Genomic DNA, 70,334 nt, shown 5'->3' with positions numbered 1-70,334 from the left:
TCAAAAATGTGTTTAGCCCTTTGTCTACTAATGGCCCCTTGGGTTGTGTCTGATTGTCCCATTTCCGCTGCTGTCACCAACGCTCCCTGTGGTCGAGCTTTGTGCACTTGGAGCATTTCTCCAGGCGGAGATGTGGACTCACTGCAGTGGACAGTCTGGGCCCTTCGCTTTGCACAAGCACTGCCAGATCAAGTTCTACAACCACCACAACACACTCCATTCTCTCCAACAGCAGAAAAGGTGTTTGTGCCCTTAAACTGCTGCCAACAGTAGCTATCATGAATCTTTTTAAAATTTTACAAATCTGATGAGTGAAAAATGTTAGCTTGGTGTTATATGGCTTGCATTATTTTGCTGACTAGTGAGGCTGAGCTGTTGTCATTGTTATCAGCCATCTGCAGTTCCGAACTATTACTCGATTTTTCTTTTGAGTGGTTTATCTTTTACTTACTATTTGTAGGCATTCGTTATATATCCTGAATACTAATCCTTTCGGTTTGCATATGTTGCAGATAACTTCTTCCAGGCTGTCACTTGTCTTTTAACAGTATGTATGGTGTCTTTTTTTTCTTTCAGATTTGAACGTAATCAAATTTAGCAATCTTTTCCTTTATGGTTTCTGTGTTTTATGTCTTGCTAAAGAAAGCCTTTCCTCCCCCAAGGTTATAAACAAATTCTCCTGTATTTTCTTTTAATAGTTTCATAGCTTTGTTGTTGTTGTTTTTTTTTTTTTTTTACACTTAGCTCTCTAATCCATCTGGAATGTATTTTGTGAATGGTGTAAAGCAGGAATCTACTTTGCTTTTTCACAAGGAGAGCCAATTGTCTCTACACTATTTTTTGAAGAGTTCATCCTTTCCGTACTGTTTCTACTGAAATCCTCTTCTTCAAGAATCATCTTTAAACTCCCTGTTCTGTGACCTTGATCCATTCATTTGCCCTGTCCCGTGCCAGCACACCGCCATTTTAATTAGCACAGCTTGGTGGTGTTTTGTTATCTGATAGGCAAGTTGTCCCTCGTCATTCTTCTTCAAATATTTCTTGGCTATTCTGACATAGTTACTCTTCCAGCTTAGCTTTAGAATTGGCTTGTTAAATTTCACACACACACACACACACACATCTTGTTGTCGTTTTGATTGGCATCATGTTGAATTTATAGAATTCTTTGGGTAAAACTAACATCTTCACTGTATCAAATATTCTAACCCAAGCGGCTCTGTGTATTTACCTAGGGCTTCTCCTGTGTCTCAGGCCTGACTCTGAAGCCAACTCCACTGCTTACCAGCTCTAGGGTGATCTAGGGTGGGGCTCAGCCTCTCGGAGCCCTGGTTCTCCTGTCATTTTTGATGTAGGAATAGCATGTCCTGTCCCAGAGCTGATGGAACAAATGTGTGGAAGCCCTGGATGCTGAGCTCCTAGAGAGCAGGCCTTAGCCTCATTTAATCTGCCGACCCAGGACAGTCAGCTCTCTGGCGAAAGAGCAGAGTGCAGTGCTTTCATTTAGGAAAATTCAGGGGGTCGGCCCATCGCTGTGTTAGGTATTTTGCATGTATTATCTCATTTGCCCTCAAAACAAGCCAGTGAGGTACCTTCTATCATTTCCTTTCTATAGCTGAGAAAAATGAGACTCAGGGACCTGTCTGGACTCGGATGCAGGGCTCTAATTAGCCACAACTCACACCCTCTGTCCTGCTTAGTTTGGGAGCCAGTGTGGGCCTCTCTTGCTCATAAAGCTAAAGCTTCTAGACGATCTGCTGCTCTCCTGTCTGAGGTCTAATGAGCCTAGGCAGACCTGGCCCCAAAATATCCACTTGAGCATTCAACACTCAGCACAAGGTCTAGCACATACTAGGAGCTTGTTGAATCAGATTAGAACCAAGTCCAAACATCACACTATGAATGCCCCAGATAGTACAGAAAGTGTTAGACAAGCTCAGAGGAAGAAAGGGGCTCTGTGGACTGGGGAAATCATGGAAGGCTTCCAGGTGGTGGTGAGACATGGAGAGGATTTAGACAAGCATAACAGAGCATTCCAGAAGCACAGTTAGCAGGGCCAACCAGGTGAACTAATTGGCTGGATAAGCAGTGAGTTTGAACAGAGAAAGGCATTTCTCCACCACCAAGGGCTTGGCTGAGCTGGGCAGCATCTCCAGGCTGGAGCAAGGCTGGAAGGCTGGAAGGTCTGGTATCTTCTAGACCCTTCTATCTTAGCTCCCCACAGTGTCCTAAGGTTAAACTTTACTTTTTACGAGCAGCCTGTTGCCATGGCACCAAAACACACAGACCAGCCGTGGGAAGTTGGCTGGGAGGGGCAGGAAGGGGCTGCTTTCCTCATGCCCTCTGCCTGCCCCACACCGCATCCTGACCCTGTCTCTTCACTCTGACTTTGTCTCCGCAATCCATGCATAGCATGTAGGTGTGTGGGCACTTGGGCATGAGCTGTATGCCATTTGGTGAGTGCCTCAGCTTCTCTGAACTCAGGAGATAATAATTTCCAGGTATGCACATATTCTCCAGGGGAGTCTACCTTGCTCCCATTAGAATAGCAGCATAGCCACAGTTAAGACCTTCACACACTCTGAAAGGAAAAGAGAACAACAGTGCAGACCAGGTGTTCTGTATACAGGAAGCCAGATTGACTTTGGGGGTTTAACAAACCAAAGCACATTAGTTCAGGTCCTCTGAGAAGCCATACCCCAAATGGGATTAGATTTGCAAGAGAGTTATTTGCCGAAGCATCTGTGAGAGAAAAAGGAAGTGAACCAGAACTGTCAGACGGTGTTTTAGGTCTGAGCCCTGTGAGGGACAGAGGGAAGGATGGAGCTGGGATGGGTACAGTCTCAGACAGCAGTGTAGTTTTTTTTATTGGTAACATTATTTATTAATATTTACTTATTTATTTGGCTGTACCAGGTCTTAGTTTGGAGAAGGAATGGCAACCCACTCCAGTGTTCTTGCCTGGAGAATCCCAGGGACGGCGGAGCCTGGTAGGCTGCCGTCTATGGGGTCGCACAGAGTCGGACACGACTAAAGCGACTTAGCAGCAGCAGCAGCAGCAGGTCTTAGTTACAGGGATCTTTAGCTGTGGCAAGTGGGATCTAGTTCCCTGATCAGGGATTGAACCCAGGCCCCCTGCACTGGGAGTGTAGAGCCTTAGCCTCTAGACCATCAGGGAAGTCCCTGAAGTGTAGTTCTTAGGAGGGTTCAGCCAAGCCAATAGGAAGTTTGTGAGCTAAAGAGAACTCTCGGGAATAGGCTTGTCTTAGGAACCCTGTTGTGCTCAGTGTTGGGCAGAGGGAGCAGCCCTTGGGAAGTGAGTCCCCAGCAATAACGCACAGCAGCTGGGGCCCTGGGTCAGTCACACTCCCCGCAGTAGATCTAATCAGTGCATTTTCATGGCCACCACTCAAAGCAACATGGAACTACCACCTACTTCATAGCCCAAGAAAGTCTAGGGTTTGAGGTAAAGACAATGAGTTTGGGCAGAATTCAGTGTGAGGCTCCTTTGCTTACTATGTGATTCCAATTAGGTTTCTCACTAGCTTGATTTTCAACTTTTCCCAAAAAATAAGGTAATAACACTTTTCTTGGGTTGCTACAAAGATAATCTAGGACTCAAAACCCTCCCTCCCCAGCTCCAGTTGGGAGAAAGCTAGATGGAAATGACTGGCTGAGGGTCTTGGTCAGAAGCCCAGAGGAGAAGAAACACGGATAGAAAAGAAAGCCACCCTGAGGCCCGCTCAAGGTAGACTAGACGGGACACAGTCACTCGAGGGGAAAGTACAGACTGTTCTGCACCGTCTAGACATGAAGTGCTTCATAATCTCATAAAAAATGTATAGGTTCTACAGTTATCTCCAGAAGTTTGTGGATAAAAAGTTTATTCACAAAATTTATCAGTTAAGAATGTCTTTAGTTGCAGAAAACCCAACTAATTGTGTCTTAAGGGAATTCCCTGGCAGTCCAGTGGTTAGGACTTGGTGCTTTTACTGCTATGGCCCAGGTTCAATCCCTGGTCCAGGAACTCAGATTATCCCCAGGCCATTATTTATTTAATAATAAATGATTTTGTCTTAAGCAGTAAAGTCATTTAATTACCTCACATAATAAGAAGTCTGAAAGTAGGGGGATCTGGGGTTAGTTTAACGCCAGTTGCAGGATCCCTGTCTCTGTTGTCTTGGCCTTTGCCTTGTGGTCACGAGGCGGATGCCATATCTCCAAACATCACACCCTCATACAAAAGTGTCCCAAAGAAGAAAGAGGAATATATAAAAGTGGGTACTTACCTCTCATTTTTTTCTTTTCAGGGAAAAAAACCTTTCCCAGAAGCTCCCTGAACACTAGTCCTTTAAGTCTCATTGGCCAGAACCAGGCCACTCCTCAACCAGTCACTGCCAGAACGATCTCTGGACACATAGATACTTGAAAAAGACCAAGATCTGTTAGCAAAAAAGACTGAAGGAATGTCTCTTGAGAAGGCAACAAGAGCATCTTCCATAGGAAGAATTTCTGGGAAGAGAATGAATCTTTCCATATTTCTGAGCATAGCTAAGGAGTTACACAAGCACATAAATACATACAATGTAATGGGAACAATGATAAATAATGTACAAGACACAGGAATCAGGCTAAGAAAGACATGTATTCAATCAATGAAGGGTGGGGACTCAGGGGTGACTAGAATAGTGGACATAGTCCATTATAGTGGAGATGACAGACTCTTTGTCCTGGGGGTGGGAACAGGTCAGAGAAACCTTCACAGAATCTACGTCTGAACAGAGTGCTGCCAGGTGAGTAGGCGTTTTAGAGATGAGCAGACTCACCCACGAAGAGCTATGTTTGTGCAGGTGAACAAACGGTTCAGTATTCTGGAAGGCTAAGGTCAAAGGATGGGCAGTATTGGAGAGGAGGTCAGATCACGCAGGGGCCAGGAACTGGATAATGGGTAGCTGTTGAAAAGTGGTAAGCAGGAGACTCGATTAAATAAGTATTCACTTTTAAATGATTACAACATGGAAAGAATCTCAAAAACATGTTGCCAAGCAAAAGAGTACAGACTATACGATTTCATTGATGTGAAGTTATATGGAATAGGCAAAACTAAACCACGATGAACAGTATCAGAGCAGTTCCAGGGGCACAGGGATTGACCGAAATGAATCACAAGGAACATTAAGGGATAATGGAAAGCTTCTATCTCTTCATTGGAGTGGTGGTTATGTTTATTAAATGTAATATGTTTATTAAAATTGTAATAATTTATAAAATTTTGTCAGATTGCATACTTAAAATATGTGCTTTCACTATACGCCAACTATATCTCAAATTTTTACAAAGTATTGGTAAAAAGCATCCTGATAGGTAGACTGTGAGAGAATCTGAAGGTGGGGAACCAGTGAGAACGCTGCAGGCACAGTCTAGGAGGAGCATCCCACGGCCTGAACTGGGGCAGGTGTGGGAACAGAGGAGGGATGGGGCTGAAGAAGGAACAAGGCTGGCTTTGGGAAGGAAGGTGGAAAGAGAGGACTCAAGGGGCACTGAGACAGAAACTCTGAGAGGAGGTATGAGTCGGGAGGAAGGAGAAATAAGCTCAGGTGTGCAAACACTGAGTTTCTGATGGAGATGTTTTTGGGGCTACTGAACATGTGGATCTAGATTTCAGGAGAGGGAAAGATGGGCCGGAGAGAGCTTAGTCCTCCAAATATGGAACTAGATGGGGCATCCAAAAGGAACAAACTGAGTGAGAAGAGGTGGGCAGAGGCAGGAGGGGAGAGGGCCCTGCGGGGTATCAACAAGTAAGTGCTGGTCAGAAGAAAAGGCTCCTGCTCAGGAAACTTCCAAGGAAAGATAAGACGAGAGAAGTGCCGGGATGCAGGGCATCCTCACAGGGGAGAGAGGAAGGAAGGAGGTCAAGAAGGGGAATGAGGACTTCGCCGATGGTCCAGTGTTGGAGACTCTGTGCTTCCGCTTCAGGTGGCATGGGTTCCACCCCCGGTCAAGGAACCGAGATCCCGCGTGCCATGCAGTGTGGCCAAAAATAAATAAATTAATGAATAAACACTAACCAAGAAGAAAAAAATGAGAAAATTCTGAACAGAAAATATTAAAAAGAAGAAGGATCACGGACGTCCTAATGTTAGAGACATTAGGAAAGGGAAGGGGTGAGGCCCCAAGCCTCCTGCCAGGGGTGCAGGGACACAGAGAGGCCAGGCTGGATGGAGAAAGTCTTCACTGAGAAGGCAAGTGTAGAGATGATCACACATGACTGGGAGCTCTGGGGCCTCTTGGAGAGGTCTTGAAAGAGGCCTTGGCAGGGCTGTCTGGACATGATTCAACCAGACCAGGGGAGGGTTAGGGAGACCACAGGCCTTCATGGAATCCAGGGGTTCAGCTTGTCCCACGTAGCCCTCTCTGCCCGGAATACCCTACAACCCTCTTCCTGGCAAATACCTACCTACATTTGAACACCCTCAGATATGGTTCTCTTGGAGAAGCCTCCCCTAGCACAGAGGCAGAGCATGTCACACACACACTATTGTCTTCATGCCTTGCAACTGCCTCCTTCTATGTCATTAACCTGATTTCAGGTCTGTGTACCTTACCAACTGGTATGTTCCTTCAGGCCGTTATCAACCTGGCTGTCAGGAAGACTCACCCGCCCTGAGCCCACAGTTGGCAGGGCCCCAAACAAAAACGGAGATTCTAGAGGAAATGAAGGCGTCCAAGAACAAGCAAATGGGTCTGTGCATGAAGAGATCCCCACACAGTAACCAAACACTCCAGTGAGTACTCCCCCTCAGTCCAGTGTGGGCACCAGTGACCAGACCCGGATGCTAGTTGCCTCCCCAGGTGGCTACCCCAGTATGTGTCCTGGGGCCCAGGTGCCAACTAGGTGTAACAGTCACACAGCAAAATCCCTGGAGAAGGAAGGGGGTTTTGAGAAAGGGGACCACCACCTGAGAGAAAGGAAGAAAAGCAGGAACTTAAACAAGATTCCGAAATTGGCCTTTTCTGAAAGCTTTCTGCACCACGCTTTGGGAACCAAGATGAAAAGCACAAAAACTGAATTTAAGAATGAAAAGCACCCTCTAAGGAGAATGAGCCGTTTCCACATAAGGCAACAAAATTAGGAGAAGAGAATGAAACTCTCCTGATGCATAAAACAGCTCAAAGGGACCCAGAGATTACTCATTAGTTATGCAGAAAGCTTCTCAGAGAACTAAAATGACTATGGCCGTGCCAAAGAAAGTGGAAATCAGGCCAGGTTACAAAGGAGGGGTACATACAAAAAAATAACAAAAGGCTGTGGAGATAAAATCAGAAGAGTTGTTCAGAAAAAGAAATGAGATATAACTTGTACAAGGCAGCAAAAGAATGAGAAAAACATTTTCTAACTCTAACAGGCCAACAAAAGGGGATAAGGGGATTGCTGGCTCGTTTTGAGTTGGGGAGAAAAAGCCTATAAGCAATGACACTAAAAACGCAGAGGCTTTTAATTTTTTCTTAGCTTAAAAAGGTCAGCTGTGATCTAAAAGCTAAAAGAGGCACCGCATGGGATCATAAGAAGGCAGAAAGCCAAGGGGGAATGAAGGAAGAACTTGTATATTCACATCCACGGTCCTGATGACTTACATGCTTAGGTACTTAAAGAATTGGCCCAAGGTGGAATCAGATCACTAGCTCTCACTCTGAGGGGATTTATGGGGAACTGGTGAGGGGCCTGGAGACAAGAGGGAGACCCAGGCAGCCTGTTCCTGCCTCTCTTTAAACCTGGGGGAAAGCAGATGCCTCTGCAAGTGCTGGGCCATCAACCAAGCTGCTATAATAGAAAACTACTGGGACACGTCGTCAAAAAATCAATCTGCAAACACTAGGTCATAAGGAATTAGGTAATAACCAGCACTGCTTTCCAAAGAACACATTTTGTCAGAGTAATCCAATTTCCTTCCAGGACAGAATGATGGGCCTGGTAAATCAGGAATGGCAAGAGACACAGAATCTTCCTTCACTTAAAGAGCACGGCATTTAATTTCACCTTCCATGAGAAGTCTCAAAGGAAAAACTGGGGAGATGGGGTCTATGGTTGGCCTTTCCAAGGTTGGCCAAATGGAAAGAAGTTGAAGGGTTAACCCAAATAGCAGTTGTTTATGGTCTAAGTAGTGTGGATGGTTGAAAGTGGGCAGAGGTAGGCATGGGTGGGGTAACTGCACTGGTGGTAGCAAGTAACAGAAGAGTTAGGAGAGATGAGAGAGGTGGTGGAGAGGCGGATGGAGATGGTGCTGGTGACAAAGGCAGTGATATTAGCGGAGGTGAGTACGGCAACTGTGGAGAAACTGCCGGTGATGATGGTAGTGGAGCTAGAGGTCCTGGCTGAGATGACGATAATGTTGATAATAGTGGTGAAGGTGGAGTTGGTGGTTAGAGCGGAGACGGTACGCAGTGATGCAGATGTTGCTGAGGTGAATGTGAAGGTGCTTGTGGTTATGGGGATGAAGATGGGGGTGGTGGAGACGGAGGCGACGGTGGAGATGGAGGTAGTGGTGGAGATGGAGACCGTGGTGATGCTGGAGATGGAGGTGGTCATGGCGGTCATAGGCTAGACCTGGTAAATCTGGGTTTCACAGCTGTCCTTTGTGATGGACACCCTCACTAGCATCTTCTTTCCTCATCTTTCCTGAGAGAAGTGATCACAGACTTTGGGTCATTTGGGGCCCATCCTGATTCTGAGCACCTCAGCATTGCCCTGTTAGTCCTGGGGCTAACAAACCACTTCTCTGTCCAGATAGACTGGGTGGCAGCAGACCCCAAGAAGTCTGTGGGAGGGGAGGATTTCCTCCAACCCAAAGGGGTAGGCATGGCCTGAGAGCCCTCCCTGGCCAAGGAGAGGGAAAAGCTCCCAGGGCCAAGTGGAGAGACTGGCTGTCTGTGCTCCAGAGCCCCTGTTGACTGAAGGCTATTCCCAGCTTGGGAAGTTTTGCAAGCTGGGGTCTGGGAAGGCCTTTTGCGGGTTCTGGTTTTTACACCTATATCTAGCCTGAGTGACTGCAGCCCATGGACTAGGGTTTCGGAAGGGTGAACTAAGGACTTCCCTCCACCTTGGTTTCCACCAGGATGTGGCTGTTTTGTTGAGTAGAAATAAAATTAAAATGCCCCCCAGGTGTGTGGGCCAGTGTGTCTCGGAAGCCCTGGGGGTGGAAGAGAGGTGGGTCGTTGGAGCCTCTGGCAGGCTTCATGGGGTGCGTAGTAGACAAGGGGGCTGCCAGCATGGGCTGGACTTTACTCCCTGAAAACATTCTTGAGACTGGGATTCTTGCTCAGTTCCTTGCTGTGTGCACAGTCCAACTGGCTGTTTGATTGGGGGGAGGTTCTTGAACCAATTTGGGCCTCATGATGTTGCCTTGTGCCCTAGAGAGCTGGATGAGATGATCTCTGAGATCTTGTCCCCTAAACGTGCTTCACACCCCAGCAATGTCCACAAGCCCATTCAACCCAGCCCACTTCACCCATCCTCTCTGCCCACAGGGCCAGGGCCCTCACCCGATGTGGTCCTGACCAAAGGTCCAGCTCAAAGCCAGTTTACCTACAAAGACCACCTGAGCTGGGCAAGAAGAAGCAACTTCTTCATCTGCTAGATCCCCATGGCCTTTGTCTACCCTTTGAATTGAACTCTCACACAGGAGGGGGCCAGACTCTGCCTTCACCAGTTTGCCTGGACCTCACAAACTTGAACGTCATTCACATCCTATCCTTCTTGGCAACCAGCACATGCCTGGCAGAGAGAATGCTAGAAAAGTGGTGAAGAGTGTATGAATTTTATACCTGGAGGAACCGAGGCCCCAAGTAAAGTAATCAAGACTAGAACCCAGATCTCTGGGCTCCCAGTGCATCGGCAGAGATGGTCCAGGGCTGGAAGCCCTGTCATAACAGAGCTTCCACCTGTCTAATCCTTGCTTCTTCTTGTTGTTTAGTCACTAAGTTGTGTCTGAATCTCTGTGACCCCATGGACTGTAGCCTGCCAGGCTTCTCTGTCCATGGGATTTTCCAGGCAAGGATACTGGAGTGGGTTGCCATTTCCTCCTCCAGGATCAAACCTGTGTCTCCTGCATTGGCAGGTGGATTCTTAGTCTCCCAAATGCGTATGAACATACCTCTCAAAAGGAATTCTCATAGATCCCATCTATGAGCTCCCAGCAGTTCACAGACCCTGTTTGTGCCGTCCCAACTTAAGGAACAGAAGTCCTAGACCATGAAAATGTTTAACTGCAAAGAGTTCTATCTTTATAACTGCTAAATTATTTTCATATTTTAATGAAATTTAAATCCAAATTTAAAAAACATTCAGAGAACTTAGGGATTCTGAGAATCATTCACAGGAAGGTGTGAATGACTGACATGTCCTTTTTACTGTGTTGCTAGGTCCCAGGGTAATCTGCATTTTCAAATGTACCCTTGGAAAGGACAATGTGTAATCAGGGAGCCTTATAATGTGAAATGGCTGTCCTTGGGTCAACCAAGATGGTGAGAGGCTCTAGATAGCCTTCAAAAGAAGCTCCACCCAAGGATACCAGCTCATGCTGTGCTTAAGTTGGGGGTAGATATGTGTGTGTGTGGGTACGTGCTAAGAGGAGAATGTAGGGGAGAAGAGGTTCCAGGGAAAGGATGACTTCCCTAGATTCCTCTTCCAAACAACCACTCTGCTTCCCAGTCAGTCCCGCTGACGAGGGAGGGGTTGGCAGACAGCCCCTTTGCCCGCCCTACCCACATACACACATGCATGTAGCTTCTCCCTCCTGGCGGCACTCACATGTAGAGATGAGGCAAAAATTTCAGTCCCTCTAGAGCAGCAGGAACCCTGGAGAAGTGCCTGGTTCTGCGATTCCCTGAGTGACCTTGGACATGTAACAGCTCTGTACTGCTCTTTCTCCATCTAAATGACTTGTTGTTGTTTTTGAACCCAGGCCCCAGCATTTGAAGTGCCAAGTCCTATCCATTGGACCAACAGGGAATGCCCCCTTTCTATGTCTATAATGAAAGAGAATTTGGAGAATTTGGTTTCAGAGGCCCCTTCCAGTTCTGACCACTCTGTGTTGCGGCATTTCTCCTCTCCTTATGTCATGAAGGTCCTGTGGTAACATGGAAGAGGCTGGGGCTTCAGATTCATATAAATCTGAGTGCAAATTCTGACTCTCGTTCTTTTTTAGCTGGGTGATCTTAGCCAAGGTACTCAGCTTATCTGAACTTCACTTTTCTCAACTTTAGATTAACTTGTTGTAAGTATTAGAGACAAAAATATAGTGTTCCTGGTTTACTCTCAGTTAAGGGTAGTTATTATTATTATACTGGCTGAGGAAGGCTGTGAAAAGCCATGTGTATAATGGCTGGAAGCTTGGCCTCGGAAGCCCCATAACCTAAGTCTGAATTATAGCTTAGCCACTTTCAAGCATCACAACCTTGGGTAAGCAACTTAACTCTATGCCTCCATGTCCTCATCTCTAAATCCAATGGGGATAATAATTATACCTATCTCATAGAATTATTGCAGGACAAAGTCATTCAATAAATGGAAACACAAGTCAATGTCATATAATTAGTACTCAAAAATATCAACTATGTTATGAATACCGTAGGGATAGGTATGTACATAGGTGTATGTGTCTGGGGTGGAGGGGTGCTCCCACCATTCCCCACCTCCTCCCACCCCCACTTTGACTAAGTCAAGAATCTGAAGTGCTATTCTCTTTCCATCACTCACCTCTTCAGCCTATAGACCTCCCAGTTTCCATTGAGCACTCAGAACCTGGTGACCCTCATCTTCCCTGGCTCTTTCAGGAAGCTGAACTCATTCCTGGGCCTTCCCTGAAACCTGCCTTCCTCTGCCCGTGCAGCCTATTAGCTTGTTCCAGTAGCTTGTACCCTGGCAGCCAGCCCTCAGGCTTCCTAGGTGGCTCAGTGGTAAAGAATCTACCTGCAATGCAGGAGATGCAGGCTTGATCCCTAGGTCAGGAAGATTCCCTGGAGGAAGGAAATGGCAACCCACTCCAGTATTCTTGCCTGGGAAATTCCATGGACAGAGGAGCTTAGTGGACTACAGTGCGTGGGGTCGCAACGAGTCAACATGACTGAGTGACTAAACAACACCAAGCCAGCCCTCACTCAGTGCTCAGGAGGCATCTGACCCACCCGGAGTACAGGAACATGCTCAGAGAAAGGAGCTGAGCTGCCTCCCTTATCTAGGTCCTGACAGCATTCACTGATGTTAAGCTCTTCCTCAGCGCTGCCCTACATCTCTGCTACTCATTCTTGAGCTTGTCTTCAGGTTTTCACAAACAATGCCTTCTTCAGCTAAGGGCCTCTGACTGAGCTGCAGAGAGTCAGGGAAACAGACCTGAAAACAAAAGTGAAAGACTCTATTTTGCTCACTAGATTGGCAAATATGTATATATATTATATGATACTCAGTGGCAAGCCTGTGAAAGAATGGGGACGCTCATACTTTGATGGAGAGACTGTAAATTGATACAGCCTCTTTGGAGGGATGTTTAGTACTATTCATAAGAACTTAAAACAAGCATATCCCTGATCCATTGATGCCACTTCTAGGAATCTATCCTGTGGAAAAAACTCTTTCTGCTCAAAGATATCCTTACAAAGATGGCTGTGCACTAAAGCACTCTGATTGCAAAACTGTGGAAACAATATAAACATCCAGTGGTAAGAAAAAAGTAAATAATAAACCGAATAACCATACAAAGGAGGAGTACACAACTTTAAAACAGGTGTATATACAGAAATACTAATAAAATGGTGTTTTGCAGAAAAATATATATGGTTCAGTCTCGTGTAGGGGGGAAAAGGCCCACTCTTTCTGACCGCCCCCCCTCCCCCCCCCCCCGCATCTCAGCAGGGTGGAAGTTTCCTGCAAGCTCAGGACAGAACGCACGAGTCAAAAGCCCAGCCCTTCCTGCCAGCATGGCCACACCTGGGGAAGGAAGGACCGCTGAGGCCTCAGGGTCAGAACCCCTGCCCTGTGGAGCAAAATGGGAGCAGCCTCCGTTCTGAGGCAGAAAGACCAGGGTTCAAATCAGGCCTTCATCTCTTACCAGCTATGTAACCCTAGGCAAAGATTGTCATCACTCTCAGCCTCCATTTCCACGTCTATAAAAGGGGATTAATAAGGGGATTAATAAGGGGATTACTGCACTGTGTGGTAGGGAATTAAATGAAACAATGAATGGAAGGACATACTGCGATCTCAGTAAGTGCCAGTGCTCTCCTCTCTCCTCAAAGATTTCTTTTACTTTGCTTTCAAATCCTTGTACTCTAACCTCAGAAGCATCCTTGCTCATCAGCATTTCCATCCTGCCCACCCTACTCCCAATTCCGTCTCCAGGGTAAATTCTTCCCATGTCCACTCTTACTCCTTACTGCTGCTGCTGCTGCTGCTGCTAAGTCGCTTCAGTCGTGTCCAACTGTGTGCAACCCCAGAGACAGCAGCTCACCAGGCTCCCCTGTCCCTGGGATTCTCCAGGCAAGAACACTGGAGTGGGTTGCCATTTCCTTCTCCAATGCATGAAAGTGAAAGTGAAAGTAAAGTCGCTCAGTCGTGTCCAACTCTCAGCAACCCCATGGACTGCAGCCTACCATGCTCCTCCGTCCATGGGATTTTCCAGGCAAGAGTACTGGAGTGGGGTTGCCACTGCCTTCTCCACTAGATGACCACACTGAGGCCTCCTCCACCACTGAGCTTAGTAAGGCCAATGAACTGTGTTCCCTCCAGGTCAAACAGCCTCTCCTCCTCCCACCACCTACCACCCCAAAGTGTCTCCAGTTCCTTCCCACTTGTGGTCTAGCTCCCACCCTTCCACCTGCTCCAGGACATGACCCCATCAGTCAACTGCCCTTTCTCTCCTTGGCATCTTCAACCCATCTCTCCCCTTCACCTCAGACTTATATTTAAGCTCAAGCGGGTCCTACCACAAAACACCCACTTCTCCTCCCTGCTGCCCAGCCCCATCTCCCATCTTCTCTTACCACCGACCCTCTTCCTTCTGACCTGCTGCCATCAATCCGGGGACCCTTGTTTAGTTTCCTTCCCCCGGGCCCATCACTTTGACTTGTGGGCTAGTTTGACAAGTGGCAACAGTGGGGACAGTCAGCCACAGGCCCTTGGAAATGTGTCTCTGGTTTCTATGACTCGGGATGCTCTGCAACCCCAAGATTCTGCCCTCTGCCATATACCTCACACCTCCCGACCACGCGTCCCCTCTCCAGCCTCCACAGCAACCTGAGGGCTGGACTTCCACTTTGTTGCTGAGAATGGCCAGCCTGGGAAGAAACTTGACCCGTGTCCCTTTTTTCAGAATAGAAAACTGAAGCCCAATAGCATCTTCAAGTAACTTCCCCAAGGCCACTCAGCCGGGTTGAGTAGAGCCGTGGAGCCTTTTATCATGGAATCAAGTGCTTCCGGAACTTTGCTCTCTCCGGAACTTCTTCCCTTCTACACGACACACTTTCTCCGCCCTAGAAAAGCCTAGCCAGGTGCATATTAGCATAAAAACGTCTCTAATTAGACTCTATTTCCGCCTGAGGGGGTCAGACCCCGCAGCCTGGGTCCCAGCCTCTGGCCCGCGCACCACAACTCCATCCTCCCCGGGGCCCGGGAAGCCAGAGTACCTGCCCCGAGAAGGGGCGGGAAGCGTCCATCGGGGCCAGACCCCTGCCCCACCCTGGCCCCCCACCTCCGGCCCTTCGCCCCTCGCCGCCCGGCGCATTCAGCGCGCGCCTCCCGAGCCGGGGACGGCTTGATTGACCTTGGCAAGAGGCAGCCAGGCCCTCCAAGGCCCCAGCCCCTCGCGGCCGCCCCGGCGCCGCGGCTCCAGTTTCTTTTACCACCAGCTCTGTTTCTCGCCCAGCCGGGGCCCGGGGGAGGGGTGCTGAGAGGAGCCCCGTCCGACCCCCGGCAGCAGCGCTCCGCTGCCGGAGCCGAGATCTGATGAGAATGTCTTCCTGCAAATTAAGCCTTCTCAGGACTCTCCATCCGGTGCCGGCAGCGAGCCCGGCGCGCGGGCAGCCAGTCCAGCGTCGGCGGCCGGGGCTCAACACTCTTTCCAGAGTCTCCCCCTCCCCCCTGCACCCAGGGCCGGCGGCTGCGGGTCGGAGGGTGGAGCCCACCTACCAGTGCTTCCCAGAAAGAGTGCCAGCTGTGCCTCTCTGCCCCGCGCGGCCTGCCCAAAGTGTCCCCGCACCTTTCCCTCTTCTGCCGGTGGGGAGACCTCCTCCTGGGCTCTAGAGGATAGACCCCTGGGATCCAGTCTAGTTTCTACTCCGAGATAGCAGTGGTACTTAGAAAATTGCTTTTCCGTCTCCCCGGGTATAAAACAGGCTAATAGTACCCTTTTCGGTTGGTTCTCGTGGAGATTCATAATCCCGTACGCGAGGCACCCGGCTCTGCATCCAGGATTCTGTAAGCCGAGGGTCTTACCCAGAATCAACCCTAGGACTCCGAACTCCTCCCACTCGGGGTTTGCAAACGCTAACCACCTGAGCTCTTCCCTGAAAGGGATCTGAAGCCGTCTCTCTTATACAGAGGAGTCAGCAAGGGGTGCGAGAGTTTCAAGTGTATTTATAAAAGGAAGTAGAATTCCTGAAAAATGTTATTCTCTTGGAAAAACCATAGACTGCAAGATTTTCTCCAAGAAAATAAAAAGCAAATGTCCTAAAGAAAGAACTTCGCCTTGCACTGACTATAGGCAGTTTTCTAGACAAAGAATTTCATTATTGTTTAATAATTATTATTATCCCCATTTTACAGGTGAGGGAACTGAGGCTCAAGTGATTCGCCCAGGATTACAGAATTGTTTAAACAATGGAGTTCCGAATTGAATCTAGCCTAATTCCAAACCTTATTCTCTTCTTTGCTACCCTACTGCTGTCTCTGGGCAGGTCTCTTTTGTGCTATTTTTAGTTTCTGCACTTACACTTTTTTTCCTTAGTGCTGGTGAATTATTTTAAAAGATTCCTGCTTGTTTTAACTGTGCTGAAGGAAGACAAAGAGGAAAGTGTGTGTCTGCACTTGCATCTGAATTCAAAATACCAACTGTGTTGGGGGTGTTGGGGTTGGGTGGCAGTGAGCAAGTGGCAGGGAGGGTGAGATTCCAGAAGCTGGAGTGGCCAGACATCTTGAGAAGCCTCTAGGGATTCCCTCTGGCTCTAACCAAGAAGAGCTAGCGCCTTAGAAACGGCCCTCCCACACTCCCCACACCCGGGATCCAGGTAAGTCAGCAAGCGTCCAGCCCTAGGCCTGCGCAGCTCTGCAGTGGGAAAGATGCTTGGCCCAGAGCGGGCCCAGCAGCAGGCCCGCTCCCCTCAGGAGTGTCTGCCTGGCAGCCAGGGCAGGACGCACCTCTTGGAGGACAGAGAGGCATTCAGCGATTGAGACAGGGACAGACAAAGGTGGGGAGGAAGCAGGAGAATAAGAGGGAGACAGGAACCCAGAGGGGAACAAGGGAGCTATTCAGAGTTAGAAAGAGTGGGGAAGCCGCTGGGGAGAGAGAGAAAAGACAGAGAAAGAGGGGCGAAAAGAGAGACAACGAGGCAGGGGGGTGGCGGACACGAAAGGGGAGAGAGAGTGGAGGAGTGAGGAAATGGGCAGAAGCGGCAAAGCACAGAGATTCGAGGAGGCCGGAGGAAGAAGGCGGAGGCAGCGACCGGAGCTGCGAGCGGGGAGGGAAGAGAGCCAGCGGCGACGAGGAGGGCTGCAGGGTGGTGGGCGGGACCGTGCGCTAAGCCTTTTCTTTCTCTTTTTTTGGGGTGGGCGGCGGATCTCCGCCGAGATAACCCAGCCAAGCCCCCTGCCCCGCGTCCCAGCGAGGGGCCGCAGCTGTATAAATACCAGGGGTGGGGGAGCGGGGCTGCTGCAGAGGGGTCAGCGACACCGGAGAAGGCTTTGCTGTCATTAGCTAATTGAGCCCCAGATGTTAAGAAAAGGTTACGTCCTCCTCCGGAGAGTTTTTCTTTTTAAACACTTTACTCCGATTCCCCGGCCAAAATGGCCGGGAGGCGCCGGGCCCTTACCCACCCCGTCCCCAGCCCACTCCACTCGTCCCGCCCCCCCAAGGCCCCGGCACCCCCCTACCCCAGAGCTCCCGGAAGCCGCCCGCCGCGGCCGCTGCCCCTGTAATCCCAGTGGCCTGCCCGGAGGCGCGGCGGGCTGGAGCGGGGACCACCGGCGGCGGAGCCAGCCCCTAGCCCGGGCCGCCGACTGGGAGGTCAGCCCGGAGGGAGGGCGGCGGCGGGGAGCGGGGGACCCCGGGGAGAGGGGCTCTCAGGCTCTTAATCCCCCTGAAGGTTGCAGATCAAAGACGCTAGCACGGAGGCAGAGGCGGTACGGGTGGGGGTTAGCGGGCTGGCTCTGGCCGCAGCCTACCCCCCTGAGCTGCGGGCTGGGGCTCCCCGGCCCCGGACCCCAAGCTGCGAGCCCAGGGGGAGGGGGCTCAGCCTGCGGGGTGAGATCCGCAGGCCCACTGGAAAGTCGCCCCAGCTCCCGCATATGCCTTCAAGAAACTTCTCCCTCCCCAGGGGCTGAGGAAAGGATATGTGAGCCTTCCACACCCCGACCCCCACCCCGGAGAACAAAACCCCAGAATACCAGTCACTTGACAGTATTCTTATTTAATCTCACAGCAATCCAACGGGGTTGTAGAAATCGTTGTTATTATTGGTTCCTAAATGAGGAAACAGGCTTCTGAGAAGTTATAGCCAATTGCCCAAGGACCCACACGACTAGAAAGTGACAGCGCTGGAATGAACTCCAAAGGGTTCAAGGCCCTGCCCTAGCCCTCACTACATTCCTCCAGCCAGGTTACCCTTCCCTCTTCTCCCCCACCGTCTTCCTCTGTCCTCCTGGGCTCCTACCACCGGACAGGAATGGAGCCACCCACCTGTGGCCTTGGCAAGGGGGGCGGGGTCGGGGAACAGCCTGGTGCCAAGGGCGCGGCCAACGTGGCAACAGCTCCAGGCTAAATGTGCGGGATGGGGCTGGGCAGGCATGTGCCTGGGTTGAATCTGAGCTGAAAGAATGTTCCCATTGCCCCTGCCCCAGAGGTGGGGCTCCCTGCTCAGAATAGAACCAAGCAAGTTAGAGCTGGAAGGGGCCTTCACGATGATCTGATCCAACCCTCCTGTTTGACAGATGCAGCTGAGCCCAAGAGGTGGTGTGTCCTCCCCAAGATCACATGGCTCGTTGGTGGCAGAGCAAGAATGAGAGTCCGGGAATTGCCCTTCACAGAGTGCCTCCTTGATGTCGCACACTGGAATAACTGCACACACGATCTTCAGCAACACTAATAGTGGAGATTATCACCTCCCTCCTGGAGATGGGGAAGCTAAGGGTGCTCAAGGTCTCCCATCTAGAACTTGCCAGAGCTGGTTTTGAACCCAGATCTTCCTAAAAACTTCTATTTCCACACTCCCAGAATATTGGGGCTAAGGAGTGGGGATTGAGGGCTAGAGTTCAACAGCTCTAAGGGACACAGGGGAATGGGACACAGGCTGGGAAAAGTCCCTTCCTGTGACTCTAGTCTTGATTGGCTCTCCATACCTCCCTGAGTGGCCCCAATACTGAGGTCCTTCAAGAATTCTGTTTTGAGTGTCTGTGGAAGGCGGGGGAAACTTTGGCTGGTGACCTTTCTGGGTTCTGAGGGTCTGGAGATGTTAGAGAGGCTTGCATCCACAGATTTCTCCTGATTTCCTGCGCCGGGAGGAGTGGGGCAGGGGACACACAGTTTGAGTACAAGCAGGTGATGATGCCCTAGAGTTTAGCCAGCACATCCCAGAGCCACACTTGGCTTCTCAGGGGCCACCAACAATGCCATCCCACCCAGCTCCATAGACAGACTCCAAAGCTGCATCCTCATACCTCTCTCCCTTCCTAGCCTCCTTCACCTATTCTTAGCTTTCCACCTCCTCCAATTCACTCATTCATCCATAAATATCTTCAACACAAATTTGTCAAGTGTGGACTATGTGCCAGCATTGTGCCGGGCACTGGGGCAATGGCAGAAAGTAGACTACCCTTTGGAGCTTGCAGTCTAGCCAGAAGACAGAATTAACCAAAGAGACATGTAAATAAATTTAAAATTACAAATTGGTGTTAGGAAGGAAAGTACAAGGTGTTTTGAGAAGTTATAACAATAAGAGGTCTGTTTGTATGGGAAGATTATTAAGACAATAGAAACTCAAAATGATTATTACTAATAATTACCCAAACAGGAGGACTGAGATAGTCATGCCTCCAGAGCAGCTGCAGTCCTAGGGTGGGTCTCCAGTCCTTCCCCAGCAGTGACTACCCAGTCTGTCCCTGAGGGCCCAGCTGGTGTGGGTGGGAGTGGAATGATTACACAGTGGCCCCAATACTGAGCATCTCCTCTGCTGCCCAGCTCACATTGCCTGGAGAATCCCATGGACGGAGGAGCTTGGTGGGCTACAGTCCACTGGTCGCAAAGAGTCAGACACGACTGAGCGACTTCACTTCACTTCACTTCACTTCCAGTCCAGAGGTGAGGGGGTGAGGCAGCTGGGGGCAGGGGTGGGCTGGGTCTGGACAAGGGGACAGTGTGCCCAGCTGATGGGGGTGTAAGCTTCTGGCATCACTCTAGGGAAAAATCCCTGCACTACCTTCTAACCTGGTTCCAAATAGGAAAAGGAGTACGTCAAGGCTGTGTATTGTCACCCTGCTTATTTAACTTCTATGCAGAGTACATCATGAGAAACGCTGGGCTGGATGAAGCACAAGCTGGAATCAAGATTGCTGGGAGAAATATGAATAACCTCAGATATGCAGATGATACCACCTTTATGGCAGAAAGCGAAGAACTAAAGAGCCTCTTGATGAAAATGAAAGAGGAGAGTGAAAAAGTTGGCTTAAAGCTCAACATTCAGAAAACTAAGGTCATGGCATCTGGTGCCATAACTTCATGGCAAATAGATGGGGAAACTGGAAACAGTGGCAGACTTTATTTTGGGGGTCTCCAAAATCACTGCAGATGGTGATTGCAGCCATGAAATTAAAAGCCACTTACTCCTTGGAAGGAAAGTTATGACCAACCTAGATAGCATATTCAAAAGCAGAGACATTACTTTGCCAACAAAGATACATCTAGTCAAAGCTATGGTTTTTCCAGTAGTCAGTATGGATGTGAGAGTTGGACTATAATGAAAGCTGAGTGCCAAAGAATTGATGCTTTTGAACTGTGGTGTTGGAGAAGACTCTTGAGAGTCCCTTGGACTTCAAGGAGATCCAACCAGTCCATCCTAAAGGAGATCAGTCCTGGGTGTTCATTGGAAGGACTGATGTTGAGGCTGAAACTCCAATACTTTGGCCACCTGATGCAGAGAGCTGACTCATTTGAAAAGACCCTGATGCTGGGAAAGATTGAGGGCAGGAGGAGAAGGGGACAACAGAGGATGAGATAGTTGGATGGCATCACTGGCTCAATGTACATGAGTTTGGGTGAACTCTGGGAGTTGGTGATGGACAGGGAGGCCTGGCATGCTGTGGTCCATGGGGTTGCAAAGAGTTGGACATGACTGAGCAACTGAACTGAACTGAACTGAACCTTCTAACCAGGTCCTGCCTACACAAGTCCTGCATACACACTTAGGCTTGTGCACTCTTGTGCTCTCCCTAACACCTTAGGGACAGACTGGACCAGCCTGTGAAAAGTATGGTAGAGTGGGACGGGCCTTGCCTTCAGGTCAGACAGCTTTGGGCTCAAACCCCACTTCAGCAGGTTCCTGACCAAGTGATCCTCAGGCAAGGCTCTTGGGACCCTTGAGCCTCCTGTCCCCTCTCTGTTCCAGGAGAGAACAAGAGCCTAGACATGTATGGCCGTGCTTGAGCTCATGCATGGAGAGCACTGAATATAGTGCCTGGCCCCATGGCTCACCATTAATAAATAATGACTGTCACTCTGATTATATAACATGATGATTAATATATAATGGTAATAAAAGAAACCTCGTTCCTGTCCCCTGGGCTCCCACCTGATTCCCTGAGCCTCTTTGGGAGGTCACTCCCATGGTTGACCTCTTGTGAGAAGGAGTTTTACAGGTCTGTGAAAGTCATCTCGACAACCCCAGAACCTCTTGAAGTCAAGGCCAGACTCACCTGAGGTGCTCAGCATTGACTGGGGCAATGGAGGGGCGGCGCTGGGGGGTGCTGGGGAGAGGTGGGGAAGCAGTCTGGGAGACGCCCGTGTGTGCACCTCCTGGCTCTGAACTCTAGGCTCCTGAACACAAGGTGGGCTGTCCCACCATACGGGGTAGGCCTGACCCCACTCTACATTCTTCACAGGCTCGAGGGCCAGGTTGGAAAGGTCTGGCCCGGTTGAACCCCCAGCCAGCCGGGCAGAGTCACAGCCGCAGCCCCCGTAGCTGCTTCAGCCGCTGCAGGGCACACTGCACACCTGGAACCCATTAGGCCCGGCCAGGAGCTTGTTCCCTTTCTGCATAAATTGAGTGAAGGGTTTGTTTTGACTACTTTAAATTGTACAGATTTTAGGGCCTGAGAATTAGAAGCCCCCAGTGCTCTGATGGACAAACAGACCATGAGGCAGAGGGCTGAGGCAGTGGGAAGTGAGTCCAGTCTGGTTCTGGTTCCTTGTCACTGTCTGCGATCAGCTGGGCTTCCAGTAAGGATACAGCCACACTCCATGGATGGATGTGACGCTTGCTCAGGTGTCTTATCTCTCCAGCAACCTCCAAAGTAGCATAAGCAGCCCTGACTTGTAGACGAGGAGGGGCAGTGAATTGCCAAAGGTCACTGGGCCAGTAACTGACAGGCCTGAATTCCATACCAAGCTTCTCTGACGCCAAGACCAGTGGAGGTCTTTCCAAGGACCACCAAGATTGCAGTGGGGGTGGGGAGGAGCTCTGGGTAGGTGTCAGGAACTCCAGACCCAGAACTACAGTTGCTCAGACTCTCAGCCCAGCCAGAGGACAGGAGTCGGACCTCTGCACTGGGCTCCTTCTCCCAAGTCACCAACTCCTGACCTCAACTGCCCCAGGCAGTGGTGCCCCCCAGGTCAGGGTCAGGTTGACCTTGGCGGGAGAGAGAGTCTGTGGGCCCTGGGCTGCTGCCAAGGCCTCACAAAATGAAAGGGAACCTTGTCCAGACCCACACAAGGCCCATTCTCTGAGCATCTCGCACCAGCCCAGCCCCCATGGACCAAGACCTGATCCCTCTTCGTTAACTATTCATAGACTTGTGGAAGAGCATCCGTTGCCAGGGGCAGAGCCCTTAGAAGTCCCCAGGCCCAGCCCATAAAGTTTGCAGTTAGGGAAACTGAGGCCCCAGGAAAAGAAGGACTCCCTCATTAGTTGAGCAAAGACTCAAACCCTGTCCCCTACTTCCCTGCTGCTGCTGCTAAGTCGCTTCAGTCGTGTCCGACTCTGTGCAACCCCATAGATGGCAGCTCACCAGGCTCCGCCATCCCTGGGATTCTCCAGGCAAGAACTCTGGAGTGGGCTGCCATTTCCTTCTCCAATGCATGAAAGTGAAAAGTGAAAGTGAAGTCACTGAGTCGTGTCCAACTCTCAGCGACCCCATGGACTGCAGGCTACCATGCTCCTCCGTCCATGGGATTTTCCAGGCAAGAGTACTGGAGTGGGGTGCCATTGCCTTCTCCGCCCTTACTTCCCAGGCCTAAACATTTTCCCCAGGATCTAGGCCTCACCCTAAACAAGCAGCCTGCCTTATCTCCCTCCCTCACAGAGACATCCCAGCTGTGTTGCCCGATCCCTCTTCACTTCCACAGAGGGACCAGCCTTGAAGGCTTGTCAGACGCTCCATTTCTAACTTCTCAATCATCTCAACCACCCAACCTGGAAGGGGCTACCTTGTGAGTTGCCCAGTCCTTGGGAATGGTCAAGCACAGCCTGGTTTCCTGCTCATTATGCAGGTTGCAGAGTGGGGACCCTGCTGTCTGAGAAATGGTCTCTCAAGACATTCCTAGCTGAGCTGGCTAGACTCCTTAGAGCTCAGGGGCGACTCATGTGAAGATGACGCCTCTCAAGAGCAGCAGGCCCAGCGGGCCAAAGTGCTCCCACAGCATGCCTGTATTGACCCCTTCCTCCAGTGGAGAAGACAGATTTGTCAATGTTCTCTCTGAGAGCCTATAAACCAGCCCCTCACCTCCAGGCTTCCTTCACCATGGAGAGTCCACACCTTCAGACATCGGAGGTCTGGTCTCTACAAGAGACATTCAGTGAAGTCCAGGCCTTCTTAGGCCTCTGATTTCATCATGGTTCTCCTATCTTGGGGCGTGGACCCTTGGGGCTGAATTAGGGTATGAAATCCCAGAGGAAGGCAGGGCCTCCTGAGAAAGGGGAACCCTCTCCCCTCCCAGTTCTCCCCAAGCTGAGCCCTTGGCTTGTCCCAGTCCAGTGTGTCTGTTCAGACTCAAGAGTAGAAACCTGGAATGGCCTGGACCATTGTCTCCCCACTCCCTAACCATCCAAAAACACACTTTGTGGGTTTCCCTTGATGAAAGGGTCCTGCCACCTGGAGAAGAAGGTGAGCCTGGGAGTGAGGAGGGGAGCTAAGGGTAGAAGACAGGTTGGACAAAGTGATTTTCCTGGGGAATAATCATATAATATAGTTGCAAAGAAAATACTACTTTCTAAGATATAAACATACTGCTGTCCCTCGGCATTCTCACAGAGGCACATACTGTACGTCAAAAGTTGGCTCCTTTTGCTGGTTGCAATGTCTCCATGTACCATATCAGGGATCTAGTTGAACCGGGTAAGGCCCAGGTCCAGTTGGGACTGGAGGGCAGCCCAAAGAGATCCCCAGGGGCTCTGACAGTGACCACAGAGGGGACTTCCCTGGTGGTCCAGTGGTTCAGAAACTGCATTCCCAATGCAGGGGGCCCAGGTTCAATCCCTGGTCAGGGAACTAGATCCCACATGCCGCAACTAAGAGTTCGCATGCTGCAACTAAAGACCCAGTGCAGTCAAATAAATATTTTTAAAAAACACAGGGATCTGAATGGGGATGGAGTAAGGGCCAGAAACAGGACATTGAGAGGAGTACCTAGAGAGGAAGGACCGAGAAAATGGCATTGTTTCTTTGCAGGAATAGGCCAGTGACCAGCAGAACTAAAGCGTAGGACAGCAGCTGATGCTCAAGGGCACGTGCTTGGCTACATTGTGCTGGCAGCATCGTCCTGCCAGAGCTGAGACCTCTGGTAATGGCCCACGAGGCACAGCCCTGAGTCCCTGTGTCCTGAGTGCAGCAAGGGGTCAGGAGGGCACCAGCCATGTCAGGATGGCGTGGGGAGAACCACAGAAATCTCAGGAGTCCTTGGAAATACTGAGGGGGGCAGATTGCAAGGGTTTCTGTGTCACAGGTTTGGAGCTGGGGCCACTTGGTAGTTATCTTTGGAAGGCTAAAACTTGCAGACACTCAAGAGGTGGACACAAAATAAACAACAGCTTTTAAGGAAGAAGCTGCCATCCCAAGCACTTAACATGCGTTGTTTCACTCACTAGTGTAACGGCCCCCGCCAGGGAGGCATTATTAGGCCCATCTGACAGATACAGAAACTGAGGCTCTGAGAGGTTATGTGTCCAGCCCAAGATCACAGCTATCAAACAGCAGCACCTTGACTCTTTAACTATTGTTGTGCCAGCTCCTGAGCAATATTCTTCGCTCCACACAACGACACCGAGACAAGCTGGGGTGCAGTGTCAGGGCTTGGCAGAGTGGGGCCAGACCACTTCCCATGCCCACCACACACTCTCTCACATCTGAGGAGACTGAGGGGCCTGGAGAGGTCAAACGCTTGTCTGAAATCACACCGTTCCTCGGGAGCTGAACCAGGCCAGAACTCAGGGCAATAAAAATGTTCTGAATAGCTGACCAGAGGGAAACCCCCACACCCATCAATCTGTCACAGCCACCCTGGTTCAGCTCCTGTACTTGTAACTTGTTTTCTCAGACCCCCTCCTTCACACACACACACACACACACACACACCTGTTGTTTTGGGGGGCCTGAGGCAGGGCCTCTGAGCAGGATGCTGTCCCTCATTTCGGCCTTTTCTCCTCCACAGCCCCTCAGATGGCTTGCACCCCCCTCCCTGGCCCCAGCCCCCAAAGGACCCTGGGTCTCTGGTTTTTGTCAGGCCTGAGAGCTGGTGGGATTGATTTATGAGAGGAGCCCCTGCCCCCACCTCACCCTGAGCCCCTTGTCCTCCTCCCCCCTTCTCCTCCTCTTCCTCTTCCAGCTCCTCCTCCCCTGCCTGACTGCCTGCTCAGTTTTCCACAGAGTCAGGATTTCCCTGGGGTGGGGGGCTCCAAGCCAAGAACAACACAAGACCGGTTCCCCCACCTCCCCTGCCCCTCCCATCCCCCTCCAGCTCACACACCCGCCACAGCAGCCCCCTTAGTCGAGAGGAGGAGTTGAGAAGAGAGGTCCAGGCCCAGCCTGATTCCCCAAAGGAGGAGCCAGAAGCCAAGGCCGCTCCCATCCTGAGCCATGACTCCCCAGCCCCACCCCGTCCCCCCCCAAGTTCCCTCAGAAGTACCTTTCTTCAAGGACTCCCGTTGGGGAGTTCACAGAGGAGGACTCTGGGAGTCCACACTGGGCTGAGGGGGAAACAGAGAATTCTGAGAGGTCGCTGAGGTGGGGGGGTACCCACACTCTGAGGGGGCAGGTCAGTGAAGACCCCCAGAATCTACACTGAGGGCAAAACAGGAAGGCATCCAGTGCCTCTTGTTGGCTCTGGGAGGGGGCGGGCAGGGCAGAGAGGCCTCCGAGATGCCCACACTGGAGGTGGCGGGGAGCAAGGTCTCTAGAAGGTGAGTGGGCTCAGGTAGGAATGGGGACAGGGATCCGCATCAGCCTCTGACTCCCTCTCCACAGCCAGGGACTTGAGTCACAGGGAGGGAGGAGATAGGGACAGAAAGATCGGCAAAGGCAGAGGCCGGCCTGATGGGGGCATTGTCAGAGGAGCAGCCGGCAGACAGACCCCAAGGTGGGGACCAGGCTAGCAGAGTGTCAGGGCAGAACGGGCGCTGGAGCAGGGGTTGAGTCCAGGTCCTCCTTCCATCCTGTTCTCAGACTTGATTTTGGCCCTTGACTCTGGACCAGGCGGTATGGGAGTTGGGGGTTGAGGAACCTCGCTTCCTCCTGGAGAAGGGGTCCAGACACCCAGACCACGACAGGCCCGACTGCTGGGACCTCTCCTGAGAAGAGTGCTCCCTGCGGGACAGGAAGCTGGCGCTGGAAGAGCAACCTACTGTCCCGCCAGCCGGCCGCTCCCTCCCTTGGCCCGTCCCCTAGCCGCTCCCCCACCCCGCCCCCATCAGACGAGGCCTTCATGCCTCTCCAGGCGGTGTGAACCCGAGTGACCCCTCCAAGGTTGCCTCTTTCACACAGCAGCCCTTTGATGGGTCTCTGAAGGCCTTGGTTTTTCCTCACTGTGTGCCCCGCCTGGCCCCGCAGTGAACCCCCCGTTGCCCACCCCTCCCCTTCTTTTTGACCCATGCCTGGTCCTGGCTCTGACTGGGGAGGAAAGGCCCTTCCCCAGACCTCCCAGGGCAGCTCTGCTCTGTGAGGGGCACCCCCAAGACACCTCCCCACTTAGGACAAGGAATGAGAATCTGTTTTTTAAGTCACACCTCAAAGCCTTAAGCAATCTACTCCTTCGCGCCCGGCTGAGGGCTCAGCCAAGTTCATCTGTGTACCCTCAGGCTTAGCACAGAGCAGGAGGCTTAAAAAGGAAAACAGAAATTTTGAATGAATACTTGGTAAGACGGGGAGTCACAGGGGCTCCTCTGCTTCTGAAGTAGAACAGGAGCAGGGACGGGGCAGGGAGGCGGCAGAGTCGGCAGAGTCACAGCTAAGCCATGCTAGAGAGTGGCAATGTTGGCCTAGCCCTGTCCCCTTCAGGAAAGGCGCAGGGGTGGCTGGGGCACCTGGCTTCTCCCTCCTGTGTCACAGCAAGCCGCCCAAGGGACGGCTGCCCCTTCTCCCCATCACAGCTCTGGCCTGGGCTCCTCCTGGGAACACACATCCGAATCCTGTCCAGCCCCTCCCCCCTCATTCGGGGCCCAACCTCCTCCCCTCCCCTGGTAACCCCCCTTCCCCTCAGGCCAAATCTGGCCAATTTGTTCTGAGACAGGGTTCTGGTTTCATAGCCTCATTTGAATGATTTCCAACCAGAATTCCTGCCTCCTCCTTTGCAAAGCTCTACCCTCCCCTCCCCCAGTCTCCCTTCTGCCTGAGCGGCTGCCTCAGCCAAGGCCTGTGTGGAAGAAGGAATGAACCCACACACACACTGACCCCTGGACCCTAACACCCCTTCCCTGGGCACTCCCAGCCTCCACACAACTTGTGGCCCCCAGAGGGAGGCTGGTCACTTAGACCTCTGCCTCAAGCCTGAGAATGTGGGCGCTGGGGCTCTGCCATCTGTCCTTCCTGGGGCCTGGGTCACCCCACCTGTGCTGGGAGCAGATGATGTTCTAGAGCTGAGCCCAGAGCCCAGCCCTGCCCTCGGTAGAACTTAGCTGCCAAACTAGATGCAAATCTCCATCTTACTAGCCACCCCTGCCTGCCTCGAACACATTCTCCTAGTCCCCTGGAGCAGAAAAGCTCTGTGTTTCAGGCAGTACAGCAAGGGTATCAAGAGGTAGCTGGCCCTGTGCACCACCAGCCTTGTGAAAAAAATCTTAGGCAGCCCCCTGGGGTGCTGGTTCATGCCTCCTAACAGTCCTCACCAGCAGAAAGGTCAAGCGGAGATCCAGTTCAACCCTCACCTTTCCCAAGACTTTGCTCTGACCCAGAGTCAGACCCCCACGACATAGAAGGTCTCTTCCTCCAGGCCCTATACCCAGAAGGTAGGCAGAAAAGGTTTTCTTCCTTTGTTTATAAAAAAAGGAGCTTGAGGCCCAGAGATGTTTAGTAATGTGTCTAAGATCACAGCAGGACTTGAGGCCTGGCCACCGCCGAGGCTGAGTTGTCCACCACACGCCACTGCTGGGTCTGGGTCAGTCTGGAGGCCACTCTTCAGCCCAGGACACCTGGCCCTCATAGGGGCTGCTGATCAGCCATCTGCAAACCCCTATCCTGGGAGATGATCCTGGAGATGGGTCCAACAATCTGTTCTGCAGTTCAGGTGTGTCATTTCCTGAGCCGTCGGGTAGGGGCTGGTTTGCGTACAGCCCTGTTGGCACAGATTCAGCATCTTTGTTTTGCATATGCAGAACTAGGCTCATAGCACAGAGAGGCATGTCAAGCCACAGCCCTGGTGCTAAGCCAAACAGAAAAACACTCCAGGATTGCCCCTGCCGCGGGAGCCTCCTGCCTCCTCTCCCAACCCCTGTCTTCAGGGCCCCTCTCTAAGTGCCACCCTTGTCAAGTGTCAGGTACCCAGGGTTCAAATACAGGCTCTAACCTCAGTGGGCATGTGACCTTGGGTGAGTTACTTCCCTGAGACTGTAAAATGGGGTAATAACATGTTCCTCACAACCTCATAGAGTTGCGGTGGGTGTGAAAATACATCAAGTCTAGCACAAGACATAGTCATTCGCTTCTCCTCCTTTCATATATTCTGCCCAGTACAAGCCTAGTTTAGGAGCAGAAAGTGCCCCAAGCTGAGTCGAGTTCGGCTATTCAATATTAGAGCCCTCTGTAAAACCCAAGGTAAGACGCTCAGCCTCTGTTCTTCCACCTGAAAACGTGTCAATGTGGTGGAGATAAGATGAGACAAGAGAAGGGAAAGGAAGAACAGTGGGAAAGGGAGAAGGTATAAGTCTCAGTTTCTCACTTCCTTTGATCAACATGCTCCCCACACACTCACAGGCTGTGGGAGAAGGCCCATTCCTGGATCGGAGGGGGAATCCTCTCCCCTTCTTTCTTCCCCAGGCCATTCTAGGGTCCCCATGACTCATCCTTCACAACAAGCAGCTCTTTTTTGTTCAGCATGGAGCAGGGTGCCCTGCCTGCTGGCGCCTGGCCCAGAGAGGGAGGCTCGAGGTCTGTGGGGCTGGTCTGGCTTCCTCAGGGGTTCCATGGCTAGATCCACTCCCACCTGTACCCCGATGCCACTGCTCAAGCCTTGAAGATTTCCAAGGACCTGAGCTAGTGCGGGCAGAAGGCAGGAGAAGGCTTCACCAGGAGGTTCCCATGATGCTGTGCTGGTTCCCCGAGGCCATGGAGACCTTATACCCATGACATCAATTATCCCCCCAAAACTATACTTCTTAAACAGATACAGAGCAGGGAGTCAGCTTATCTTCCCCAGAAAAACTGAAACCTTCACACATTATTACTCCTAGGAAGCATCTGTTACTGTGTGTTACACATTTTCTTTGCATCATCTTGTTTCATTTTCTCAGCGATCATCTGAAGCGGCTGCCATTAATTCTCATGTGGTAGAGCTAAAGACTTCTAATTGAATGCCTTCAGAGATGGAGCCTGCCTCATTCCATCTAGCCTGCCTGACCTGACTGCTATTCTGAAAACACCTTCTCTACCTAAGAATAGATATGGCTGTCTTGCCGGCCCCAGAGAACACTCCTTTCTCCCTAACACTGTGCCCCTAACACCTTCTGAGAGGCTTGTTAGTTTCCCACTTTAATCTCAGCCTTCCATCCTAGCATCTGCTTGTGTCCTGGGGCTCTGGGTTAGGCCTATTAAAGAGACCACACAGGGGATGGAGCAGGTAGCACCCATCACCCTCATCCTCCCCCTCAGCCACCACTCACCTTCTTTCTAGGCTGGTTATTTGGAAGGTGCTTTTTCCCTGGACATCAAGGCAGAAGACCAGGAAAGGAATCAGGATTGCTGGAATTCATTCCAGGATGTCTCTGTATTGGGGGGTGTGGGGAGGTGTTTAGGACCAAACTTTGGGGCCTGGCTGTGGGTTTGCAGAGGGTGGGTAAGGACAAGATATACTCCACACGCCAATGTGGAAGAAATGGCTAAGAGAAGTCATAGCTACATGGAGGGAAAAGAATAAAGGCTATAATTTGTGGGTTTTCTTATTCTCTTTTATAGCCCCAAATACAAGAATCCATTCCTTTATCCAGCCAACCATCTAAACATCCACTCATCCATCCAACCATCCAATCATCCAGCCATCTAATCATCTAATTACCTATCCATTCATGTATCCTTTCATCCATAGGCCCATTGTCTTATCCATTCATGCTACCATTAATCTGTCTTTCCATTCATCCACTCATTTATCTACTCATCCATCCATTCACCCATTCATCTGCCTAACAATCTTCTCATCTATGCTTTTGTATCCATTCGTCTTTACATTTCTCCTTCTATCCTTCTATCCACTCACCAACTCACCTATTTTTTCATCTCTTCACATATTCATTCATCCACCCATCCATCCATGCATTCTCTCATCCATACACCTGCTGCCTATCCTTTCATTCATCCTACTATTAATTCATCCATATATCCATTTATCCATTCACCTACCTGTCATCCATTTATTCAACTATTCATTCATACAGACATTCACTTATCTATCCATCTATCCATCCTGCCACTTATTTGCCACTTATTTTTTCCTTTACTCATTGATTCATTAATCCATAATTTATCCACTTGTTTCATGTATGTGTATATATATATAAATATATATGTACTACATATTTTACTCCATCCATCAAAACATTTATCTATTCATTCATTTATATAGAAATAAATTAAATAACCTAATGTTCTTAGCACAGTACCTGGCACAGTAAGCATTCAGTAATGGCAATCAAGAGTAGTTGATTTTATTACAAGATTTTATTTGAGAAGCAGAATAGTGTGGGAGTAAAATGCATCAACTTTGGACTTAGACTACCTGGATTCACATCTTAACTCTTACTTCCACTTAATCTCAAACAAGTTATTTAACTTTTCTTAGTCAAGTTTTCCCATGTGTAATATGGAAATGGCAAGAGTACATTTCCATTGAGAGTTGGAAATGTTAAGTTGTCCTGAAGATTAAATGAATTACTAAATGTAGAGCACTTAGAAAGGTGCCTGGCACATAGTAAGCCCTCAACATACTACTTGGAGAAGGCACTGGTGACCCACTCCAGTACTCTTGCCTTGAAAATCCCATGAACAGAAGAGCCTGGTAGGCTGCAGTTCATGGGGTCTCTAAGAGTCGGATGCAACTGAGCAACTTCACTTTCACTTTTCACTTTCATGCATTGGAGAAGGAAATGGCAACCCACTCCAGTATTCTTGCCTGGAGAATTCCAGGGATGGAGGACCCTGGTGGGCTGCCGTCTCTGGGGTTGCACAGAGTCAGACATGACTGACGCGACTTAGCAGCAGCAGCAACATACTACTATAATCATTCTTCCATCCTTCAGGCATTAATGAGCTTCTATCTTGTGCTAGACCCATGTATATCTTCCTGGGAAATATGCGTCGTAAGGATGTGTTGCCTCCTTCAAGGAGCCCACATCCAGGGAGAAAAGACAAACAGATAATTCATGTGATAAGAGCTCTCAGAGAGGCATGAAGGATGCCTAGGAGCAGTGAGGGGGCATTCCCCACATACCCACCTCAACCTCTTTTCTCTTCTCCGTACAACTCTCCTGGGCAATCCTGCCCACGATCTGAACTTCATCCCTGGACTCCACACTGTGCCTGGTACTCACACTCAGACCTCTCTCCTGAGCTCCAGATCTGTATATTCAATGGCTTACTGGGCACCTCTCTTTGAAAGCTTCAGACTGAGCCTGTTGTTCTCCTTCTCATATCCTGTTCTTCTTCCTGTGCTCCTGAATCCATAAATGGTACCAAAGGATGCCTGATTGCCCAGTCCTCAGAATCTCCCAGGCTCAGACATCTACTGTATCTCCCTTTCCATACCCAATCAGTCACTAAGCGTGTTGCTACTTACCTTTGCCCCTATCCCTCCCTATCTTCTCCTCGTCATCTCTGCAGCACCTCCTCACCCCATCTCCATCCAGGACTTCCTATCCTCCACCTAGACTGTGACCTTCTCCCCTGTCTACCTGCCACCATCTCTGTGTCCTCCAATACATCCCACACTGGCCTCACTTCACTTCCCAGACACTGTGCTCATGATGTGATTCTCCCCTTCAAAATCCAGCAGTGATACCTGGAATATCCCTATATCACCCTATCACTTGCCTTTATATTCCCCTGCTGGAGGCTTCTTAAATGTAGCACACTTATCTCCATTGCCTGCAACTCAGTGCCTGGCAAGAATGCATTATTTTAGTCAAGTAGGAGGTAAGACAGAGAAGGCAATGGCACCCCACTCCAGTACTCTTGCCTGGAAAATCCCATGGACAGAGGAGCCTGGTAGGCTGTGGTCCATGGGGTCATGAAGAGTCGGACACAACTGAGTGACTTCCCTTTCACTTTTCACTTTCATGCATTGGAGAAGGAAATGGCAACCCACTCCAGTGTTCTTGCCTGGAGAATCCCAGGGACAGGGGAGCCTGGTGGGCTGCCGTCTATGGGGTCACACAGAGTCGGACACGACTGAAGTGACTTAGCAGTAGCAGCAGCAGGAGGTAAGAACGGAAGAAGGTGCAAGTGTGGGCTCAAGTAGCATAGAAAAGTCTACACAGCTGCTGCAGAGGGAATTTTATTGGAAATGAGCAAAACAAGAAAAATGTTGCTCAGAGAGATCATGGTGGGATTGTTTGGGAGTGGGAATAGTCCAGGTTGGGCTGGGAGAGAAGTAGACACCAGAAGGCCCCCAGGTAGGGAGAAGAGGTTTGGGGACCAAAGATTTTGAAACTAGGCAGAACAGGAGGAAGTGGTGGGAGCCCGGGGTATCAGACTTGCCGTCTGGAGGAGATGGCTAAGTGATATAACCAGGATCATAGTATAGTCCAGTGTGCTGTACTAAGTGGAGGCCAATTAGGAAGGAGGAGGAGGAGGTCACTGCAGGTGAGAGGTCAGCATCTGGGTGTGAAAGCCAAGAGGCTGGAGCCAAGAAGAGTCTGGTTGGCCAGGTACCAAGACCGAGAAGAAGCCTAACTGTGAACCTGAGGCTCAGAAAGGTCAAGGGAGGTGAGGCTGGGAGGAAGGTACCACAAGGGAAGAGTATAGTGGTGACTTCAAAAGCAAGTGGAGAGGATGTGGGAGGACCGTGCCTGGGAGCGGTGCTGGGGTGGCTGAGTGGAAGGAGTGGTAGGCTTGTGGGAAGCAGGGGCTTCAGGGGACAGCAGCCTCCTGTACCCACCCACCACGGTCCCGCAGACACATCCTTCCTGGTCCCCTCAGGCAAATGCCACCTCTTTCATTCACATGCCCCAAGTTCAATGCCCAGGGAAGGGAGAGGGGTTCAGGCAGGGTTGTCTCCTGACTTTCTCCTTCTCCCCGTCAGGCCAAGACAAAGTGGGAAGAGGGTCTTCCCCAGCCCCCAATAGTCAGGGTCAGGGCAGCCACCTTGGGGCTGATGTCACAGCAGGCCTCCAGCCAGATCTCGAGTCTGTTTTCATTCCTGCTCCATGAGACAGGAATAATTAATGAGAAACAGAGAGGGGCAGGGAGGCAAAGTGGAGGGACAGAGCTGCTTGCCTGTCAGACCCGCCCCCCAAGGTGGAACCCTATCCCACTCTTGGACTGTGCTCCTGACAAGGGCCTTCAGCACCTGGGGGCCCAGCTCTCCTCCTCTTTCTTTCCCTCCCTTCTCTGAAGAAGGAACACTGAGGCAGCCCTTGCCCATGAGTGCAGACCCCCCTCCAGGGCAGGGTTGGGGGGAAGAGTGTCACTCTAAAGTGGTCCAAGTGCACTCCTAGGTTCTCTTAGGCCCCTTGCCAAGGGATCTCGATGTAGTGGGAAGAACACAGAATCGTGGCTGGGTGAAGTCTGATTCAGATCCAGGCTTTGCCATTGACTGGCTCTGCGACTTCACCCAAGCCACATCATCTCTTGTGTAGAATGGGGATAGAAGACAACAGGTGCTCAGAAATGCTGTAGACAGATGTGCGGTGTGTAGCAGGGAACAGGCAGAGCAGAGGGCTACAGAAGTAGGAGAGGAGAGGGTGCCTGAGTTGTAGACCTGCTGGGACCACATGTGCAAGACTAGCCAGCCCTCTGGGCTGTGAGAAATGGATGGCCTGATGGAGGAGGAGTCGTGGCAAAGGGGAAGCCTTGGTCAGTGTCATCTGTCCATGGCCCTGTTCCTTCCTCATCCTGACTTGGAATGGCCTCTGTGCCCTTTCTTACCTAGCCCAGGACCTTTGTAAATACTGCTCCCTGCTCCCCTCTTGCTAACTGCAAACAAGTGGATCTGGGGGTGGGTCTGACAGGCAAGCAGCTCTGTCCCTCCTCTTTGCCTCCCTGCCCCTCTTCAAGGCTTAATTCAAGCCTGGGTCCCTTCTTCCAGCCCCAGGTGCTTACCTAGCTGTAGTACTTACGCACCACATTGTATTAGTTGGTTTATATATCAGTGTCCCCCTGTGAGCTGTGTCCCCCACACCTTAAGGGAGTGGGAGCTGTAACCAGTTCATCCCCACACCCTCAGCTCCATACACTCAGGCTGGCATATGGAAGGGACCAGTGAAGGTATGTTGAATAAATGAAGTGAGGCAGGGACAGAGTGAATGAAGATATACTCAAAGTCAGATACCAAAAGGCTAAATAAAGGAACCTGAAGAGTAATGAGGGCCCCAGCTTCCTCTGCGGGGCATTAGAGGATGCTTGGCTTTGCACTAGATTAGTTCAGGTCACTAGAGCTGGAATTTGATCCTGCACCAGTAACATTTACCTTGACTTGTAATTATATACATTTTTTTTGCATTATTATTTGAGGAGCATCTATACCCCTATTAGACTAAGCTCTTTGAAGCAGCATTTGTCTTTGTTCTTGTTCATCACAGTATCTTGGTGCCCAGCACAGTGCCTGACACACAACAAATATCCAGTAAATATTTGAAGAATGAATGAATATTGGAGGGAAAGAATCCCCTCCCCACCCCAAACACACCCAGGATCAGTGTACTCAGGGGTCACATGTAGAAACCACGGTCCCTCAGCCACTTGCTGCATTCTCTACCCCTTAGCAAGCTTCAGCACCCTCACTCTCATTGCTTTCAAACCACTTGGGCCCCAGTAGAACTATCCCACGAAGTGGGCCAGCCTGGGCTAAGCCTGCAGCAAAATGCCAATCATTCCCGTGGCTAGAATGGGGTTGGTGGATTTCCCCACCCCGTGCCTTAGTTTATTGGATCCCAGCTATGCACCAAGCACTACTCGGCATTTTCCTATCTGTTCTTATATTTTATTCAAACGCCATACTAATAAAAATAGTAGCTGACATTTTTGAGTACTTACTATGATCCTGGGACACACTTTACTTGTATTAACTGATTTCATGTTTGCAACAATCTCATGAGGTAGAAATGATCACTACACCTTTTTATAGATGAGGACATGGAGGCACAGAGAAGTCAACCTGCCCAAGGTCAAAGAGCAAAAAGCTGGGCTCTGACCCCAGGTCTGCCTGTACTCTAAATCTGCAGCTGCCCTGCCCCAGGCGCCCCAGATCTCCAGATTTGAATTCAGGGTCTGGCCACCCAGGCTTAGATCTAATAGTTCCTTGTCCAGGACCCTCTCCCTGGGGCCACTGTGGAGGAGGGGGATACTGTGGGGGGCTGAGTACAGCCTAGAGTAGCTTACTGTCTTTACTTGTCCCTACTCTCTGCACTCAGGCACAGAGAGGGGCATGACATGCGTCATTTGGGGCAGATGGGATGAGGGAGGTGAGGGGAAGCGGCCCCAACTCTAGGCTCAACACTCTCCCCCACCCTCAGCCCTCTGGCTTCCCTTTTCAAGCACTAGCTTGGGAGATTGAATGTTCTGCCCCCAGGAGTGTGTAATTAATTAAGGAAGACTCTAACCAGATCAAGACCTCACTACCTCTCATTCCTCTCCTGCCCCCAGGAAAGCCAGACTCCTCCTGAGTATCCTCATACTTCCTATGCTAACCACGCCCCGTCCCTCTACATCACTGCTCAAGGACTGAGGACTCATCTCAGACCCCAGTGAGACACGGGTTGTTAGTAGGGTTAGGCGGCCCAGGTAGGAATGCACTGGGGGGAGGAGCCTTCAGCAAAGGGGATGGCTTTTGTTCTCCCTTCTTTGCATCCCTTCCCCCACCGCTTCTCTATCGTGGGAAGCTCTTAGGGTGTGTGGGCTGGGAGGTGGGGCCAGGCACAGTATTGTAACGGGACGTAAGAACACGGGTAAGGACGTGGCTTGGGGACATGGTGTGCTTGCAGGAGAGTCACAAATCCTGACACAAGTGAAGGGAGGTATGTGTCCTGTGCTGGACAAGGCACATTCAACAGAGTACTTTACGCCCCCTTGAAATCGTCCTGGAGCGCACCCACCAAGTGCCCCCTCACTGTGCGGCTCCCAGACCCCAACCCCTCCCTCGGCGTCCGGAGCCCACGGTCCCGCCCTCTCTGAGGCCCACTGCGGCGATGCCCTACCTCTTCGGGCCAAGCCCCCATCCCAGAGTCCCGCTAAAATGATCACAGTGAAGGAATAGCGAGGGGGTCACTCCAGGAGACGGGGGCCACGGACCTTCCCCGATCCCGGGGCCTCGAGAACAGGAATGGGCCACTTGAGCAGGAGCTTAGAATACCCCCTCCCCTTTATCTGAGCCCTCAGCCCGGGAATGCGGCGCAGGACGCCACTCAACACTGCCTCCCCTCCTCTGGCCGCCCGCCACACCTCCCGCCGATGACAGCGGCGGCGCCTGGGTCCAAGGCGGCCTGGGTCCCCCACCTTGTCCTCTCTAGCCCCCGCCCTCGGCAGAGTTCCCAGCTAGGGAAGAGAGGAGGACTCCGTCCCACCGGGTCCTGGATCCCCGAGGCTTCCCGTCCCACCTCCCCCGGCCCCACCGCCCGGGGCCTGAGCCTCGCGGGGCGCCCCTCCCCCGGGCAGCCTCTGCAGCGCCGCTGGGCTCCGTGGGGGGAATACTAAAGAGCCGCGCTAAGGGTGCAGCCCCAGCGCGTGAGCGCGCGGCGAGGGGCGGAGCGGCCCCTGCCCCTCTCCCTGTCAGGCTTCGGGCTGGCGGGTCGAGTGCCTCAACCTCCGCCTTGGACCAACTCTACTCTCGCCGGCCTGGTCTGCCTCCCGGGGTCTGCCCCCTGTACCTGAAATAGCCCGTTGCCTGTAGCCCTTCAGCATCGCCAAACTCTAGCTACCGCCCCCACTTAGAATTCTGCTACGAAGCTCTGCCCTGCCTGGAAAGAAGTGCTCCGTGTGAACCAGGAGATCCACAAGGCTTTGCCTACACTCCCTACCGGGTCCAGCCAGACTCTAATTTGGGATCGGCAGGTTCCTTGGAAACCTGTTCTATGCGCCACAAAGGTTTACTGCCCAAGGTTCCCTCCTTCTGACACTGGGAAAGTCACTGCATATGCACCCGCTGCCCCAACACACACATACGTTTCTGCATCTAAGGGGCCTCTGAGTCCCCATTCCCACTCCACCCCCTTTCTCCTTTGACATTTATTTCCAGAAGCTGTTTTCCTAACCCTCTCCCTGGTTCTGGTTATTTATCCTCTGAACCTTTCAAGTGCGCAGGCAGTCTCAGGCTGGGAATCCCAGCCTCGGGCCTCACTTACTGGCTCAGCGACTTTGGGCAAGTTACTTAACCTCTCCCCTTCCTCCTCTGTAAAAAGAGATAAAAATACTTCCTTCCCTGGCTCAGTTGTTGTGAGATTAAATAAGATCCATGTATAAATGGAGCATTTTAGCCCAGTGCCAGGAATATGGGAATTGTTCAGTAAAGAGTAGCCATACTTCTCCGCGGACACTTGCTGAAAAGGATTGCCCTCTGCATCTGAACACCAGTGCGGTCCCATCCTCTTTGTCCTGGGCCCTGTGACCCTGGGCGCTGACCAACTCCCTCTACCCCCAGCTCCTTCTAGACAATGAGTGTGAAAGGGCTCAGTCTATAAAACACCATCCAGAAGCCAGTGTCTGCCCAGACAGCCCCTGGAATGGGAATGGCTGGGCCTTAGCAGGAAGGAGCTCTGGGGGAGTTTGCTCTATACTGTTATCACCCCACTTCCAAGAAGTTAGGTGCAACAAGGCTGAAACACAAAAAGAAAGTGAGCCTGGAGAAGCCTGCATTTGGCCTCCCAATGACTCCTAGGAATTCTGAAGGGCCAGGGCTGAGGGGCCATGAATTTGGGAGGTGGAATGAGGAGGGGCAAGAGAATCATCTTATTGCCTTTATTCTGCTGACGGCCCAACTGGCCCCACGGCAGGGCACAGGACCAAGCCTTTACACACTCACCCATGCTCTCTGTGCAGGCCAGTGCATGCACACATACGCTCACACACACACACACACACACATCCGACCTCTGGCTCTGAGAGTCAGTCTCTAGGGGGCAAGGGGCTGCTCCTCAGCTGGCCCCTGCTTGCCCTTTTATGACAGCACCAAGGGCGGGGATGGGGCAGGGCCCTCAGCCCCCAGAACAAGTCCCTGTGCAAACTGGAGGTGCCAGCTGGCTTCCAGCAGGGGGCTTACGTTTCCCCATTCCCAGGGTTCCCTCCTCCAGTTCCTGAGGGAGGGACTGCTCTCTGCCTACCTGGGGGGGGCCAGACCCCTGCCAGGGCTGGGCCCTGGAACCCAGGCTTATTCCCCACCTGACCATGCCAGGACCTCCAGCACTGATGAACAGCCAAGTCTGAGGTGGTGGGGATCCCCCCACCAGCGAGGAGGAAGGCCTGGGCCCCGAGGGGCTGGGGAGGGGTCGTCACCCCCTCTCCTAATCCATCTTCAATATGAAGAGGTTTGGGGCATACTTCCTGGGGAGGGAGCACAGGCCTGGAGGAGAAGTCCCAGCTTGGGCCTTTCCCAATCTTCCATCTTCTGGGCCACAGCCTAAGGCTGGGCATCCAAAAGTCCAAAAGTCCAGTCGGCTGGTTGAAGTTCCTGTACGGTCCTTGGTGGGGCACACACCCAGTGGGAGTCGGGTGTCAGACCTGCACAGGCAGCGTCTGGTTCATCTGCAGCCGCATGTCCTGGATACTGCTGAGGATCTTCTTCTGGTGGCCCGCCAAGGTGACCCCGATCCGGAGCAGGTCTCTGCAGAGGGGCCAAGGGCAGCGTCAGTGCCTCCCCTCCTGCCCACCACTCGGGCCCAGCTCAGAGTCCCCAGCCCCGGCCCTCCAAATGTGAGGCACACTCACTCTGCAGTCATCTGGGCCACCAGGTCAAAGGATGCAAACCCTGCACTGACAAAGCTCTCCTTGTACCGCCCCATCTTGATGGCGTCTAGCCAGTCACCAACTGTTGTGAAGGTGGTGTAGTCGGGGACCGTGCGGTCCAGGAGGGGTTGTGACATGCTGTGGGAAGAAGAGGGGACCTGATGAGTCCTGATGTCGGGGGAAGCAGGTTAGGGCTGCTGGCTCGGGAGCAGAGGCTGAGGTACTGACCCAGACTGGGCACTGGCGATGACCTTAAGGCTGGCGGCATTACGAATGAGCTTGTCCAGGGTGTTGACGATCTGGGAGAATTTGGGCCTGAGGTTCCGGTCCCGCACCCAGCAGTCCAGCATGAGCTGGTGCAGTGCTGTGGGGCAGTCCATGGGTGGGGGCAGCCGGTAATCCTGCTCCACGGCATTGATGACCTGAGCCAAGAGCCAGGAACCCTGGAGTGAGCCACCACTTGGCTCCCCAGCAGCTCCCACCCACCCGAGCGCTCTGGCAGGTCCAACTCACATCCTGGTTGCTCATGTCCCAGTAGGGTCGCTCGCCGTAGCTCATGACCTCCCACATGACGATGCCGTAGCTCCAGACGTCGCTAGCAGAGGTGAACTTCCGATAGGCTATGGCCTCTGGGGCAGTCCAGCGGATGGGGATCTTCCCGCCCTGGTGAGGGGGGCACACGCCCTTCACCCTATGTCTCGGGGCTGGTCCCCAGCCCCGAGCCCCTGCCTGGTTGGCCCCGCCCCCAGTCTCCCTCCCAGCTGCTTCCTGTACCAGGGAGCTGGTGTAGGTGGGGTCAGAGGGGTCATCCTCCAAGAAGCGGGAGAGGCCGAAGTCTGAGACTTTGCAGACCAGGTTGCTGTTGACGAGGATGTTGCGGGCAGCCAGGTCACGGTGGACGTAGTTCATCTCGGACAGGTACTTCATGCCGGCAGCAATGCCTCGTAACATGCCCACCAGCTGGATGACCGTGAACTGTCCATCGTTGAGCTGGAGACAGTTAGGAGGCTCAGGAGGCGGCCCATCCCCTGCTGCCCGGCCCTGGCTCCGTCCAGGACCTGCCTGCCTGTCCAGCTTCCCAGGTCCTTCAAGACCACGCCTCGTCTACCCCTCTGACCACATCCACTGTGCACTGAGAGTAAGGAGCTGCCCTCCTGTGTGGCCAGCATCTGTATATATCACTGATTAACCCCTGTGAGGACCCACTTCTATCTTACAACCAAGGCAGCTGAGACTCAGAGAGGTTAAGTAAAAGCCTGAGGTCACACAGGCAGCAGGGGGGCAGAGTCAGGATGAGAACGCTGGTATTCCTGGCTCTGAAGGTCCAGCTCTCTCCCTGTACTGGGCCACCTCAGCAAATATTTGGGCTTGTATAGGGTCTGTCTGACTTGTGGGAGCGGGTGGCTTACCCAACCTAGCTGTCTAGGGAGTGGAAGGGGGTTCTTACCCGAAGGAAGGAGTCCAGGGCGCAGTTCTCCATGAACTCAGTCAGGATCATGACTGGCCGACTTTTGGTGACTACGCCCTCCAGCCGGATTATGTTGGGGTGGTCAAACTGACCCATGATGGAGGCCTCGCTGAGGAAGTCCCGCCGCTGCCTCTCCGTGTAACCCACCTTCAGGGTCTTGATAGCCACAAACACCTCCCGGCGGCCCGGCTGTTTCAGCCGACCCCGGCACACTTCTCCAAACTCCCCTGCACAGCACAGGGCACAGGTACTAAGCTATTTCTGTACCTAACTGGCCTCCACCCTCCCCCAGGGGTAACCATCAGCCTCTCCTCCCCACTGTGTGCCCCAACAGACTCACCAGCTCCAATCACCTCCTCTATCTTGACGCAGGACACATCAATCTCCTTAGCAAATTCCCGCACAGCCTCATTAGGGTCTTCATAGGTAAAGGGGTCGATATAAACCTTCATTCCAGGAGCAACTAGAGGAAGAAAAGGTGGGCATGAGAGGGAGCCAGATCCTTGGGCTGAGGACAGTGAGGGAACTCTGCCACCCAGATCCTGCCCCAGTCTTCCTCCCTATCCCCTGCCCCCATAGGAGCACATTCCAACCTCCCTGCTAAGCCTGCTCTGTATTCCTTTCTGATGAAGCTGGAGCTCCCCTGTCCCCACCCCACCACTGTCCCCTTGGTGAGAACTAGCAACCATAAAGCCTAGACAACTAGTATTCTTCTCCTTTCTCCCTCATCTCTCATCACGTCAAAGCCTGTTTCAGACCCATCCCTCCCCTCATTCCCTCTGCCCCTGACCTTGCCAGGCCGTCAACACCCAGACTACTGCAACAGCCGCCCAGCTGGGCTCTCTGCCTCTGGACTTTTCTCACCTATCTAGCCCGCATACCTGTCTTTCTACAACAATGCTTTCATTGTATTGCTCCCCAGCTTGAGAGCCTTTCAGATTACCTATGGTGCAGTCAAGTCCAAACTCCTCTGCCTGCCTTTCACGACCCTCCAAGGACTGGCCGCAACTACCCAGCTTGACTTTCCAGCAGCTGTCAAACCAGTCTTCTCACTGCCCCCACAGTTGGGCATTCTCTCCACCCCACCCACTACCTTCCAGAGGCTCCTCTAGCCCAGAATGCTCCCCCTTCCACCTCTCTAAACCCCACTAAATCTCACCAGTCTCAGCTCAGCCCAAGGCTACCTCCTCCAGAAAGCCTTCCTCTCTTCTGAACTCTCACTGCCCTCTGTAGCAGGAACCCCTGACTTAACCCTGAATTGTTCTCTCATTGTTTCCTGTGTGTACGTATGTTGTCTTTCTCACAAGACTAACTACCCCTAGGACAGGGGTCACATCTCACTCATCTCTGGGGCTAGCAGGAGTGAGGTAGGGGCTCAGGAAATGGCACTTAATTGGAAGCAGGACGGGGCAGCCAGGGGAGGAGTTCAAGGAATGAAGTCCCAGCCAGGGAAGAGGGTATCCCCAAGCCCTGCAGGGACCAAGGGAGCTTTGGGAGGTGGGAATGAGGAGACAGACTCACTGTATTGCTGCAGCTTCTCCGTATACTCTGAATCAGAGCTGTGCCGCTGCTTCCTAGGGGGAAGGGGAGAAGGGAGGCCTCAGACAAGTCCAAGCTCCCTCCGTTCAGGGAACCCCTGGGCTCATAGGAGGGGCAGAATGCACAGGGGATGGCCCAGTGCCTGGTCCCATGGTCAGTGGTTACAGCTGCCTCTGGGTCTGTGGGCAAGGGGCTCCGTGGACTTGATCCCGGAGGGAATCTGGGGACAGGGTGAGGACAGAATGAAGACATGGGTGTGGATTGGAAAGGGCCTCTCCAGCAATGACACCCTGGGCCTAGGAAGGCTGTGGTTCCAGGTCTGATGTGGGTGATGGTCATGCATGTGCTGAGAGGTTTCAAGGGCACTAAAGGAATGCTCCAGTGGACCCCGAGCCCATCAGTACCTGAGGCAGACGACAGCGATGACCACCACAGCCACTACAAAGACCAGCCCAGCTGTGGCTGAGCCCACGATGAGGGGGAGTTGTTCCTGGAGCTGCTGGGCACCAGAGCCTAGAGACGAGGGGGAGGCACAGGTGAGTGGAGGGGTGGCAAGTGTGGGCGGTGCAGGGACAGGTGGGGGGGGACATGTACCTCTCTCGCTTGTGGTCTCAAACTCAGCTGGGTGGCTGTATTGCCCATAGCCAGCTACCGTGCGGGCACGGACCTGGACCACGTAGCGGGCATCGGGCCGCAGCCCATCCAGCTGCACGGAGTTCTTCTGGCTGGTCACGGTGGAGGCAATGCCCTCACTCTGCAACGCCAGGAGGACACTGAGTCTCAGTGGGTCCTGACGTCCCTTGGCCCCTGCCCACCCTCCTCAGTACCCAAAGCTTCCCTCCCAGGGCCCCCGACACTATCTGGGGCGATCTTCTTGCCCCAGGGCTTCTTCCTGCCCTGTGAGGCTCTGACCTTCTCAAAGTACTTCATCTCGTAGTCCAGGATGACTCCATTGGGCCGCTCTGGGGGTGCCCAGGACAGGGTCAGGCTGCTCCCGGAGCTGCTGTGCAGGCGCAGTGTCGGCACTTCGGAGGGGGCTGGGGAAGGGGTGGGGCTCAGCACGGGCATCCTCCCCAAGGACCCAGTTCCCAGGGGCCCCCCGGTGGTCCATGGGCAGGCCCCAGACAACTCCGCTCTGGGTGGGGAAAGATGAACCAGGCCCTACCCTCCCGTGTGCCCTCCTCACCAGCCTGGTTGGTGGTGATATTCACAGCCGCGTAGCGGGGGGGCAGAGGGCTCTTGCCCGAGACGCCGTTGACCGCCTGCACCTCGAAGGTGTAGCGCGTGTGGGCGAGCAGGTGGCTGACGTGCACCCGGCGCTCGGTCAGGCCCAGCTGCCGAGGCACAAACTCCACGTTGTCATCACAGCGTGAGCAGGTCATGGTCCCAGGGCCCCCATGGCACTTCTTGCAGATGACATTGTAGAGGAGGTCGTCCCGGCCACCCAGGTCCCGGGGCTCACTCCACTCAAGGATCAGTGAGGTCTCATTCACATTAGAGATCACACCCCGGGGCGGAGATGGCACAGCTGTGGGGAAGATGAAGGGGAGAGCAGTGAGCTGGGGTCCCGGGACCACCCTCTGCCCAGGGTGCCGGTGTTCTCCAAGCTGCTTCCTACCTCTGCTTTTGCCTCTGCTTTCATATGCAGAATACCCTTCCTATGCCTCTTCATGCTCCTATTTGGGCACACTCCTATTTGGCCTTTAAGGCTCAACTTGAGAGGTCACCTCCTCTTGGAAACCTTCCTTGATTCCTCCTCTCCCCATCCTCCGTACTCCCGTAACCATTCCTGGGCATCCCTCCAGCTTTGCATTTAGCACATTATATGGTTGTTATCTGTTTCCACATCTGTTTCTCCCACCAGGTTGCAAGTTCCTAGGACAGTTGACTGCATCATTCCTGGCACCTGGCAATGCCTGGCACCAAAGGCCAGAGTAGAGAGAAAGCAGAATACCAGGCTGCCCCAGGGATGTGAGGCCCCCTCTCTGGCTGGAGCTAGACCAAAAGAATAGCAGTCCTAGACAGAAGCAGCAGCAGTAAACTGGAGGGTCCTAGACAATTCCTGATACCCGGCTAGGAGCTAGCAGATGCTTATTAAGTATTGGTGGAGGGCTAAGCCTTTCAGTTCACCTGGATTCTGGCTCAGGGGCTGGTCACTTCCTACCTGTGCCATGGTTGAGCACAACATCTAACCCCCACCCTGAGCCTCAGTCCCCATCTGGAAAGTGGAGATATTCATAGAGACGGTTTAGGCATCCCCAGCCTGGCCTGCAGAGGGAAGGCCTGGAGTGGAGAACATGAGGATGCGCCACCACTCACTGGTGCAGGCACTGTCTGCGGAGTCGGAGTCTGCGCGGTAGAAGTTGTTATGGCAGGTGCAGATGCCAGCGGCTGGTGAAGTGGTGCGGCTATTGGGTGGACAGGGGAGGCAGGGCCCTTCTCCCTGCTTTGCCTTGTAGCTCCCGGGGGGACAGGCTGTGGGGGAGAAGAGGATGGAAGTCTCAGCTCCATCTCCTGTAGACACAACCCTCCACACCTCCATGGGAATCTGGCCCTTCCCCAGCAGAGGTCTTGGCCCCTCCACCTCCCAGACTGTGCGGGCCATGCTAGTATTGCCTAACTCTGACTGTAGCTACAAAAGGCCCTTCTGCCTCGTGGAAACCCCACGTCAGCGGATTCCTCCCCACCCCTCCCCCACCCCCACCCCTGGGGCCTCATGGAAGAAGACGTCAGCTCCATCACCTGGACAGCCTGGACTTGTTGAGGCAGGGAAGAGAGAGGGAGGAGGAGGAAGAGGAGGGGGATGGGAAGAGACCACTAGCAGGCTGGCATCCTCTACTCTGCTGGGATGCCCCCACCCCTCCCTGAAACTCAAGGACAACTCCTGAAGAGCCTCAAGAACACTCCAGAACAACCAGCGGTGGGGACTCTGAGGACTCTGAGTTTCATGGCCCATCTCTCTCCCCGCCCACCAGGAGCAGGGCATCAGCTCCTTTCTGCCCTGGGGCAGGGGTGGGGGCTGAGAAGGGGTGAGAAAAGGAGAGAAAGAAACCAGGCAGGAAGGCTGAGGTCACCTGGAGTTCAGAGGCCTCAAAGTGTCCACAAGGGGAACCCCAATCGCAAGAGGGAGCCCAGAGCTCGGTGCCTGAACACCTGGCACCTCTATTTGGACTTGGTGATGGCCGTATGATTTATTACTCAAACTGGACTGCTTTGAGAGTAAAAGGGGTCACAATAATCACAATAGCTTGATGGGTGTAAACCAGGGCTGCCCTGGACACACTAACACATATGGTCACCCTGTCCATACACAACTGCTTTCTAGAAGGTTATCCTGAGTGTGGGATGTCCGGAGTTGGGGCTATGCCTTCTCTGGGGTTTAATCTCCCCTGACTAAGGTGATATTCCATCCAAGCTCTTTTGAGCCAGTGGGAGAGGGGGCAGGGGCCAGGCCAGCCTGGTTGCCATGGGAACCAGCATGCATTTCCTGCCAGGGACCTGCAGAGTGTTAGCCCCTCTTCAGGCTGTCAGGCTCATCACCCCCACCCCCTTTCTCCACTTAGGAGGAGGAAGTCTGGGGGCAGGTTCCCATACTGAAGTGGAGAGGCGCCGGGCAAGGCACTGTTCACCTTCCCATGACAGCACAGACATGAAGTCTCACAGCCAGGTTGGGCCACCAGCCCCCCCACACCAAGGCCTGTGCAAAGAGCAGGCTCCCACCCTTTGGCGCTTCAGGCTGCAAGCACCAGGAGGGCAGACAAGGCCTTCAGCACTTTGACACGCATGGAACAGCAGTTGAATGAGGCTGTGGTCCCAGTGCCCACATTTCCCACCATGAGGCCTGGAGAGCAGAACCTCTCTGAGCCTCCTTATTGGCTAAACAGAAGAGGTAAGTGGAATCTCCCATACAAGACTGTGGTGAGGCTCAGGTGAGAGAACCTCTTGTGAACGGGGGTTATAGGTGGAAAGTCTAGTACTGTGAGGTCTTAGGAGTCTTGGCGAACCACCAGAGGCAGGCCCCCTACCCTCCTTGTTGCATGCCTGCGTGTGCACATGCTCAGTCGCTCAGTCGTGTCTGACTCTGCGACCCCATGGACTATAGCCCACCAGGCTCCTCTGTCCATGGGATTTCCCCAGCAAGAATACTGGAGTGAGCTGGCATTTCCAGGGGATCTTCCCAACCCAGGATCGAACCCACGTCTTCTGCATTGGCAGGTGCATTCGTTACTACCGTGCCACCTGGGAAGCCTGCTCTTGTGTGTCAATCAAGGACAAAACAACCCCTGTCCCCTCATCCCAGGACTCCTGCAAGTCACAGCAGACACTTGCATGGTGCTCTGCTCCCCCATGTGCCGGGCACTGTTCCAAGGGTGCCCATGCATTGGCTCAGTTCAGCCCCATTACAGCTCCATGAAGGGATCACCACTAATGCCCCCATTTTGCACACAATAAGGAAATCAGGGTTCAAGAGTTCAATGACTTGCCCAAGGTCTCACAGGTGGTAAGTGGCAGAGTCAGAACTTAGGAGTTAAGAGACTGGGCCTCTGATCTCCGTACTATAAATGTAGCGTCGTAAGATGCAGACGAGACACCCAGGTTAAATGGCCAAGCATGAGGTGCCTGGAGCTCCACGGCCCACCCAATATTTCCAGGTGACACATACACTCGGGCCTGGACAAGCAGGCATCTCTGCCGGCCTCACGAGGCTCTGAGCACGTTCTCCAGGTGCCTCTTTGTCAAGGATTCCCCATGGTTTCCTTCCTCTCTCTTTAGTTTCATTATTTCTCTTACGATCCTGGTGTCTCTCCTCATTTTCTCTCATCTCCCTTCTTGTACAACATTTTTGGCACCTGATACCCCTCTTCCCTTTCCTCCCTCTGCCCCAGATCTGGCAGGCAGGAAAGTGGTGGGTAGGGGGCAATGGGCAGTGGTGGCCCAGGCCTGTCCTCCATCCCCTCCCCCAGGCCAGTCCTCACTCACGGCGGCACTGGGACTCCTTGGCGGCTGGCTCGTGGCCGGTGGCACAGGTACAAGCGCCCACAGGCACCATCCACTCCCCATCACCGTTGCAGTAGAGTTTGAGGGGCACGGACACCTCCACAGCGTTGGCGATGCAGGTGCCGGGGGCGATGACCAGTGAAGTGGGCTCAGCCCCAGTGAGGGTCTCAGGGAAGAGTGCAAAGCCTGCGGTGGTGGACGCACACTTCTTGTAGAATGCGCGCACGGAGATGAGCGACATGCAGGCGCCCTGGTCCTGGAAGGCCAAGTAGAAGCCAGCCTTGGAGAGCGGCCCAAAGCTGCGCACCTTGGTGTTGACACGGCCAGTATCGAGCCGGGAGAAGCTCTCATCGGGTGCAATGGTGTCCACCTTCACATAGGGGTTCTCCATCCAGAAGGGGGAGGAGGCTGAGGCCACGTCACTGTCAGCCTCATAGTAGAAGAGGTTAAAGGTCTCCTTGCAGGAGCCAGGGATGTTGGGAATGCTATTGCAGTCCCGCACAGTGAACTTGAGCTCCACGTAGACCCGCTGCACATCTCGCCGCCAGATGAACCCTGTGCGAAGCCAGTTGTTCTGGCTGGACTCCCGCACGTTACACACCTGGTACGTACGGATGGGGTTCATGGCTTCATCATAGCCGCTCACCTCTTCCCACTGCGCAAGTGAGAAAGACAGACAGGGAGACCAGCATTTGCCGGATGCTGACCACAAGCCCAGGTCTGGCCTGTTACGCGTACTTCACAGAGATGCTCCCATGGCGCAGTGGCTGAGCATATAGACTAGTGGGCTCCAGTCTAGGTTCTCTGTTTGCTGTGTGACTACAGGTAAGTCTCCTAACCTCCCTGGCCTCCCTTTCCCCGTCTGGAACATGGTAAGAACAAAGATATTTAAGGAATAAATGACTTTAACTGAATAAAGCGCTTAGAATGGGGCACCTGATAAGTACTTTGTAAGTATCAGCTATATTGCTTATTATCATTATGCCTCAGTTTCATTGTCTATAAAATGGGACTGAATGAAAGTAAATGAGGCTGTGAGGAATTAAATAGGTCCAATAAACACTGATTACCACTATGACCATCACATTTAACCTTCACAGTTCCTTAAGAAGATGCATCTGTTGTTCCCACTCCAGAGAAGAGGAAGCCAAGACTCACAAAGGCAGGGACTTGCCCAAGGTCACAGAATCAGGTCTGATGACTTGCGGGTCTGTAATGTCACTCAAACCCAGTGTTCCAGAACTTAGTACAGTTGTGAAGGCCAACGAGGGAGGTCAATTAGAACACGTTAGAGATGTCAAGGACTATAGGAATGTAACATTCAAGAAATGGAGGCCCAGAAAGGTAAACTGTCTTGCTCAAAGTCACAGCAAGTCAGAGATCTGGCACCAAAGCTTCCTTGTTTCCAAGCCAGGGCTCTTCCCAAGGACCCAGGAAGGAGGGAGACGACAGACATGCAAAGGGCTGCCAGGTAGAAAGGGATGGGAATGGGCTGAAGACAGGCTGAGGGGTGGGCAGAGGGAGAATGGGACAAAGATGGTGTATATGTCGGAGGAAGGACAGAGGCAGGCTGAAGGGTCAGAGATGAAAACACTTTCAGAGATGGACCAGCAGGCAAGGAGGAAGGTGACAGGTGCAGACAATGTGGATACCACAGGTGGGAAACTGACAAGTAGGGGACAGAGGCAGCCCTGCTGAGGCAAAGGGGCTAATTGGCAAGCAACACTCAGAAATGGAGAGGCAGTCTTACCCCACTTTCTGGATGAGAGGTCCATGCCAACTCAGATGTCACCCATTTTGTATCCATGAGGGTCTCTGTGGAAGCAACAAGAGAAAAAAGGCCAGGGGCCAAGCTTAGGATAAGGAGAAAGGGGGTTGCCCAGGAAAGTCCAGGATGCCAGACATCAGTTCCCACCAGGTACTCCCAGGTTCCCAAAGCTCTCAGCTCCCCAGGCCCAGAGGAGACCCTGCAGCCACTCCCAGAGATGTCACAGCCTCAAAGATGTCTTGTCGGGCCAGCTGGGAGTGGGTGTTAGTTGCTGACCCCAGGTCTGGGTTAATGAGGCAGGAGCCAGGGCCGGTTCACACACCTACAGGCTCTGCTAATCTCCACACAAAGGGGCTGGCAGGGCCTTTATCCTGGAACAAAGGGCCGTGTGCTTCAGACCCTGTTGCCCAGGCCTCCCCTGACTCCATTCCCAACACAAAGGCGCAGCCCCGCAGCCCCACGCAAGCCTAGAGGAATGGGAGAACAGTCGCAGGCCAGAGCCCACACCCACCCAGCCTCCTACACAACCACCTCCGGCAGACAGGACAGGAATGCTCTTTGAGAATGGGGTGAGGACCACCAAGGCCCAGCCAGCTCCTCTAGAGCTAGTTCAGTTGTTTCTGCAATCCTTGGATAAAAGTACTGTTGGTGTATCCCTTTTACAGATGAGAAAACTGATGCCTGGATACAGTATGTGAAAAAAAATGAAAGTATTAGTCGCTCAGTTGTGCCCGACTCTGCCATCCCACGGACTGTAGCCCACCCGGCTCCTCTGTCCATGGGATTCTCCAGGCAAGAATACTGGAGTGGGCAGCCATTCCCTTCTCCAGGGGATCTTCCCAACCCAGGGATCGAACTCAGGTCTCCTGCACAGTAGGCAGATTCTATACTGTCTAAGCTACCAGGGAAGCCCAAGTACAATATATATAGGACCTAAGGTAACTGCTAGAATTTGAGGTTAAAAGTTTTGAAACGTGTCTCAAATTCAAGTCTGACTCCACAACCAATCTCTTAACCAGGGTACTGTGACTGCAATATGCCCTTCTGTAAAGAGGAAACAGAAAGCCTGGAAAGCTCCTGTGTATACTTTGTCTCAACCAAGCTGTCACCTCCTCCGAGAAGCCCAAGTTAGTGTTAGATGCCTCTGTGTATCCAGGGTTAGGGGCTTTGTTGCAGCATCAATGTCATTCTAAGCTTCGGGTTTTTTGTCTGTTTCCTTTTGCTTGGCCATAGGATGGGTCTAGTAATGCTTCTGACATAAACTTGCTCCCCTAGGAACTGGATCTGGGTTTTGCCTTAAGAAATCTCCTCTCAGCAGTGAAACGCCAACATTAGACCTATGAGTGGGAAAGAGGTCCTGAGTCTTTTCTCATAGCCTGGAAGACAGCCAGTGGTTCTCCCCTCAACTCCAAGCTGGAATGGGGCAGGACTGCCCCAGAACTCCTGGGGGCCTCTACATCAACAGTAGGGGCAGGCTGGAGGTACTTGGAGAAGGCAGACCCAAACCCTACAGACTCCCGGCTTACGGTCTTCGCCAGTTTCCTGCAGTCTGGCTCTGAGCTGGGGATGGTGGACGGGGCAGCTGTGGGCCCAGGCCCTCATGTGAGGCAAAGGGGGCCCGCCAGCAGCAGCCATTCACTTGGGAATCGCGGCTCCCTCCTTCCTGCAGCAGCAGCTGGCCCCTGGAGGGCCAGGCTGAGGGGTGAGCCATCCCAGCTTCGTCGTCGGTGGCCTGACAGGCCCCTCTGGCAGACAGACAGACAGACACCACGTTCAGCAGGGGTGGAGGGGTCGGGGAGAGAAATGGGGGTGGGCAGAAGCAAGGGCCCAGAGACAGGCAGGGAGGGAGACAGGCAGGGAGGGGCGGAGCGAGCGGATGGTGGGCGGCACCCAAACTGGAGGGATGTGCGGGGTGGCGGGCTAGGACCAGACAGCCGGGATGGCCGGCGGTGGACTACAAAGACAGCGAGATGGAGAGACAAGGAGGCCTAAGGAGACAGACACGGAGAGGGAGTTGCCAAGTAGCCTCTTCCCCAGCCAGCAGCCCGGAGTGCTGCGGTCCCTGGGAGCCCCTGGGAGCCGCGAGCCAAGTGCACCCCCTCCCCCCAGCCAGTCCGCCTGCTGGTCTGCCCGCTGCCCGCCGCCCGCCGCCCGCCGCCCGCCGCCCGCCGCCCGCCGCCGAGCCGGCCGGGGCTCCCACCGCTCCCTCGAGCTGCCTCCCTCCTCCCTCTCCCTCACTTCCTTCTGCTCAGCCTGTGCCAAACCCATCTGGAACTGTTTAAACCCAAATATTCAGCCCCCTCCCCCCTCCAAGCCAGATTCCTCCACAGTTTAAAACAAGCCCTGCGCTGGCTCTGAGAGGCGGGAGGGAGGGGGCGCTGGGGAGGGGGACGGGGGGGGGAGGTTGGTGAGGGGAGGCTCTTCATTTCTGTTTAATTTCTGGGGAGCGAGAGGGGGAGGGGCGGGGGGATCGGCCCTCGGCCATCGCTCAGCCTTGGCCATCGCTCAATCTCGGCACATTTTTCCCATTAATGAGGAGAGGACTTAGATTTCGAGTCCTGTGTGCCTGAGGAAGGGCTCGGTCACCCTGCTGGGGAGGGGCTTGCTCTCTGGGGGAGGGGAAGGGCCTACTCCCTTCTGCAGGAGGGAGACCCTGAGGTGCCTGTGTCCCAGCCTCAGGAAGAACGTGGGGGGGGGGGGCCCAGTGGTGTGTGTGAATCTATCTGTCTGTGGTGTTGCGGGGGAGAGGCTCACCTCTCCAGAGCCCACCTTTCCTATGTGTAGGGTGTGTGTGTGTAAGTACACACTTGCTGGGGTAAAGGATACAGGTACAGGGGACAAGGACAAAAGAGGAATGAAGGAGCAGTCTCCAAACTCCCCAGCTGCCCACCTCACGCCCACCCCCGTCTGTCCCGCCATGTGGCTGCTGGAGGGGAACCAGAGGGCGGTGGACACTTGCAGACACAGGCTCCGTTGGGCAGGGAACCCCACCACCACCCCCGCCCCCCCGCAAGAAAGCAGAGGAAGTGGCCGCCGGGCCTTTCTGGAACTCTCTGGGACTGGGGCTCCAGTGCTCAGAAGGAAAGCAGCACCCCTTTCGGGTTTCACGGGGCCAACGGGAATGGCCACGTGGCAGCAGCTGTGTGGCTCTCGCTTGTGCACACAGAGGCACACACCTCACCGAGTTCTCAGTGGCTGGGCTCCTTCCCACCACTGGGGCTAAAGAGCGACCAATCCCACATATGGTGGACAAAAACACACAAAGCCAAAGCCACCCGCAGACACACACATGCTTTCACACACAGCCTGCCTTTCACAGACACACGGACGCATCTGGTCCAAACAGATCAGTCTTCCTGAGACGTCCATATACAATGAATCTTTCCTACACACAGATTCGGCATGCCTTAGGCAAAGACTCACTCTCTCAGCCTTCATATGTGCGGATTTCCTGAGACATATGCATCCGCGAGGGCGTGTGCAGCCAACAGTGCGTTCTCCCTACACACCCAGCCGCACGCTATTGCCAACCACACGTCACAGTCTTAAGTGTAGTCAAGTGCAAACACAAACACCAGTTTGCCTGTACAGATGCCGTGACATGCTCTTACACAGTCATACACAACTAGCATCAGCTGCACACGCGCAGATGCCCACTTGCACTGAAACGTTCCACAGGAGCATGCAGACATAGTATGCGTATCAATATCTAGAGGTGGCGTAAAGCCTCGGAGTTGCATTCTCGATGCACATGCCACACACACACATTCTGCAAGCCTGTTCTTTCTGTGAGGTGAGTTTTCAAGCGAAATGGAGAAGAGTTGGGAGAGGGCACTCTTCTGCTGAGAAAGCAGAGAGACTGGGGCAGCCTTGACCAGAGGCACAGGGAAGGAACAAGCCCCAGACCGGCTTCCTGTGGCCCTGGCCCAGGCAGGAGCTGTCACAGGTCACGAGGCTGGGGTTGGGGCAGGGGCATGAAGATGCTTCTGGGTGTGGCAGGGTGCAGCCTCCCCAGGTACAGCCCTTGCCCAAGCAGCAGGCCACTTCCCTGCTAGCACAATGGTACCATCCCCAGCTCTGGGGCCGTGCTAGGGTGGGGGTGCTAGGATGAAGGCAGGTAGCCTCAGGAGCTTCGGGCAGCACATACACGCATAAGTTGGGGGTCCAGGAGGATAACATCATGGGCAACCAGCCTGTGTCTGAGGGCCTCACTGGGCCATACAGGAGCCTGGCACCTGCCCTAGTGAAGGGCCAGGGGCACATGACTTTAAGGAGCTACTAGATCCCACAGCATCCCCAAGCCCCAAGTCACACAAAGCACCCCACCCTGCGAGCAGGTGTGCCAGTGAGACCCAGAGAATAAAACACAATCTAGAGAACAGGAGCAAGGAACAACCAGCCCAAACTCCAGACCACGGACTGTGAGGCGGCAGGAAAGGTCACACTCCTGGACTGGGCCAACAGAATGTGCAGGGCCAGGAGGACAGACACACAGGGTCTGAGCAAGGAGGCACGCCCTGGGACGCTGCCTGCAAAGAGAAAGGGAAGACTCGTCCAGAGTCGGTCCCCCTCTCCCGCCTGGGATCCCTACTTCAGACAACCAACCTGAGCGATCTGTCCTGTCTTCTCCCCTCCCGCCCCTCCCCTGTGTCTCAGCGTGTGCACATGCGTGTACCAACCTGCACACCCAAGTGGTCAGCCAAGAGGAAGGGATCTAAAGCAGACCCTGCCACAGGACCTGGAGGACCTCCTCTCCCTCCCGCTGCCACGGCCCCAAGCCCCTCAGGTCTGGGTCAGAGAGGAGAGGCGCATCTCAGAACAGGGAACACATTTTGTTTTTCATTCTTCCCCTCAGATCACAGGGATTTATAATTAAATAAACCTGAGAGGGAGGAGAAGGGAGGCGGAAGCAAGAGGCAGGAGCCCAGATGCCTCCGTGCTCATCCACGGCCCCCACCCTGCAATGCAAGAGACCAGGGTTCGATCCTTGGGTTGGGAAGATCCCCTGGGGTCGCAAAGAGTCGGACACGACTAAAGCGACTAACACTAAGAGGACTAATGGCCCCCACCCCAGTCGTGGCCCTGCCAGCCAGCCAGAGGGCGGAGGCACAGCTCGCCTTTAAGGGCTTCCCTGGGATCCTGGCTGCAGCCGGTCTGACCAGGAGTCTCAGGGCAGAGAGGCGACAGGAGACCGGGTGCCAGGGCCAGCCCTCGGGGCAGGGGCCGCTCCCACCCCATCAGGTGCCCAGCTGTGCCCAGTCTCCCTCCCCACCACCCCCAGCTGCCCAATCCCGACAAACCAGTTTGACTCAGCACAACAGGCAGGGCTACAATTTTCAAACTATGCAGGCCTGGTGATTCAGCCTCTTCATGCTGTTTAATTAGTGGAAGGCCGGGTGGCAGAGGCCTTGCCCATGGCAGCTTTGGGCTAGCTTGCTGCCACTGAGGCCACAGTGGCGGCGGCGGCGGCAGTTCTGGTTAAAGGGAAGACGATGACAGGCAAGCTGGTTCCCTCGAGTACCCGCCACTGTCCCTCGTCGCAGCTCTGAGGTGCCAGCTCAAGACAGACGGGTGAGGGGCACCAGAGGCCACTCAAACACATGCGAAAGCCACAGAAACCCCAGCCCGCTGTCACTTTTCAGCTGCCACCTCCTCAGTGGTCACTGCCGCTGAGAAAGAGGTGGACTCACACACGCCTCTCTCCCCAGGGAGAGTCTGCCACTGCAGCAACAGGGCTTGCCTGGGAGAAGGCCGACCAGCCCCCACCTCTTACATCTGGTAACTGTTTCTCTTTTCTCCAAAGGGTCTCTTCCTAGCAGGGACCTCCCCATCCTACCTGAGGTATAAGGACCCTGTGGTCTGGATATCCTTCTTCATCCCACGCCCCGTTCCTAGTCCGCTCACCTACTAGACTCCACTCACGATCCGTAAGGGGAGAACGGTCTTGGCTTGGGGGACTGGGGAACATGATACGAAAGAGGAGTGAGCAACCAGGTGGCCCTGTTTCCCCGTGACTGAGGGTAAATTCGAGGGCAATTTGTACGCATGTTGGGGGTGGAGGAATCAATTAGAGGGCAAGGAAAGCTATTTCTTTAACCAAGGAGGACAAGTAAGGACCCTGGCTCTATCCTCATGGAAAACTGAAATATTTGCAGGCAGAACCTTGGTGAACCCCAAGTGTGTAGATGGAAGAGCAACTAGGTGCTAGTTGGCATCTAACCAATGAGACCATGAGGGACAACACCCACAGCTTAAGAACCTGGCCTAAATATAATGACCCCAGAGGCCAAGGGCAAACCAAATACTAGCAAAACCAAAGGGAAGGCTGGAGTAAAGGGTTGAGATCCTCCACCCATAAAGCTTGGGGATGCTGAAGAGATCTTCGGTGCTGGGTGTCCCACCTAGCCCTGCCCTCTGGCCTAGCCCAGGACCCCCAAATCTACCCATCGCCCATTCAAGTTCCCAAATAAGGATGGGGTACAGGCAGGAGTCAAGGTAAAGTCTCCTCCTACCCCATCCTGTCCCTCCCAAAGCTGGAGAGAAATGGAGGTTGGGGGAGGCGGGATAGCAACTTCCCCAGACCAACTTCTCCTCCCCGCCATCATTGCTTCCTCTAAGCTCCCTCCTGCAGGGCAAGGGTACACACCAGTTTCACTTTCTGGTGCTCCCCAAGGAGCAGACCCTCGGGTAATAATAATAACAACAGTTAATCCTTGAATAACAATAGCTATGTGCCAAGCACTTGACACACATTAAGGGTTCAATCTTCATAACACCCCCTAGGAGGTGGGCTCCACTGCTCTCCCAGGTCACAGTGAGGGAGGGCAGGAGGGCGGGTAGGGGGACCACTGGGCTGGGGTCAGCACCTGAGGCATCATCTCTCTTCTTTCTTTCATTCTCACACTAACTGAAGACCCTAAATTCTGATATATGGCAAACGTGAAGGGATTAATGAAAGCCACACTTGGGAGGCACTGCCACCTTCTTAGGAGCGCCCCACACTGGCCTGGCCTCCCAGCTACCACCCACGCAGTCAGGGAAGAGCCCCAGACCCCACTTCACAGCTGAGGGAGGAAGGGACAGAGGAGGGGCCACAGCCCCACTGCCCTCTCTTTCCTGGGCTGCTGCAGCTCACCAGGCTTCTGCCTCTTGGTCGGCCCCTCATGTCCTGGGCCTGGAAAGCCAGATGCCAGCTCCCAGCTAGGGTCTGCCAGCTAGGGTCTAAAGGGACCAGCAGATTGTGAAAAGTGAAAAGGAGAAATAAAGGAAGGGAAACAGGAAAAAGGGACACAGGGAGGGAAGAAGGAAGGAAGGGGGTGAGCCTTTTCAGGTAGCCCTTGCTCACCTGACCCAAACCACCCCCCTTCGCCCCACTCTTAGCATCAGCACCCACTGCACCCCACAACAAGGGCTCTGGGGCCTGGCACACACAGCCCCGTAAGCCCGTGTGCCGGTGTCGGCTCTCCTAGGCTAAGACACAGACCTGGGAACTCCAGCAGGCTCACACCCTTGAGGCGATCAACAACAAAGCTCCACACTGGTTTCTCACGCCTGTGATCCTATCACACACATGTGGGTGAGTGTGCGCCAAGTGTGGGTGCGACCTCGGTGTGTCTCTGGATTTGCATGTGTCCACCCGTGTGAATCAGTCTGTCAGCACCAATGGGCTCAGAGATAAAAGACGATGGGGATTCAGAAGAATGTTTTTTTTTCCTCCTGGAGAAAATGAAAAAGCACCAGAAGATGCCTTTCTCTCGTAACTCTGTTCTTTTTTCCTTCCAACCTTCAAGTTGACCGACTGTGAACATGCGAACAAACCAAGTCACACAGAATTCATGTTTTTGTTCTTAAACTAAGAAAGTGACTAGATCAGTTAAAGATACCAAATAGAAGTACTGCCTGTCATCTCAGTTTCCCCCAGTCTGTGGTGTCCTTCCCTCCACATTCAGGAAGGTTTTTATTCCCTCATTTAATGGCTCCAAAAATTTTAGAAAACCGTGTGTGTATGTATATGTATCTGTCTGTCTGTCTATTGTTTGCCGGGGGTCAGTGCCTCTGTCCCCGCAGGCTCGTGTCAAATGGATGTATGTGAGCTCTCCCACGGGGGGCAAAACCACTTAGGCTGTTCATCCAGGCACAGTCCTGTGGAAGTTGGAGCAACCCCCACCTCCCAGCAGCCCTCTCTGCAGGTTTCACACAACCCACGGAGAAGCCTGGCCTTTTCCACTGGATAATGGGTAAGGCATCAGCTCTAGCTCTACCTGAGACAAACCCCACAACCTCTGGAGTTCGGTGGAGACCCCAGCACTGGGGGTGGGGGTCCTGCAAGAAGGCAGAGGGGGAGCGCCAGAGCAGTGTGCAACGGCGGTGCACACAGCACCTTGTGGGTAGTTGGCGCTCGGTAAACCGTCAACAATAACAGGCTCCCGCCTCACCATCCCAGCAGCCATCCCCTGACAAAGCGGAGTGCACGCACTCACACTCTCCCGGTCAACTCCAAGAGGTTCCTCGCCGACGCGGCCCCTCAACCCGGGGAGCCCAGCAGCAGCCTCAGAGCCCTGGCCTTGCCTGGTGGGGGTCGCGCACACTTCCCTGCATCCAGGAGGTGCGGAGGACGCCGCTCCTCTGTCCTGAGTGCCTGGCACTCCTACAGAAGCTCACCGCCGGGCCATGACTTTTCAGGGACGCTCACCCAGGTCGAGCTGCCTGCGATCCCACAACCGGCAGACAGCCGGCAGCTGGAACCTACGAGGCGGCGCCCAAGGCGTCCCCGCCACCCCAGCTCCAGCCTCTGGAGAGGGTGCGGGTGTCCGAGCCTCCTCCGAAGTGCGCCTGGACCGCATCGGACCGACACCGCGGACCCACCCCCGGCCCCCGCTCAGGCGACCCGGACACCTTAAGCCTTGGACGCACTCCCCCGACGCCGCTCACCTTCCAGCGCCCGGCAGCCGGCGGGCAGCAGCAGGGGCAGCAGCAGCAACGGAGAGAGCAGCGGCAGGAGCCCCGGCGGCAGCGGCGGCGGCGGCGGGCGGGCTCGGGCCATGGCCGGGACTGGCTCTGGGAGCCGAGCCGGGCCGCGCCGGGCCGCGCCGGCGGGGCTGCGGGCACCCGCAGGAGGATCCGCTCGGCGGACGCGAGAAGGCTCGCGCACGGTCCCAGGAGATCCAGGCAAGGAGAGGGTGCAATCCAGGCAGGCGGCTCCGGGACCCAGGCGGCGCCCTGAGCCGGCGATCCTGGGGTAAGCGGGCAGGTTGGTCCTGGGGTAATCTGGACGGACCGGTCCAGGAGGATCCCGGGCGCTTGGAAAGCTCGGAGCCAGAGAACTCGGGGAGGCGGGCCGGGGCGGGAGGGAGCGAGTGGTAGTAGTTCGGTGTGCACAGTAATCCAGCGGTCTCCTGCGGGCCCGACTCGGATCTGAGACTCCGGGTGCGCGCGCCGTCCGGGGTCCGAGCTGGGTTCTTGCTGCGCCGCTCACGTACTCACTTCTGCTCTCCCCAGCGCTGGCGCGGCCGCTCTGGACGAGAGGGGCGGGGCTGTCCGCCTGCCTGTCATCGCGGAGTCCCCGCCCCTAGCCACCCACCGCCCACTCACAGACCGCCAGGCGCGCTGGTTCGGCCTCAACAGCACTCCGCCGGAGTTCAGTTGGCAGCGGTTCCGTCACGCCCACCCTCAGGTTCTCTGAGGCCTGGGGTGGGCGGGGCCAAAGAAAAGATGAATTAGATTGGGCGGAGCGATACTGTCCATCAGAAAGAGAAGCCCGCCTCCTGTCCCCAGTAGTGATTAGTAACCGAACCTGAGTCCGAGGTGCCATTCACGTAAAACGAGCCGGGGGCGCCCCCGTGTGGTCTGTGCGTGCCTGAGGCCGCCCCATGTGGCTGTCTTTACAGGCACGTCCGGACCCAACCTAATCGCGGCTTACGCACTACCAGGTGGGCGTCCTCTGCGACACATCCTGTGACCAGGACCTTCTCACTTGTTTATTCATTCGTGTATTTCATCATTCTTTGAGCCAAAGACTGACTAGAGTTTTCTGGCGATACAGCAATGGATAAGACAGAGGTTTGTGTTCTCTTGGAGCTAACACAGCGGTGGAGGCAGGCATGAAGTCATCACCGCAGAGTGTAACAGTTATGGAGGAAGGACGGAGTTGCTGGAGCCCATGCGAGAGGCATGGCTATGTCTGGCCTTGAGGAAATGACGTTCAAGTCGAAATATGAAAGGTGAATAGTAGGCGAAGACTATGTGTTTGGGGACCGGTGAGGGCAGTCTCAAGCAAAGCAAACACGCTTTGTGTGAAGTCCCAGGGGCAAGAGAAACTGATATTCATTGGAGGAAATGGAAAGAAGTTCAGAGTATCTTAAATATAGAGTTGGAGGCTGAGGGGAGCCAAAAGGAAGCTTGGGAGTAGCTGTGGGGAGCAGAGGAATTTTTTTTTTTTTTTTTTTGGACTCAGAAGGCCTTCCTAAGAGCTAGGGTCTGAAGCAGGGGCATTACTTTATCAGGTTAACATGGCTTCTCTGGGAAGGAAGAATGAGATGAGGCAAGGGTGGAATCAGGGAGGTCAGTGAGGAAGCTGTGCAGTGGGCAGGCAGAGGAAGGTGCTGGCTTGGACCAGGGTGGTGGCTGTGGGGATGGAGAAAAGTGGGTAGGTCTAAGATATTTTAGGACACAGAGCTCAGGGGAATTGTGATTGGGTGGTTGAGAAGCATGGGGTAGATAGAGACATTAAGAAGAATCCCCAGGTTTCTGAACTGGGCAAATAGACTACTACCCCATTTGCTCAACAAACGTTTGCAAAGTGCAAAATCACTTTGAAAAAAAATCAGTCTAGTTTACTAAGATGTAGATGTTATTATAGCCCCATTTTACAAACGAAACTGACATCTAGAAAGGCTTAGTGATTTGCCCCAAGTCACAGTGCTTATAAGTAGCAGGATGGGATTTGAATTAGAGTGTATAGCTCTTTTTTTTTTTTTTTTTTAAGGATTATATAGCTTTCAGACTCACTCATTCTACTTCATCAGACACCTTAGGATCACTGAGGTGCCTGCTAAAAACTCAGAATTCTAAGCCACCTTGGATGTTGGGACTCAGAATTTCTGGGGGTATGGAGCCCAACAGTCTGCATTTCAAATAAGCATTCCAGGGGATTCTGATGCACTCTAAAGTCCGAGAGTCACTATCACCATGCAGCCTCTCACTATCCTAACTGGAGAAACATCCGTCCCTCTGAACCTCCTCCAGATACCATGAGATTTCTCAGGACAGAGAGTAAGAGATCAGATTCTGAGCTGCCTCAGAAGCAAAATGGTCACACTTAATCCTTTGACCATGAAGTATCCTAGATCCAGTCCTAAAAGTTCCATTAGTGTAAACTGATCCATGGATCCAGTGCTCAGGGACATTGCTCTAGAGAGGTTAGTCCTACTGGCCAGAGGCATGTGAGAGTACATGGGACTGGAGTGTGGGTAAGGGGTGGGGGAGGATGCCATGAGATTCCCAGATTTCACCCCTTCAATCTGGTCTCAAGCCCCAGAGACTCCCAGAAACATCATTCAAGGTTCTAGGTCACAGAAAGGATCTTGGAGATCACCTTGTGCAACTCTCCCATTGAAGAGCTGGAAGCCTAAGGCCCAGAGACAGGAGGGCTGGCCCTAGAGTCCCCTCTGCCCTGGGGTGCTGGTTGCAGTAGGACAGGGTAACATTTCGGCAGGTGGCCTGGCAGCAACACCTCCCAGCTGAAGTCCTGCTCGTAAGGTGGATCTGTGAGGCCGGCAGTCCTGTTTGCTCAACATCTGTGCCAGGGTAGGCCTCGCCCTGGACAAACACAGCCTGCCTAGCGGCAGGCACCAGGCTCCTTTGTTCTCGGGCCTGATAGCAGAGGCTGCAGGGCCAGCAGGTAACGGAGGGCCCGTCCTCACCGGATGTTGGCACTATGGTTCCCACGGGACTGGCTCCTGATCAAGAGGCCGACAGGCTGGAGGGCACCTGAGTACTGGCTACAGCAACCTTGGGCAGGAAGGTGACCACCTGGCAACAGAACAGACGTGAGCAGAGGGCAGGTGGAGGGACAGGAACTGAGAGCCAGGCCAGATAAGGAGGGCTTTCATCTCTGCAGGGCTAAGTGAGCAGACAGTCTTCGCCCTCTTATCTTTTCAGGCTGATGAAGTACCAAGGAACCCAGGAGCAGGCTCCTCCAGCTTTTGATTTGGAGTGGAAGGAGAACGTCCAGACTGAGGTCAAGATGCCTCTCTCTGGGCCCATCATTCTTTGCCGGTTTGTTTCTAGGAGGGAGATTAATGTAGAAGGAAAACCTTGGACTTTGGCATCAGGGGGAGCTAAGTCTAAATCCTAGCTCAGTCATTTACCAGCTGGGGGACTTATGATAAGAAGCTGGAACTTTCTGAGCCCAAGTATCCATGGGAATGAAGGTGGGACAATGATCGTACCGCCCTTACAGGGCTATGATGATGCTCTGGCCACAGGGCCGGGAGCACTGCAAATATCTAATAAATGCAGGTGCCATATAATAATTAACACTCATGCCCCAGAACCAATCTGGACACACGGTCAGTTTTGGGATAATTAAAATAGAAGAATGTATGTGAATTGAATTGGGGCTGGAACCAACTCCAGATTCTCTTTTTAAAAAATGATAAATATGTGTTCCTGGGTTTGTGGTTTGGGGATGGTGGTGAGAAAGACAAAACTAGGAGAAGAGGGCTTTGGGGAAATAAGTGATGGGGGATGAGTGCTTTTGGGGTTTCAGTTAAGAACTAGCATGGAGGCAGAGAGTCCAGCGAGGAGGGCAAGGAGTGATGGTGACAGGGCTGGCTTTGTATAGCATGGTAGTCTGAGCAATGGGATGGGTGGTCATTTATAGGAAGAGAAGTAAAATCTTGAGGAGGGGTAATGTGGTTGGGGCAGGAAGGGGGAATAGGGACTGAGGATGTCATTTTGGACTGGCTAGGTTTGGGAGGCCTGTCAGCATTCAGATGGGCTCATGGAGCTGACAGCTGACAATACCACTCCCACCTCCTTCGCTGACCTCCAGTGCCACCTAGGCAGCCTCAGATCTGATCTCTCTCTGTCACTTGTAGGCACCACCTCAGGACCTTTGCACTGGCTGTTCCCTCTGTCTGGATCTCTTCTTCTTCCAGCTCCTATAGAGCTGCCTCTCAGAATTTAGGTCTCCACTTAAATATCACCTTTCTGACCACTTTGATCTCCTCCCTCCTCCCCCACACCATCACTGTCTCTCCCATTGCACTATTTTATTTTCCTTATACTTAGCACTAGTTGAGATTATATTACATAGTCATTTGTCTATGTATGCACTGTCTGTCTCCCTTTCTAAAACGTTAGCTTCCTGAGAGCAAGGGCTTGTCTTATTTTCCACTGAATCTGCAGTATAAGGACCACTGACCTGCATGAAGTAGCAATTTACTGAATCAACCAGTAAGAAGGGCAAATATATGGGATTCCTATTGCCGCTTCCTCCTCCCAAGCCTATGGCAGAAGCTGCTCATCAACTATGGGCTGTTTCCTCAATGCCATGCTGCAGACGGCCCTTATCCTCGTCAATCTCTGAGAGTTGGCATAGGAAGTTCCACCAACCTGCCATCCCTGTAGTAGACAAAGGTCCTCTGCTGGCTACGATGTGATCATGTGTGAGTCTTTTAAAACTCCTTGGGGGACTTCCCTGGTAGTCCAATGGCTAAGACCCCAAGCCCCCAATGCAGGGGCCAGGGTTCAATCCCTGATCAGGGAATTAGATCCCACATGCTGCAACAAGTGTTCACATGCAGATCCCGAGTGCCGCAACTAAGACCCGGTGCAGCCAAATCAATAAACATTTTAAAAACGTAAATAAAGCTCCATGGGCTTCAGTTTCCTCATCTGATGTCTCATCTGAGAGGTAGGGGAGACTATCCACCCTTCCTTTATGAGCAGGGATTCCTGTCAAGAACTGTGGTCATCTGCAGACATGCACTGAGTCACAATCACTCCCGCACTTTTCTCTGCTTTCTCCGTTTTCTCACCAGCCCCAGAAGGCAAGCCTAGAAATAACCTTTGACACCTGGCCCAACAACACCCTCATGTTCGGATGAGGAAACTGATCCCAGAGAAGAAAAGTCAGTGGAGCCAGAAATCTAACAAAGCTTAGTTGTCCACATGCAATGCTCTGGCAACAGCCATTCCTCTCCTCTGATCCCCGCAGGGCCGGGCACTGGCTGCCGTCAGCACCTCATCTCCGGGATGGGAGCCGGGCCGCAGCTTCCTTTATTCTCGGGCTCATTCCCAAGCCCCAGGAGGCGGGCAGCCTGGCTTCCGTCCAGGCTCTGGGCAGTTGGTGGAGGAAAAGGATGCCCCGTGGATTCCTGGCTCCTTCCCCCACTTCCGAGCTGCCCATTCAAGGAGGCGAGAAAGGTACAGGCCTCTTCCTCCAAAGTTGCTTTCGGAAATTGGAAATTGCCTCGGGGTGTTTGGACCAGGGTGAAGTTCTCAGCTGTTCCAAAGCCAATTAACGCCCTGTTGGCAGCTTCTGGCCTTCATCTTCTTCCGATCCAACCTGGATCATCCCCTCCGCTTTCTTGAAGCTGTTCAACGGCCTGTATCTTCTCTGACAGGAGCTCAGTTCTGGCTTCCCTTGAGGAAGGGTGGAGGAGGAAATAGAGGAGTATTGACTAAATCTCTCTGTGATCTTAAGTGGAGGTGCTTTAAACATCTCCCAGAGAGAGGGATGCCTCAGTTGCCGCTGAGCCTGCCTGCGCAGAGCTCCTGTTTGAAAACTGTCTTTTCTTGTGGAGACACGGCACTTCCTTTTTCTAGGAGCTATTTGGGGAAACACTAATGTTTGCAGGAACAGAGAGCCAGCTCCCCGCTCAGGAGGACAGCGAGGACCCAGAGGGATCCAAAAGTCCTAATTAAAGACCAATACCCATAGCCGTTTGGGGAAAGTTAAAAAATGGAAAAGACTGGGGCTTTCATGTTTAATTAGGAAGGAAGAAATATCAGGGACTAAGGATGACTTTTTTTTTTGGCTGCACCTTACGGCTTGCAGGATCTTAGTTCTCAGACCAGAGATGGAAGCCCACGCCCCCTGCCGTGGAAGTGCAGAGTCCTAACCACTGGACTGCCAGGGAATTCCCTAAGGGTGACTTTTAGCGAGGCGGATTTTGACTTGATATTTATCATTTCAGCCATTTATTGAATAGCTACTGCATGCCAGGTGTGAGGGAACAACTGTGATCAGGTCCCCTGACCGCAGGGAGGTCACGGTCAGAGGGGGAAGGCAGGTGTCCAGGAAACACAGGACAAGCCCAGGACAGTAGGGGGCCCAGGCACAGACATGCACCCAGCCCACCTTGTCAAGAATACCATGATGGGAGTGAGGGAAGTTTTCCTAAGGAGGCAGGCATGGCGCTGAGACAGGGCTAAGGCCTGGCGAGTAAGAGAAGCTGGCCAGTAGAGGGTGACAGACAAGAAGGCCGAGCAGCAGGCGTTCTCAGCTTCCACACATCAGAATCACCTGGGCAGTTTTTAAAAATGAGGGCTGCCCATGTCTAGGGATCTCAGCAGGGGGCAGGGCCCGGCACTGATGTATCTTAGAAGCTCCCAAAAGGGGGATTTAGGGGAGAATGGATCCATGTATGTACATGGCTGAGACCCTTCGCTGTTCACCCGAAATTATCACAACATTGTTAATGGGCTGTACCCCAACACAAAATAAAAGTTCAGTAAATAAATAAAAAGTTGAGCCTAATGTCAGAGGGAGGTCAGGAGAAACACCAGATCGTAAAGTAGGTGTTGGGGGTGGTGACAGTCCAGGAGTCACTGGTGGGTCAGCAGTGCCACATTGCAGAGGACTCCAGCAGCCATGTGAAGGAGGTTGGAGCTCTCGCCAGGGAAGATAGGAAATCCCCATAGGTTTTAAGGTTTCAGGGAGAGAAGTCGATCAGTTACATTTGCTTTACAAGATAATGCCTTTGCGTCTTGCATTTTCCCTCCTCTTCCCTTCACCTCCACCTGATGTGAAAGGATCCCTAGAGAGGCCCACTCGGGGCCAGCAGGGTCAGTGGTTCCCCTCTCCCCCTCCGCCAGGGGCTCTCCTTTCCTCTGCAGAGCTCAAGCCCTCGCCAGGCCCTGCCTTGAGTCTCTGGGTAGTGCAAGTCCTCTGTACCTACCCCAGGTGGGGAGGGGTCACTGGAATCCCCAGCCCCTTCTCCCCACTTGTCCCTGCTCCCCAGTATCTGCCCTGATACTGGCTCTGGCCAGTTTCATCCAGTTCCAGCCCAGCTGAAAATGGCCCCTGACCTGCCCGAGTTCTGCAGTCACTGGACAGGTGAGGCATTTGCTTCTCCCTGTTTGCCAAAGCTACCGCTCTGCGGTCAGACCCACTAGCTGCCTCCTTCTGGGAATGTGTGTCGTCAGGCCTGTCTGAGTCCCTGCTGCTACTCTTGGAGTCTCCATGGCACCTATTGCTCCCAGCCGGAGGGAGAGCAGTACAGCGGCGAAAGAACGGGGCTTCAGAGTCCATCAGACTTGGCTTACGAACCGGACTCCACCTCTCCTCAGCACTGTGACCTGAGCAAGTCGCTTCCTCTCTCTGAATCTCCACTTCCATATTCCTAAAATAACAACACCGACCTCCTAGGAGAAACATGTAAAAGCCTGAATGGAATACCTAGCCCACAATAAGTCATCAATAAATGGTAGGGTCATTTACTACTATTAGTCAATGCTAATTATTATTGCTAGTGCTGGACGCTCTGCTAAATGAACAAAAGTTGTAGAACAAGGAGAAGACAGGACGCTCAGCTTGTAGAGTTACTTTGAACGCAGAGCACAGGCTGTTTGAGAGACTTTTATCAGAGCTGGAGGCTGCTCATGGGCCAAGGAAATGCTACCTACCTAATCGGCCCTTCGGACCTTTGGACTCCTGCTCCCTTCTTGATATTTACACCGCTACTTGCTGGCAAACCGACAGGGGCCTTTCAAAAACGCGTCAGGATGAAGCCTGGGACTGTTGTAACGTCACCATCGTCTGGCACGGTGTGTGGACTGTGCGCACAAGAACACTGCCCAGGATTTGCGTTGCATTCAGAGCTCCGAGACCGATGCTCTCACTCAGCTGATATTAATGATAAAGAGGCATGTTGGTTTCTCACTTATTTTATCCTCCCCACCTTGGGAACTTTATAGGAAGGGGAGTGACGGTAGGACAAGACTTAGCCATCTCTGTCTCCTGTCTTCCCAGGGACGGAGCTTCATAAACGGCTGTGATTGGAGGCCAGAAGCCTGCTCTGGTCTTTCCAGATCTGCCTTCCTTCTTTCCCTGATTAAATGAGGTAAGGGGTCCAGTAGGTGGCCAAGTCTTACCCTCCCATCAGCCTCCCTTTCCATAAAGTTCCCAAGGCACTGAGGATAAAAATAAGTGAGAAACCAAGGTTCCTCTTTATTATTAATATTAGCTGAGTGAGTGTATGAGACATCCCAAAGTCGGTGTCTCTCTGAGCCGATGGAGCACCTCCTCAGCCTCACAGCCTAGACCAGGGCCTTATCAGGGGCACTGGCCCAAATGCAGAGCCCTCCCAGGGGCCCTGTACTTGTGCAGAAAAACAGGAGAGGAGAAGACACCAGCTCCCAGGATAGCCTGGCTGTCCATGGATTCAGGGGCATAGGTGAAGGAAGGGAGAGAAGGGCCACAGGAATGTGAGTGAGTTTTAATACATGAAACCCAGTCCCCATCTGAGCCTTGGAAACTAACCACGTAAATAGACATCCCTGGAAAAGGGCAGGGAGTGTCTCCACCTCCTACAAGGATACCCCAGAGAGACAGGCACGGCTCCTGCCTGCATGGAATCTCAGGTCTAGCAGGGCAAGTATTTACTGACCTGATTAAGTTGCTATAATGTAGTAAGTGCTGCAGCACCACAAAGCGCGCTCGGCAAGCCAGACCAAGATACTGGAACATAAGGACTGACTTACAGACTGGGTGAGGCACAGTGGGGAGAGAGGGCGGGGCAGAAAGAACCGCACTGATGGGCAGTAACAAATGAGAACTCTTCCCTGATGTTTTCTCATGAAATCTAGTTCCTGGGAAGTATTCTGAATGGCCCCTAAATGCTGCAACTCCCAGGCTTGCCTTTGGGAGTCTTATGCTACCTGGTGCCCTCAGGGGACACCAGCTATGCCAGCGGCTCTTCCCCACACTCAGACCCCATCTCCACGGGCTCCTGGACATCTCCATTGGGGTGTTCTTCAGCCATCTCAACTCCAACATGTCCAAAATTAGACTCATCTCCCTTCCACCCTCAACCCCCTACCTCCTCCTCTGGGTTCTGCTCCAGGAAGGACAGTGCCGTCCACCAGGTGCCCACACAGGATACCTGTGCGGCTGCACAGACTTCTCTTCTTCCTTTTTTCCTTCATCCCATTCGTTATCAACTGTGACAGGTCTTAGCTCCTTAACATTCCTCTTCCTGCTCTCCAGTCATTCATGTCCTCCCATCCATCTTAACTCCTGCCTTGATGTAAGTTAGTCCTTCCTCTCTGGCCTGTTTGATTGTGATTCCCTTCTAACTGGTCCACAAACTCTTCACCACTATGTTATCCTGTTAAATTACTGTTTCTGATCAAGTGAGGTACCCCCACTATCCCCCACCCATGGTATAGAGATTAAGAGTGTGGGCTCTGCAGCCAAGAAGTTTGGGTTTAGGTCCTGTCACTCACCATCACTGTGACCTTGAGCAAGCCTTTTAACCTCTCTAAGCCTAGAAGGTGGAGATAATAACAGCATCTAGTCGGTACATGGCTGCTGTTTTTGTCCACCCCAAATACACCACCTGGGCTTCCCAGGTGGGTCAGTGGTAAAGAACTTACCTGCCAATGCAGGAGACATAAGAGACCCGGGTTCGATCCCTGGGTCAGGAAGATCCCCTGGAGGAGGGCATAGCAATCCACCCCAGTTTTCTTGCCTGTAAAATTCCATGGACAGAGGAGCCTGGCCCGGCTACATACAGTCCATGGGGTTGCACAGAGTCGGACATGACTGAACACACACTCACGCAATACATTTCCCTCCTTCTCACCCTTCCTTTGGGTGACCTGCCCTTCCTCAAGTCCACAGGGCAAGGTTGCCAATCACAGAACCTGACCCCCATCCCAGAGATGGGCATCGGCCCAGGTCAGGTCAGTCAGAGCCTTGTTCCGGGCACTGGAGGCCTGAGAGAAGTCGCGGGGACAGAAGGTAGCTGATGCTGAGCCCGTGGAGCAGCACCCTCTAGAGTCCGCATACAGCCACTGCAGGCCCTGGTTCCATCCCAGCCCACTCCAAAGCGGGGCTGTCCATGGTTTCCTTCAGCTCGGTGAACTGACTCTCCGGTTCTCTCTCTCTCTTTCCACCCTCGCATTTCCTCTCTCCGGCTTTTTTTTTTTTTTTTCTTTTTTTCTTGAGTTAGGACCTGTTTCTGACTCTAAGGCCTAAAATCTACAGATAGCACTGTTGCCAGAACGAAATGGGGCTGTGCTGTCAAGCCCAGTTCTGAGGATGTTAGCTGTTGGGAAGTTGGCCCCACCCCAGTCATCCTGGAATCAAAGCCTGCTAGGTGGTGAGACTCAGTGGAGACCACTCAGTGGACATAGCCATCAAATAGATGGCCAGCCATGGGAAGGCAGGGGATGTGTCAGATTTGCTGACTACTGAGCCCCACCCCCCACCAGGCCTGCACGGTGTCTGGTATCGAGCAGGCCCTCAGTTGACATCCACTCACTGTTGACTGATGTCCAGAACCTGCAGGTATAACAACTTCTTGTGCTTGCAGAGGGGATGTCCTTGTAAAACTTGGCCAGGCCTAAGCTCCTTGGCTGTTGTTATTAGAGGCTTCCAGAGTCCTCTAGCTCTAAATCTCTCTTCCTAGGAATTCCTCAAGCTTCAGTGCTATGCTCTGGATGTCCATTAACTCTGTCTTTTCAGGACCACCTCCATCCCCTCACTTTGGGGAACTGTCTCTCCCCAGTGCAACCGTAGGATTCTAGTGGGCATTCCAGTCAGAGGACCGCCCCCCCCACCCACCATGGGCCCAGGGGTGGTTGAGGGACTATGGGAAGCCCATGGAGCTGCCTTCTTTTCCCAGAGCAGAAATGCTAAGAATTAGGGCTCGCTGGTGACCATCCTCCCCGAACATGGAAACAGTCTGTCCGCACAGCGGAAACTGAGACAGACAAAAATGAGGAAGGCGAAAAAGAGACTTGACCTGTCATTTGAGTTCCTCTATCCAGCCAGCTTCCGGGATCAACCCCTCTAGGTGCAGGATTGACTCATTTCTTCATTCAGGAAACTTGTACTAAGCACCTAGTGCATAAAGGGGGATGCAGAACTAAATGAGATCCTGTCACTGTCCTTGGGGGAATAATTCTGCTGTGATAGGCATGTGTGCGCGCGTATGTGTGTGTGTGTCTACAGTCGTCATGGATCATGGGGGAGGCACAATTGCAAGAGGGCACACTATTATCTGGGCCTAGGTGGGGGTGGGGCAGCTCAACAAAGACTTCATGGAGGTGGTAACCCCAGAGGCATCTGGAAACGCCACTGGTAGGAGTCATCCTCAGTGGGTCTATTCTTTAAAGTAAGAGACTCAGCTGCTGAGGCGGCTCAGTTGGAAATCCCACGTGGACTTATTTCTAAGGATAAGCCTTTGTCACATGAGCATGCTGCTAAGCTGGTGGCCTGAGCCTGGGAGGTGGCCCCGTGCTGGAAGAGAGCCCCTGAACACTGGTGCCCTGAGCTGCCTCCCACCACAGGTCTCCCATGTGCCCTGTCATTGCCTCCGGAAGCTTTAACGCTGGAAGGCCGCCCTGACCTACCTCTTCAGGTTGATCAGATGGCCCAATTATCCATCCAGGATCCCAGATTGTCTGGAAGTGAATGGACAGGAGTGAGGGGGCTGTCTAGTAAAGAAAGCGCCAGGGGGAGTCCAGCCATCCACAAGCTGTTAGCTGGAGCCGGCTGCCCACAAAGGATCTCTTTGTAATTCCAGGAGGTGGTGTCACAAGAGCTTGGCCACAACTCACGAAGCACGTCCAGGAACCGTTTTTGTGAACGGGCTGGCAGGGAGCGCTGTCTGGTGGCCTGGAACAGATTCCAATCTTGAGGAGCCTGGGAGGGGGCGGGCCTGCCAGGCTGCCCGGCACCACCTGCCCCTGGCCGTCCCATGGGCAGTGCCCGGGAAGCAAGGCCAGGCCTCCTCAGTGAGCACACCAGGCCTTCTCAGGGGAAGGGGCTGTGGTCAGCTCTCTGAAAG

At 53.2% G+C, this 70,334-nt stretch overlaps 1 protein-coding gene and 1 non-coding gene across 2 annotated transcripts; one reads left to right on the top strand and one right to left on the bottom strand.

Annotated features, from left to right (window-relative positions):
• The first annotated feature begins 23,886 nt into the window (after nt 1-23,886).
• TRNAG-CCC lies at nt 23,887-23,959 on the top strand. Its single transcript has one exon. It is a non-coding gene; the product is annotated as a tRNA-Gly (tRNA).
• A 14,298-nt stretch (nt 23,960-38,257) lies between these two features.
• On the bottom strand, nt 38,258-58,072 carry EPHB3 (EPH receptor B3). The gene is made up of 16 exons (XM_040252348.1): nt 57,961-58,072; nt 49,012-49,076; nt 47,244-47,916; nt 44,583-44,738; nt 43,450-43,791; nt 43,176-43,300; nt 42,858-43,017; nt 42,668-42,776; nt 42,246-42,298; nt 41,065-41,187; nt 40,704-40,951; nt 40,031-40,246; nt 39,770-39,919; nt 39,485-39,678; nt 39,239-39,394; nt 38,258-39,134 (listed from the first exon to the last, which is right to left on the bottom strand). The coding sequence occupies exons 1-16, from the start codon at nt 58,070-58,072 to the stop codon at nt 39,026-39,028; spliced, it is 2,991 nt and encodes a 996-aa protein (XP_040108282.1). The 3' UTR covers nt 38,258-39,025.
• Between the last annotated feature and the right edge of the window lie 12,262 nt (nt 58,073-70,334).

This window comes from Oryx dammah, unplaced genomic scaffold (assembly GCF_014754425.2).
Source record: "Oryx dammah isolate SB20612 unplaced genomic scaffold, SCBI_Odam_1.1 HiC_scaffold_2, whole genome shotgun sequence".
Lineage (NCBI taxonomy): Eukaryota > Metazoa > Chordata > Mammalia > Artiodactyla > Bovidae > Oryx > Oryx dammah.
This window is presented reverse-complemented; position numbering and strand designations above follow the sequence as displayed.

Coding starts and splice junctions, on each gene's coding strand:
- EPHB3 (XM_040252348.1), bottom strand. CDS start 58,072: ATGGCCCGAGCCCGCCCGCCGCCGCCGCCGCTGCCGCCGGGGCTCCTG. Junction 43,018..43,175: donor AGATGAAGTACTTTGAGAAG/GTCAGAGCCTCA, acceptor CTGGCGTTGCAG/AGTGAGGGCATTGCCTCCAC. Junction 40,247..40,703: donor CCCTGGACTCCTTCCTTCGG/GTAAGAACCCCC, acceptor AACTGTCTCCAG/CTCAACGATGGACAGTTCAC.